Raw genomic sequence first — 60,948 nt, forward strand, 5'->3', positions numbered from 1 at the left:
TCAATTTCGATCCGAAACCGACTCATTGATAGGCCTACTCGGGACTGAAGATTTCAGGAAATAATTTCCAAATCCATTCTCGTTGAACTACTCGATGTACTTGCTAGGACAGAAATTCGATACTACCTTGATCATGTGTTTGGTTTGGACACTTTTTTTTTTTTTTAAATGCAACATTTTATAACTGGTCCTGTGTATATGTTGGGGAATGGGAATGGATCTAACTAAATTATTGAAAATTCAAAAAGGACTAAACTATCTCCAAAAATGTTTTAGAAGTCCTGAAGGAAAAATATAAGCAAGGGATTTTGAATTTCATACCAATACCCAAGAAGGGACACTTTGACTTTTGGCTCAAAATTTTTTCCATTGAGCTTATTTGCAAACTAAATATAACAAATATTGCATTAAAAAAATGCATAAGAAATATTGTACCCATGGGCCACAAGATAGGGGTGAACAAAAATACTTGTCAACTCAAAAACCAACTATATTTGATCCAATTCGATCCGAGAATTAGAATATCCGATTTGTATTATTTGATGGTTTCAAAAGAGGGTCGAGTACCCAATTAGATTCTAGGCGGGTTAGGGTCATATAATTGAAAATTCGCGAATACTTGACTTGTCTAGCGCCCACACACACACATATATATTATTTTAAATTTTTATTCACGTACTATAAAATAATGTTTTTAGAGTTAAATAAGCAATTTCATTGAGCAAATAGTATTACAAATATAGGAGATTATAGTTTGTTTACAAGATTCATTTATAGAGGTCATGATCATATGTTTTTTAGAAAAGAGTTTAGTTAATGTGGAATATATATCTAAAAAAAGGTACTACTTATTTCAAATTTTTATTGATTTTGAATTCTTTTATTTATTTTTTCTTTTTTCTTGTATTCTCTTCGCATGTTTGTTTCTTGGTGGGATAATTTTTTGAGAAAAAATCTTTATTAAATTTTAGATGAATATGTAAAATATAAAATTAAATTAGTATAGATCATTTTTTATGAAAAATTAAATGATAAGTCGGATAGAACGAGTATCTATTGACTTGATCCTATCTAATTAGGTACTCGCTGATATGTGGGGCGAATAAGGACAAAAAAATGGCTGACTCGTAAGATGCGAGGTGGGTAAGCCAAATGGTGCACGGGGTAGGTATCCGAACCATGTCCGCCCTTACCACGACTCCATAAGGTCCCATATATCTCTCGTCATTGCGGACACTGAACATTTATAGACTCCTAGCTAAATTATACCACCAGTGGCCACCACCAAAGCTTTAAAAAGCTTGATAGGGCCTACCAATTTGCCACATTAAAAAAGAGTGGCTTTGCTTGAAAAATCCAAACGGGTGTGTAGTGCACCCGTTTGGTTCGACAGTGGTTCAGTCCCCTCCGGATTATTCCTGGGTCTCTTTAGGTCTGCCCCCTCCCCCCTAGTGTAGGATAGATTATGTTATACAAATAGTTATCATAGCCGGAAAAAAGAAGCTAGATTAAATACTTTATTACAAAAAAAACACTAGATTAAAATTAAATACTGTTTCACAAAAATCTCCTGGAATTCGTGCTAGGATCATGCACATTGCTGATCTTTATAATCTTATGCCAATATTCTAAAAACAACTCTCAATAGAAAATTTCATAATTCATCTCTTTTGTTTTTAAAATCTTTCAACTGGGGAGAGGTGAAATTTAACAAATATTTTTTATTAATGAAATTTCAATTTTAACCACTAGACTAACACATTCTTGACATCATAATTCATCTCCGATCCAATAATTGTCACTTTCAAGTTTTCCAACAAAAAACACACCTATAGTGATGTTTCTTTAGTTGTATTTATACACCACAAAAAAAAAATCTTAATTTTCCTCTTATGAAATGTTAAAATTAATGAAAGACATCTAAACCAAAATTCTCAAGTCAAAAAATAAAAAATAAAAAATAAAAAATAAAAAATAAAAAATAGAAAACCAAATCAGAAATCTAGAATGACCGTTAATCAACTGTCTCCCGCGGCTTCTCCTAGCTTCCCTGCCACCATCCAATAATACGCCACCGAACTCCACCTTCTTACTACCAAATCTCAAGCTAAATTCTATTGCCTTCTAAAGGCAAAATTCTTGAAAAGTGAAAACCCCTTTATTGAGGAAACAAGAAAGCGGAAAAAGAAAATTCTTGAACCCTCACCCAATCTTCAATGGCAGCTCTTCAACTGCACCTTTACTTCCTTCACTCTGCTCACACCCCAAAAGGGCCAAAACTGCTCCATTTCAAGAATCCCGTTTCACTTTCGTATTCAAGAAAGCTTTTATTTCACAAGAGAATATCTGGGTTCTTGGATTCAAGCTATTTTAGAGCGAACTCCGTTAACGGGCCCCACTTGTTGTGTTGCTTTAGCAAGGGAAATGCAGAAAATGAGACCCTTTTAGCTAAAGAGCAGGAGTCTGAAAGTGAAAATGAAAGGCCTCCTTTTGATATCAACTTGGCTGTTATTCTTGCTGGCTTTGCTTTTGAAGCTTATTATACTCCACCTGTAAAGTTCTCAGCTTTATCTATTTTATTCATGTGTTTAGTGGTTATTGTTCCTTTGATTGTTGTTAGAATGAACCAAATGGGATCAGTTAATGTTGTTCGTGCTTCAAATTCCAATGTTGTTAGAAAAAATCTGTCTTTTTAACTAAGAATCAATTTATCTTATACCATTGCAACGAAAACAAGGCAGTTAATTTCTACTTTTAAGTAGATATATGTCTGATGGCACAACTATGAATTTAATGTTTAAATTAATGTGGCTGATGAGAGGGGCAAGAGAAGATATAAAGGAGAAACCAATTCTACTAATACAATTAAGATGCTCCCCCGAACTAATGAAGGTGAATTGTGTACAAATGTAGTTGCACAATTGTCTCTGTGTTGTAAGAATGAGTTTGTAAGTAGCAAAGACCAAATTTGCAGAAAGGATTTAACCAAGAAAAAAGATAATCTTTGAAATTTCAAGTTTCTGTTTGATGTGTATGATTTGATTTTAACTGTTATGCGATTCCTTTCAAATCAGGAAAATATTGGAAAGCGTGAGGTGGACGGAGCAAATTGTCAGACAGTTTTTCTTTCAAAGTATGTAGTCATCTCATTCAGTTAAAACTTACCCTACGACTAGTCATGAGTCATTAATATTACAACCAACTAAGAAAGATCACTTTGGATGGGGTGAAGAAATAGTTCTTTGAGTTCTGGATATTCTTAACTATTGATTTCTCTTTTGTTCTCTTGTTAATTGCTTAGCCATGTCTTTGCACTTTATCTCATGCACACTTAACATTGTTGACTTAGTTTTGAGTCCCCTACTTTGGCTTTGCCCATGTATCTTCCCTGTAGCAATGCTTGGCACCCATTATTGGGCTGTAGTTCCATTGCTCTGGAGCATATTCTTTTAATCCCAGGAACCATGGCAATGCTGACCATTTGGTTCTGTAGTAGGCTGAAAATGCCTCTTCCACCATTGTTAGTAAAGCCTAAGAGTGCATCTAGAAAAGAGCACTAACAAAGCAGAGAAGCTATGCTCGGCTCTGCCGATGTTCCTTCAAGTTGTTGGGAGCATTTTGACAGATCCTATTACTTCAATATAAAGGGTTTCTGTAATTATACTCCTTTAATATACTTGATCAAGATAGCTTACTAGTTTCCCTCTTTAGGCAAAAAGCTTTTTAAGTCAATGTTATAAGTTTCTTTATCGATATGTAAGGACTGATGAACATTTTCAGGTCTTTTATGCGAGAGATTTATGATGGTCAGTTGTTCATAAAGCTAAAGAAGGGGACCAACCTTCCTGCTATGGATCCATGGGTAGGTTGCTTGCCCTCAGAACTCCTTTTCTAGCTGTGGTTGAACTTCTCTATCTCTTTTGGCAATCTCTTGCCAAATGAAAAACAGTTATCACCCATAAGACTTTCTTCTTTCAGTGATATATTACCTACATTTCCTGTCAGGGAACAAGTGATCCATATGTGGTCATTCAACTGGATAGTCAGGTTGTAAAAAGTAAGACAAAATGGGGGTAAGCTTCGAAGTTCTGTTACAGATTCTTAAGAAACTGTCCATGTAAAAATGACCGTTTGTTTTTTTCAAACTTGAGGCATGCATCTGAGGTTATATCTCAGTTAATTAACTTTTGGTTTATGTGAAGTGATAGAATGCTGATTGACAGAAAAAAGAACATAACATGAATATAAGCCGTTCTGGAGCTTATAGTTTTTGTGTATTTCTTGTGAATAATCATAGCTGGGACAACATAGACTGAAGTAACAGTGATGCAATTATATCCTTCTTTGATTCTTCGCTGTTATTTTATTAACATCAGATTTTGTTTCTGCTATCTGCTGTTGAAGATACTGCATTCAAGATTCATTCACCTATTAATCCTTTAAGTGTCTCAACAGAGACAACGAAACCTCAATGGAGATTGTATGATTTGGCTTCACTTGGTTCAAACATAGTTAAATCTTTTTTATTATGTATGTTTAGTTCTTTATCTACTTTTAGGTTATCTCTCCACATGTTGGAATTTCTTCTGTTGTCAATTATTCTCAGAACTGCAGAGTTCAGTTATGAATATTGGCAGGACTAAAGAACCAACATGGAATGAGGAATTTGCTCTAAATATCAAGCAGTTGCCAAACCAGATACTTCAGGTTTGTAATGAAGTCTTTGGGAATCTTCTTTTCATTGTCCCATGCAGTTCCTTGAGATCCTAAATTTTACAATCCATTTAATTTTCTTTTTAGGATTGGTTTGAGATGTTGACAGAAAAAACTAAATTAACAAATACAGTAAAGTTATATAGAAATGTTAATGTAGATATCATGATGTGCAGTACAGGCATCTGCCAAAGTGTTGAATAGAAAAATTGAGACAATCTATAGAACAAATCTCATGATTTATGTATGCATCCTATTTGTGCTTTCATTCAGTTGATATGATCACTCCTCAAATTCAGAGGGATGAGCATATTTGTTCTGAACTTTGCCTCTTACTCGCTGATATGTTCATTTAAAGTTCAGATCGCAGCTTGGGATGCAAATATTGTGACTCCTCACAAGCGCATGGGAAATTCTGGCATTAATTTGGACTCGCTCTTTGATGGTAAGATTTCAATGCAAGTCATGCTTGATCAGCATCTAACGATTGTCAAAACCCATGTGATAACACATCAATGTCGGTCAGTTGTCTAGCATTGATCAGCTTTCCTTCAGCCAGCAATCAGTTTATTCCTGTTGCTGAGGGAAGCTATACAAAAATTCAGTCACGCCTATCTATATTCCATCCACATGAACAACCCATTATCCATATCATTTTAAGTTTAATTATTAATGGTTATTGATGCCTATGTGATTTTAAACATTATACATCTTAGATTCAGGGGCTAAAATTTAAACCAGAGTAGCAAAATAACAAGCATATCTCTTTGTAGGAGATCTGCATGAGGTGCTGATTGATTTGGAAGGAATGGGAGGTGGTGGACAGATAGAACTTGAGGTTTGTTTCTTGGTGGAGGATTTAATTTTATTTTATATCTTTTGAGGCACTGGATACAAAAATATTGCATAATGAGCCTCAATCTTCTGTGTGCAAGAAGACAATGGCTGATGGCTCTTCATCTCCCTCTCTGTCTTTGGGATTTCTTTGTCTTTTTTCTCGTCCAAACCACACACTCATTGTATCTTAAATACCTCTTCCTGATAACAAACCAATTACATGTAGACTCTACAATCATTTCATGGCACTGTTTGATCCACTAATAGAAGGACTGGGAATATTGCTCTATCTGCACTAACAGACACGGAACAACCTTACTGGGTGAAAGTAAGATAATTGTTTCTTGAATAGGCCATTGTGATTTCAGCTTAGAAATCCTAAGTTGGACTGATTCATTGAGATTACTAAACTTTTCAGCAACAGATTTTTATTCTTATATGTTCTTTGATGTCTCTACCCTGGTCCATTGCCAGAAGAGGAAGAAAAAGAAGGAAAGGAAGATGATGATGTGAAGGGGGGGAAGGGGATAGAGAAACAGAGAGTTGTTAAAAAAATCTTAAGTACCTTGGGAGGCACTTCTCATTTAGTGTAGGAGAATCATAGTACAAGCTAGGCACTGACAAGAACGTTTAGGAGATGTACATACTTTGAGATTGAGAAAAACATTCTCAGATTTTCTGGAAATTAATTTCCTGAAACTACATCTAATGGTTTTATTAGTTAGTTATACATTTATCAGGTTTGGCAATAATTTACATTCTATTTGTTACTCTAGAATTGATGCACGGATTGCTTTGTGTGTGTGTTTTTTTTTAATTTATTTTTTTGTAAATCTATAAAAAGCCTCCCGTAAAACATGTGATCTTGCTTTTCTGTGCTCAGATTAGGTACAAAAGTTTTGAGAAAATTGATGAGGAAAAGCAATGGTGGAGGATCCCCCTTGTCACTGAGTTTCTTGAGAAATATGGAATTGAAAATGCTGTGAAAAAAGTTTTTGGCTCTGAGACTGTGCAAGCCCGCCAGTTTGTGGAATTTGCTTTTGGTCAGATAAAGTCACTGAACAATGAGTACCTTCCTAATAATTGGTTTTCAAACAGCAGAGTTGGCAACAGATATATTAGTGATCCTTCTGCAGAGTCAGACATGACTCCTCAACTGGAGAGCCGTTCAGAGTTTTCTTCAAATGATAGAATTGACGAGGTAGTTGAAAATGAAACAGGAAATAATACAGAAAATAGTGGTGTGGATGATGGCAAGAACTCTTTAACCATCGATCAAGTTGGCGAGACCTTAGAATCAGATAAACAATTCTGGCACAAACTTACTGAAACAGTCAATCAGAATGTTGTTCAGAAACTTGGTCTCCCTGCTCCCAACATAATAAGATGGGATACATTTGATTTATTAAACAAAATTGGTTTACAATCACGAAAAATTGCAGAGGCAGGTTATATTGAATCTGGACTTGCCACTCCTGAAAATCTGGAAAGTGGTAATGGTGATGCAAACACTGGACCAATTTCTCCAGACACCGATCAGTCATCTTTTTCAAATATGAAGAAGGTGACTCAAGATTTGTTACAACAAACTGATGCTGTATTGGGAGCATTAATGGTTCTTAATGCCACAGTTTCTGAAATAAGTAAAAGGTCAGGCTTGCTAGGAAAACAAGATGACAAAACAGATGCTTCAACAGAATCTAGTGAACCATCTGCAAGTCCACCAGATGGATTAGTGTTGGATGAGGAGAAAGCTGAGGAGATGAGGGCACTTTTTTCAACAGCAGAGAGTGCAATGGAGGCTTGGGCAATGCTGGCCACTTCGTTGGGTCACCCAAGCTTTATCAAGTCTGAATTTGAAAAAATATGTTTCTTGGATAACCCATCAACAGACACACAGGCAAGTCAATATTCCAGTGTAGGATATTGTTTAGTAGTCTAGACACATAGATAAATGCGTGCACTTATAAACCAATATAGTCAAACCTACTGAAGTCAAACTGATAGTTATGTTCCCATGCAGGTAGCACTTTGGCGTGATTCAGCTAGGAAAAGATTAGTTGTTGCCTTCAGGGGAACAGAACAAGTTAGTAATTTGGTTATGCAAATCAATTTAGTTAGTTATGCATGGCTTTGCAGTTCATTATCTGACTTGCTTAATTGTCTAGGCTAGATGGAAGGACCTCCGGACAGATTTAATGCTTGTTCCTGCAGGGTAATGTCTTTGTTCTACATATCTTCTCTTCATCCTCATTGAACTTCTAACCAGATAAAACTTCGATAACTGAACTTGAAAGGAAGATTACTGCTTGTACTTTGTATAGTCGTAATGCCAATCAATATATAATTCTTTGATTTAGAGAGAAAATTGATATTTTAAGTCCAAATGTTAACATATGGCATATTGAACGATCAGAGAAGGAGAAGCAATAAAAGTATTCATTTTAATGTAGTGTATTCTGGTACCATTGTTTTGTTCATGCACAGGAAAAGAGGGAAGAGGAAGAAGGATGAGAGAGAAATATCAAGACATTAGACCAGTTAAATCTTGTTGCACTTATTCATACATTGTTTGACTTACCTGACTGTTGGGTTCAAGTTCTATATTTTGGGCTTGGAGGATTCATAAGCCTCTTCCTTTCGTTACTTTCTTCATGTTTTCTTGGTAATGAGGAAAACGAGCTAAACATAATGTGTGCTTCACATCTCCTCCTCCTTTCCATCCCCACAAATTACAGAGTACAATTGATTCAAAACAGTGATCAGCATATAGCTTATGACGTTAAAGTTTCAGCTCTAAATTTTCAAGCTAAAAGGTGGTTGATATTACCTTTGTCGATGTAGGATATGCATAGAATTTGTTTTGTGACTCATCAACCTGCAAGCTAGTATTGGTAATTGTAACCATCCAATATTGGTGAATGTAACTACTCTCATCTTCTCTTTTGACATGCCTCTAGATTAAATATAAGAGCATGTATTAAAAGTTGGTTTCACAGTATTGCTGTCAGAATATGCAGGCCATATAGTTCTGATTGTTATTCTTGACATGTTCATCATCCTTGTACATAATGAAATGGGATTTTTATGAGTTTGTTGTCCTTGCATATACATATCCTTTTGGAAATGTATTCTGGGCCCGGATGAATCAAATCCAGGTTAATGGCTGAAACACAAGCAATATTGGATTTTTGCATGATAACCTTGCATATTCAAACTGTTTTTCCAACCCTTAATGATGTTTCTGAGTATTAGGTGAAATAATTGTTGATTCTGTTTGGTGTTTTGCTGACATATCATCATGTTATTTAGGTTAAATCCTGAAAGGATTGGTGGTGATTCCCGGCAAGAACTACAAGTATGAAACTTTTTGTGGACTTTTTCAAGTGCATGTGTTTACATCTTTGGATTTGAAATTAGTGTTGCACATTATGCAGGTTCACAGTGGCTTCTTGAGTGCATATGATTCAGTTCGGACAAGGATCCTTAGACTCATCAAACAGGTGGTTGGTTATAAGTAAGTTGTCAGTTTTTATTGTTAACTATATAGCATATTTCCTTTATATGTGAAAGGATGGCTTTGGGACTAAGATTTTATGTATGACACCACTAGCAGGGTTATCAATATATCATAGCTTTTATTTTCGCTATGCAATGTAATCTTTTTCTTTTTTGTTTAACTTCTTTGATGGCTGCACTTTCTAAATTTTGGCAATAGATAATTTCAGTTTCATATATTCCCAAAGCATCTATGGCATTTGTATCTTATGTACTAAAAAATTCTCTCTAAAGGCTGGATGTGTTTATTGCAGTGATGATGATTTTCAGCCACTATCCAAATGGCATGTCTATGTGACTGGTCATAGTTTGGGTGGTGCACTAGCTACCCTACTAGCTCTGGAACTGTCATCTAGTCAACTAGCAAAGTAAGTTCTTTCTTGCACACTATCCTTCTCTTTCCCTCACATCATTGTTGCTCAATGGTTAATTTATGTGCACGGAAGTACATGACAAGCTCAATTTAATACTGCTGATACTCAGTTGTTGGTCTCTAATTGGATTACTTCCAAAAAGCTGGGAATGACTATTTAAGTTCATGTGGGAAATTGAAGGGGTAAAGCAGAGGCACTTCTGCTGTCAGACAGGTACAGGTGGTTGATGTAATAAGGTGTCATTCAATAACAATGGAGTCATAATCTTTTCAATTACAAGGCTGTGGTTTTTCATTTTGGTGAACTGGTGGATCAATGCATAATTCCATATTCCATGGGCAAATTTGGGAAAAGAAAGAAAAGGAGAGGATAGAGCTGGTTGCCACACATTTGCTGCCAACATCAATTATCAGTACGACAGTTTATAATTTCAGAGTGGCATGATAGGGAGATAGTGTTCCCAGCAATATCGATTTGAAATTTTATTACCAAGGAGTAGGTCATGTAAACCATAGTGGTGAGAATGATTTTTTTTTTTTTTTTGGTCTCTATGTCTATACTTATCTCCATGAAAAAAGTACAAATATGAATCAGAAAAGTAAAGGAATGGCATGGAGTAAATCTGATAATCATGATGGTTGAGTATGTTTGATACATCCGAGAAAGTTCCCACAACTATCACTTCGTAAGCAAGGCTACTTAATCTAAACACTGCCATGGAAAAATGGTCGTATTATCTCTGCTGTAGCACGTGGTCATTTAGTTTGTTTTCAATTTTGGAATTATGTTCTAACTTGTGTTATTATTTCTTAATTCATTTGATGCAGGCATGGTGCTATTTGTGTCACAATGTACAATTTTGGATCTCCTAGAGTTGGAAACAAAAAATTTGCCGAAGTTTACAACAAGGTTCCTTTTGTTTTCCTTTGTTCTTTTCAGGTTATAGTTCATAATGCTCGTGATTGAAATTTTTGAGTTCTGGCTACTCACACTTTCAACTAGACATTGGAGGACTCTATATGATGAGAAAAAGCTTATTGATATAGAAACAGCTTCCTTTTTTAGCCTAATGTGACATGAAACTCTCCAAATTAACCTGCTCCTCTTCCCCAACCTTTCAACTCTTGTTCCATTTTGTTCTATGGTTAGCTTGTCTCCTAAAGAAGCAGATTTAATTTTGCCACCCTGAATGGGATCTGACGTGCATCATGCCTTCAGTGTCTACTATGAAGTACTCATCTAATTGTTCTAAACGTCCAGGAATAAGATACTATCTCTTTTTTAACCTATAGAAGATTTAAGTAGCTAACACCAGTGAATCCATGCCCTTTGCGGTCCTTATGCATTGACATTACGTGAGAAGTCAAATGAAGTATTAGTCACTCATTGCTTCCTGCATTACAGAAAGTCAAAGATAGCTGGAGAGTAGTAAATCACAGGGATATAATTCCTACAGTTCCACGTTTGATGGGCTACTGCCACGTGGCTCAACCTGTCTATTTGGCTGCTGGAGATTTAGAAAATGCATTGGTAAGTTCTTATTGTAAGTTCATTTGTAAACTTAAAATAAAAGTTGAGAGCATGTTGCTTACTTTAAAGAATAGTAAGTTTAACTCAGCCATGAGCGAGCCTTGTTGGACATAAAATATTTACTGGTTTTTTTTTTTGGTTTTTTGGATAAATGCCTTGGTGAAAGTTTGAATGCATCATCGGTTTTTAACTGACCCATGAAGTCTTTTCACCAATAACATGATCATAAGAAGCAACCTACTTGCAATGTTCTCAGTGATCCCGTTTATTTGTTCTCAAAGTATTTTCCTCCCAATCAATATCCTGTGTTTTTGTTCTTAATTTTCCTTCAGGAAATAAGCAGATTGTAACTATGTGGATATTTTTCACCACAAATTAGCTGACCTGCTAAAGCTTGTTCTAATGAACTTCATAACATGCTATATTCAGGAGAATATGAGTCTCATGGCAGATGGTTACCAGGGTGATGTGCTTGGAGAATCCACACCAGATGTTATTGTCAATGAATTTGTATGATCCTGCTCAACTTCTTTTATTTTGTGTATAATTGCATGGTCTTTTTTCACACTTAATATATTATTTCCCACTAAATTTTTAAGATTGAACTACTATAGAAGTTCAGGATGTCTTTCATTGCCTTTAAATCAACGAATTGGCTGGTGTACCAGAACTATGGCTCTTTGTGCCATGCTTGTAGTTTATGTAGTCCAGAAAATTGTAGATATCAACATAGCTATATATGATTTCTGCTTGTTGATTTTCCAGTCTTTTCTCCTCCTACTTTCTATTTAAATCACATTAGCGGTATTAGCTTAACTGCTTTCGGAATGAACTTTGGACACATAACCTTAAAGGATATTTCAATATCATCGGATCTTTATAAATGATTGTAATGCTTTCATACCAAACCCATGAATATGACATAAATTACGCTTACTAGTTAAGATTTTACTGCCTTGCACATGATTTGTGTGGCTACATTTATTTGAGTAGAGATTATATATTTTACATCTTCCACAACACTTTTTCCATGCCTATCAAAGCTGAAGCAGATGCTCTGCTAATTATTTTTATAGACTGTACAATTGAATTGTTGGCCTCAGACACAATTATGTGATTGTGATTCGTTGCTCTCTATGATGCCAATCATATGTCCAGATGAAAGGTGAAAGAGAGCTCATTGAGAAAATCCTGAACACAGAAATAAATATATTTCTCTCAATTAGAGATGGCAGTGCTCTTATGCAGCACATGGAGGATTTCTATTACGTTACTTTGCTGGAGGTATTATCCTTTTTCATATTCGCAACACTATCCTTTTATATTCCTTATTTTCTTGGCTAATTACATGGTCTTTTGCTTCTAATTTTTCCAGAATGTCAAATCGAACTACCAAACTGTTGCAACATCACAATCTAATGAAGAGAAGAGTGTATCAATTAGTTAAAATCTGAGATTATTGTAGCTACTGAAGATATGTTATGCTTGCTCTCACTAGTAGCCCTGGGACCGAGGAAGTTAAGTTGTCTTGTACAACCGCTACATGAGAAGAAGCAAATGCTCCTAGAGAATTTCACTCTTTGGAGTTCTTGTATTTGCTCATTTATTATCAAGATAATACTCCAGCATGCAAAAACATCAGGACAGGCATCGACATGTAAATCAATTTTTTTTTGGTTAAAGAATCTCTCAGCATTTGCACAGAAAATGAGTCTTGGCGTAACCTGTTTATGGTGTCTTGTAATTTCTTTCTGCAAATTTTGATTAAATCCAAGTTTTATAATCTTTTCAAGCTCTACTATGGCTTGGTTTTTGTTTTCTCGATGTTTGAGGTCTGAAGCATCATCTACGAAGCCTTTTCTCTTTTAGGTGTCATCACAGAATGATTGACTCCGCCTATGCTGGCGACAGCTTGACATAGCCACAAAATGCAGAAATCATTGCAAAAAGAGTTTTTACATCAACCATTTTAATGGTTTACATAGAGGAATACAGAGGCCACAGGGAACTTAAACATGATATTATTCGAAGAACATTGATGTTGGATTCAGCTTATATATCCAACTCTATGCTCTTTAAAAATGTGTTTTACCTATCTTTCTTGCCTTTCTTATTGTGGCAGACAATTCTCAAACTTTGTCTCAGTATGTCCACCTCTCTCTCCCATTTGGATTCTTCTTGCTTCATGGTAGCTAATTGTGCTTGCAGAAGCTCTATGGCTTTCTCTTTGGCCATCAGTTCCCTTTGCTGTTCCTCCAACATGTCTTCTGCCTCAGCTCTCCAAAACAGTCCTTCCCCTGGAAAACCATGTTGCAGCTTATAGTATGGCATTGTAGTTCAAACCAGAATAATCAGGGTATGATCTATGATTCTTGAACAGTAATATCAACTTGTTATACCATTATCAGGTCTTACATTAGGGATTGGTTGAGAGTAGCAGTACCTTGATTTGTTCTCTGAATAAGATCATCAAGCTCGACCTTGATGGCAAAGTAAAGCTGCTTCCACTTCTCTACAGCATCGTCTCGCCTTGCTTGTTCCTCCCGTATCTCCTCGAACAAGAAGCTAGGCCCCAAAAAGTGCCATTTGTTACCACTCTTGTCCACCACAAACTCATTTTCCATCCCTTTAAACCTCTCTTCTCTACATTCTAGCTGCTTCCTCAACTTCTTCACCTCCTCTCTCAACTTCTTCCTCTCTTTCTTCCACTCAGCTTCTTTAAACGCAAAAACCATCATTTCTCGTTCGTAAGCTTCGATCTCAGCATCCCTCAAGCAGATTATCTCGCTAACTTCCCCTTGGAGAAGCTTAACCCTATACTGAAGCCCTTCAACAGCTTTGCGACTAGGCATAGTCCTATCCTTGGTCTGGTAACCACCCATAGCTGCTGCAGGTTTCTGTGTTTGCTGGGATCACTCAAAGGAGCTTCTGGGGATGAATTTGATCAGAAGAAAGGCTGCTACATGAATGTCAAGCCCTCCAGCCAAATATATGTGTCACTTGGGATATATGAGAATAATGGAGGCTCCCTTATCATCAAATCAATCAATCATTTATGGGACTGTGGAAGATGCTCGTGATGATGGCTGCTTTTTGAACTCTGATGTATTTATGAGGTTGAAATTGGTGCATGCAAATATTCATATCATGCTCAAGTAAGTCACATGTAAAATTATTACAGGGAGCCTGGACATTTAGCAGTACAAGTTTGGATTCATTTGTCAACATGCTGCCCAACTTATATAGGTCCACATTGTTTGCTGAGTTAAGGAATGTTGACTGCAGCAAACACTGAGGCTGCTTGCTTATATATGGATATATGGTTGGTGACGGTGAGCATTTTTTGTCCAAGTTAGTTAGGTGGATGAGGAAATTATACAAGACTGAAAACAAAAATCAACATTACTGGACCATGTTAGGCAATGATGAAAGGTTGGCAAATTAAAGCTCCAATAAAACTCAGTGAATTTTTCTTGATTGGCCCTTAATTAGAATATTATCTCATTTTGGATGAAATAATTGATAGTACTAGTTTAGTCCATACCTTGGAATTGGTTCAACCAGATTTCTGAATTTACCAAGGATGATTCGAATAATGCAGCAATCATACCTTTTTTTTCTTTTTGGCCCTATGGTGTCAGGGTTTGTATGAGAAAGTGCCTTATCCTTTTTATGTCTAACACGTGAAAGTGTTGCCTAGCATGGAGGTGATAAGACATGATTTAGCGTGTGTGCAAAAGATTAGTAAAACATTAAGACCACGGCATCCAAGTAAATTGCTGACAGAAGGACGCATGAATGACACTATGAAAACAAAAAGTAGACTCCCAAAAATATTTATAGTTAATAGCAACTCACCTTTTGGTCCAATCATACATCATTTACTTATGTCTCCTAATTTGTTCAATGATTTTACTGGTCCGTCCGTCCCATTTTGATAGAATTGATTTTTTTTTTCTCACACGATTTAAGAAAAAAATAATAAATTTTATTGAAAAAATAAATTTAATTTATTATTTTTTTAAAATATCCTTACATTAGTATTAAGAGTATCACTAATCACTATACTTTATATTAATTATAACAGCAATAATGATGGTTTGTTGCACCATTCAACGCGTATATCAAAGCAATTATTGGGTGAAAAGGTTGACCGTATTAAATAAAGTAGACTATATTTACTGATAATGAAATATATTAAATAAGAATATTTTAGAGAAATTAAAAATTAACTATATTTTTTAATTGAAAGGTGCACTATAATTTGGAACGGATGAAAAAGGAAAATAAATTTATCAAAGTAGGACGGAGGGATCAAAAGTTAGTATTTAATAGCAGAAAACCTTGCTGTTTCTATTTCTCTCTTTTTCTTCGTCTCATTGAATCATCTCTTGTAGCGGGGGCTTTTTTTTATTATTTGTAATTAGTTGTAATTGACGCAGAGTAAGATTTGGATTGTAATTTTTGGTAGAAAATTTTGTTAGTTTTTGTAAGAATGTCTTCTAATATAATTTTTAATTATCTTTTTATTTATATTTTATCTCATATAGAGCACATCTAAAAAAAGTGAGTATATTTTTCTATAAAAACTCTTCGGAAAGGGTTCTAAATTTCTTAGAAGACAAATGGAAATAATGGCATTGGGCAGGGGAGGGGCTGCGATCATGTGATGTCCCGACATTCTTTTTCGTACAAACAGCTCACCAACTTTGGGCTCGGCCTACCATGGGATGGTAGATCAACAGCCTGGACTAGTTCGTCTTCACAATGGGCCCAGAAACTGATGGGACTGGTTTTACTAGATAAAAAGCTTTAAACTCTAGCTCTTTTTCTCTTTTTTTTTTTGGGGTGGGGAAAAATGGATCTTAAGCAAATACTTCATGCACAATACTTTTCTTTTCCTATGAGACTCCATAGCAGTTTACAAATCATATTGGGATACTTTATAATTCATGTGCTTCAGTTTCTGGTTGAAGATATATTATTTTGCCCTAAGTTCTCTCATCACTATGTAGAGTGGTTGGTTATTTTGAAAGTACCTAAAATTTCATTAAATTACAAAATTGACCACTAACATATAAAGGTGCAAAAAAAAATATAACGAGGTCTTTGATCGACTAAGATAATGATGTCAAAGATCCCAATTAGTTTAGTTGGGAATTTGTAAATTGTTATCAATCTAGAAGTCTTGTAAACCCTCTTAACCATGGAGTGCTTTTATTGTACATTTGGTGAAGTGTAAACATGACATGGTGATATAATACCTTAATTACCAACCTGATCAAACGGTGGTTGAAGTGAAATCTATCATGCTCTTGAACTAATATGCCAAGTTAAATAGCTTTACTAGATCATAACTCTATTCATGTGAATTGAGTTCCTAGAGATGCAAATAAAGTAGCTCATGAATTGTTTCTTTATGCCAAATCATCTGATTATGTTGAATCTTTTTGGAAGTCTCTTCCAATTGTTGTCAATCATTTTCTGTTGCACGATTTCCAGTAATCTTAGTAATAAAATTTTTTTTCTTATCGAAAAAGACAAAAAACTAAAGCATATAAGATCAAATTGGGTAGGTGCGTGCATTAATGTTTGAGTAAAATTCAATGGAAAATTGAACACTTTCTCTCCACGAAGTAACTAGCATTCAACCAAATTAATTGGTTACTCCATTCTTCTTGTTGAAATGGTTGAATGGCAAACAACTGCTGCGTTAGTTAACTAAAACTCATGCGCGTTGGACACAAGACCGAACTGAAATGCATTTTGTTGTCACTCTGTGTGTGTGTGTTTTATTCTTTTCTCTTTTTTTCACCAAATAGGGGAGGGGAGTCACCATGTGTTGATAGAATTGTACATGTATCCTATGAAATTTTGGCTATTGATTATCAATATGGTTTGGCGGTGGGTTGTTTTTTTCTTTTGTTTTTTTTTTTCCTTGAGGGGGAGGATGTAAAGAGTGTGATTTTTACATGCTTTGTCTTTCGAAGCTATTATACCTCTAGTATTAGGTCTAAAAGGTTAGAAAAGACATGTCCTATTTGATAAATGAGTTTTTTAGATGTTTGTTTAAAATTTTACTATATTTTATTGTAGAATTTATAGAAAGAATTTTTAAAGTGTGTAAAACTTTTTTTTCTTTTTATTTCCTTTCCTCTTCTTCACCCTCAACTCCCATTGATCTTCCTTCTTACTCCCTCTTCACTGGCACCTCCACCAACAACACTCTTACTTTTTTATTTTTAACTTTTTGCTTTTTTCTCCCTCTCTCTCTCCTTCTTCCTTCTCTCTCTTCTCTTCTCCTTCCTTCTCTCCTAGCACCTCATTTCCCCTTGTCCCTCATCCCGCCACCCAACGCGATTTGGTCGCACGACCAAATCGCCTCTCCCTTGCCACCTCCTTCCCCTCCTCTTCTCCCATCACCTTTCACTTTCCCCAATGTGATCTGGTCGCGCGATTAGATCCTCTCTCCCTCATCACCTCCTTCCCCCTCTTCTCCTTCCTCTTTTGCCAGTCTCCCCTTCTCCCCAATGCGATTTGGTCACATAACCAGATTGCTCTGGGGAGAGGGAGATGGCGGCAGGGGAAAGGGGGTGGCATGGAAGAGGGGAAGGGAAGAGGAGAGGGAGAGAGATGAGAAGGAGAGGAGGTGGAAGGAGAAGGAGAGAGGAGAGGGAAAGAAAGGAAAAAAAAAAGGGAAAATCGTTCAAAACGTCCCTCACATTTTACAGGATGACTTTTTTCGTCCCTCAATTTTAAAAGTGTAATTTTACGTCCCTTACAAATTCACATTAACCAAATTTGGTCCCTACCTAGGTTTCCTACTAGTTTTTTGCCCGGAATCCATCACGTGACTTGCATGTGATCATTTTTTAAGGGTAAAATTGTCAAATCAAATTTTTACATAATCTGATTCATAGTCCCTCACATTTCACAAAATAAATTTTTTCGTCCCTAACATTTTACAAAATGAATTGTTTCGTTCCTCACATTTCAAAAAATGAATGTTTCTATCCCTCACATTTTTCAAAATGAATTTTTTCATCCCTCATTGATCATGTGTACGAATAGTTTTTTTCTATAAATCCACATATATATCTATTTAATTTTATCTGAACAGTATGAATAACATGTAATTTATCTCTATTGAATTTCATCTAAACATGCTAATTGTAGTTATACACATACTATTCTATAGATATATATATAGGGGTTTAAAACTAATGATTTTGTTTGAAACCCATGTATATATTTATATGATTTCACCATTTGAACCTATTCAATATTTGTGACCTTTCTCTTTTGGTAATAACTTATTTATTGAATTGTATAATAAGGTCATCTAATTAATGGGTTCTAACTCGAATTCTATAATTGTGCTAACAATTTTCAGTTTAAATATGAAATTTCTATTCGACACTTTTAAGATTAACAGTTGAATTACTTACCTTGTGATTGTCTTAAAATTTGAAAGTGTCAATCACTTATTTCTTTTTGTCATACTTTTCTTTTGTTTACTTTTTCTATCCAAATTTAATTTGATATAAACAGTCGATAATATTTAGGATTAAATGTCTTCTTTATTTTCAAATTTCGAGTAAAAGAAAATGAATATATGTGAAAACTAACAATTTTTTTTAAACCCATATATATATATCTATTTGATTTCACTTGAGCAGTATGAATAGTATGTAATATATCTCTATTTGATTTCATATGCTATTCGTACTGTTCAGGTTAAATCAAATAGGCATATACATGGATTTAAAAAAAAATATTCATACACATGATCAATAAAGGATGAAAAAATTCATTTTGAAAAATGTGAAGGATGAAAAAATTCATTTTGTGAAATGTAAGGGATGAAAATTTTTTTTTTATGAAATGTGAGGGATTATGAATCGAATTATATAAAATCTGATTTGACAATTTTGCCCTTAAAATATGATCACGTGCAATGCACGTAGTGAATTCCGACCAAAAACTAGTCGGAAATCTAAATAGGAACCAAATTTGACCAATGTAAATTTGTAAAGGACGTAAAATTACATTTTTAAAAGTAAGGGACGAAAAAAGTTATTTTGCAAAATGTGAGGGACGTTTTGAACGATTTTTCCCAAAAAAAAAAAATGTTGGCATTGGCCGACAGAGGTGATGGTGGGTTGAGGTGAGGAGAGTAGAAAGAAGAAAGGAAGTAAGGAAATTTTTTTGTACATTTTGGTGTGTGTATTTTACAAAATTTAAGAAGTTTATTGAAATATTGTAACTAAAGTTGTTAAACTTCATAAGAAAAAACTTGACAAAATAACTCGTTTGCTAAACAAGCCTGTAATTGTAGAGTTTTGAATGTTGAATTTGAGAGAGCTCTTTAAAATAAGGAAGCCAAGATATATTACAACGACCCAAGAGGGCAATGAACAATATCATATGTAGCTCTTTTTTTTTTTTTTTTGCCTGTGACTCCTATAGATGGTGTAGATTTGGAATCATGATAGTAACTAGTAAGGTTACTACTTGTGAATGTTTTCCTCCCTCTTTTCCATTTACTGGTTCTTCCTCTTTCATGCTCCAATTACTTGTGCAAGACCAAATGCACCAATCTCGACGTTTAATTTCAACGATCCCACAGAAAAAAGTCACATATGAGAGAGAACCTACTTTAGGTAACATAAAGTAATTTATTCTTTTAGTCATCATTAGAGAAGGTTTAAGTGGAAGTAGATTGGAGAAACTTTCAAAGATAGACTTAGTTGTTTATGGAAACTTAATCTCTATTATATGCATTTCACTTATTAACATCTCATATAGCTTAGGAAAGTCTGATATTACCTTTTGCAAGTGAGAATAATCATTACTAGAAAACTTGGCCGTGCAACTAGAACTTTAGGTTGTGTTTGGATTGCATTTTTTATGATTTTTCATGGAAAAATTACTGTAGCGATTTGATGTATATCAGGGAAAAAGGTAATAGGGAAATGTGATCACGGAAAACAACGTAATTTTTCGACGGAAACGGCAATCCAAACAAGGCACTTTAAGGGTCTAAACATTCACTGCAAGACTAACCTTTACATATGTTTAACTTGGTGAACTTATGGGCTTACCAAATGAATTCACCCAATGAAAAGGCAATTAGCCTAAAATCTACATGGCGTATTGCATGTAGCTCATTAAGTTTTTTTTTTTTCAAATATAAATGAGAGATTTCGAATTTAAAACCTGCACCACCAAACCTATCCATCCTCTGCATGTTATTAAGTTAAATAAATTAATCACTTCTTTGCAGTGTTAATTTTCAAAATGTCTCATAAAGATAAACCTATTTTATTAAAGACGATAAGATAATACAGCTAAAACAATCTAGCATGACTTACCGTGACAAAATCTTTCACTTTCTTCATTCCCATTAGTAATACAAAACCTTTAATGTCCTATTATATCATGCTTTATTTTTGTTCCTTTCATATATCTTTCAATAATGTAATTTATATTAACTTTGGATTATATTTGGGCACAAAAACCATCTATCCTCAGCTAACATCATTAAATTCTAATCCATGTGCATTTCTGAAACACATAGATACAAATACCACAAAAAAATAATTTAAAAACCTAAATTATAATAATGTCAACGTAATTTAGGGGCAATATATGAAAAATCAAAAGGTCCAAAACCATCCATTTTTCTTCTTGTTTTTCACTATCTTAAGTTATTGGTCAATGCATGCATGGATCCATTCCACACCTCAAAGCCAAAAGTACACCTTAGACATAACATTCCTTGGCTCCGTCAGCAGAATTAGAGTCAACCATCTTTGTTTAGATAATCAATTCCCTTTTCTTCCAATCCAGCGGCCACAACAGCCTAGAATCTCGCACATTATCTCTCAACCGTGGATGCTCATTCCTTCACTAATTAATTAGTTAATTAGTAAATTAATCTCAGCAAAATCCGGCGTCACGACGTCGTATCCAGACGAAACTCGAAAGTTTATGAAAAGCGCGGGAGAGACATGACGTAAGCATTTCCGACAAACAAATGATGTCCGGAACTCTCGGCGCCTTTTCACATAACTTGATTAAGTGGGCCCCGTTTAGAATCACTGGGTCGAATTTTGACCGTCCGATCAAGTCCTTGTCAGACCCGGAGAAATTTTTTCGACGGTCAAGAGTTTGTTTCGTGATCGTTGATAGGTGCTAAAGGAGTTTGTTGGCTTTGAACGAGATTCCGAAAATATCCATGGCTTTGCATTGGATTAACGACTATACCCTTCCGGCTTAATTTCACAAGGTTTTGACTCAATACTTTTGGGGATAATTTCACAAACCTCTCCCGAGGTTTTTTACAATTACAGAGAGCTCCCCTCAGATTTTAAAAATTATATATACTTCTTCTACTTTTACTGTTTAGTAACAATATAGGTCCAACAATATAGATTTTCTTATAAAATTCCTAATTGCCCTTTAAACTAAGAAAAATATAGTATACTCAATTATTTTCTTCCACACTTGGCACAAATCAACAAATCTAATCCCTAACACCCATCCAAGTATAAGTTTTAAAATCAAATAGCCATCCAAAGGATACCAAATTACATGTATAGTATCAATACTTGCTATGTAAAAAAAAAAAAAACATACACACACACACATACACAAACCCCATTGATAGCCAATTTTATACCCCAAAATTAAATATCAATGCTCAAATACCTTTTCAATACAAATCAATCTGACTTAGAATTGCTATTACAGGCTTTCTATGGTCTTAAAAATATTAATATCTTAGAAATAGAGAATAAATTCTACATCTACAATAAAATCATAATAAAAAATTTCTAATCCAATGAAAGAAATTCTTATGTAATTATTGACATTTTATAAAACTTTTTCTTAACAACAAATAAAATATAACAAATTCAACATCTTTAGTTCTTCTTCTTATTTCAATCATTAATTTCATTATTTATTTCTCTATCACTGTGAGTCTCTTCATTTCCTTCTAATTTGACACATAATCTGCTCCCTCTGTTGATTTCATAATTTTAATTTGCTAATATCCATAAAATTGAAGATAATAAAAAGAGGGTATATTAACTAAAAAAGAGAGAAATGAAAATAGATAATAGATTGAAAAATTTCTTTGGGTTTTGTAAATTTATTGCATTAAATTTAAAATTGTCTACCAAGTGAAGGGTATTATAGGTATTTTACGATACCAAGAGAGGTAAATGTAATTTTTTAAACTTGAGGGGAGCCAAATAAAATTGTCAGAAACCTCAAGGGACGTTTCTGAAATTATCCCATACTTTTGAGTACTAACTGCTACTACTCGATATATATTTCCATCCTTCTTCCATAAAAGGGTTAAAAAAAAGGTTAATTTTCTCTGCCATCCATTGTAGCTAAACACAGGTAATTAACTGTCTTGTTAGCTCAGCTATTAATTCTGTTCGTAAAAATATTTTTATTTGAGTTTGACAATCTTAAATTTGTTAAATTTTTTTTTGAATTTATGAGTTCAAGTTTTGGAAGTTTTAATCGTTACAGTTTTAATGTGTACTCACAAGACATACAAGTCGATCTATAAATTCTCTAATGTCCAATAAGAAAAAAGTAGATTAAACTAATAACTAATGCGTTTAGATAGTGAGTGGTCATTGGGCCTAAATAAATTTCTGAAAGAAATGCTATTATTACAAAAAGTTTTTGTTGTGGGAACTTAATTTACAAAATAATCTGAAAGCATGAGTTGATCTATTATCTCAGGAAAAACGAATTCTAATAGTTGTTTCTTCTTTAAGAAATTAAGTGTCCACCTATGAGTTGCTTTCATTAAGAAATCACACATTAATGATACTTGATCTTAATAGTTTTTAAGATTCATGTATTCCAAACTTTTAATGATTTATGTAACTCATCACTAGAAGTAAAGGCAAAAAGGTGAGTTTTATGTACTTGAGAAATAAGGGTTACAAATTCTAATGTCAAATAGTTACCGACTTTGTAGTGATTTTAAAAACAATCCTTTAAGATCTATATTTGCACAATTGGAAGCATAACAAAGAATGTCATTAATGGGATGTTGCCATTTTGGCTAGATCCTAATTGTCAAGCCAAATTAATCATGTGGGACAAGTCAAAACGCACCAATAAATAATCGATCAATGTTCTTGGCATCACCACCTTTTCGAAGGCTTTCCATTTAAGAAAAGGTTTGAACAATTCCACGTGCAGCTTAGCATTGCCATAGACTCTAAATGCAAGTGGGCTACCATTAATTTCATGTTAATTAATAGTATTAATTGGCTCAAGCAGTCAACTCAATATATAAAACTGAAGAAGAAATGATCACGAGCATAAAATTATAAGCATGAAATAAAACATTGAGGATATGAATAGCAGTATAGGTTTGGCATAGTAATTTTGTGAATGAAATGTAGTAAAGCACATCAGATTCACTGCAGCATAGCCAAAATGCTAAGAAGGAAAAGGAAAATAAAGTTGACCTGACTTAAAATCTTTTTTTTTTTTGCTCCATATGGCTGGTTGACAAATGTTAAAAATATTTCTTTGTTAAGCTTTTCCCACAGTTTGATTATAAACAATCTGTTTGAAACTGATAATCTTGTCTTCATTCCATTGTAACCATCCATTTGTATGAGTTCACATACTCTATATGTGACTTTCATATGAGTCAAGAGTCATGTTAGAGGCACTCAAGGGAATCTTGCAGCAGCAAACTGCATTTGGCTTCCCATCCTTTTACCATTCTGATAGCCCCTTTTATTTCTTTTTTTTGTCTGAACAAATTTGAGTGACACTGACTTTCAAGATGCATTATTTTGTTTTGCCTGTAGGCTTTAATCTTTGTGACAAACTAGGAATAGAAAGCTTCAATTTACATTCATCAAATTCAATAATGCTGCGATTACAACTAAAGAAGGAAAGCTTTCTTTGATGGGGGAAGGGGGAGAAGGAAAGACCGCCGTTTAAGGATATTAAGTAAATTTTGTTAAAAAAATGTCACAATATCCAATACAATGATTCTTAATCAGGGATTTTGGTGTTTAGGAATGTATATTTTTGCATTTAGCGCCATGAAATTGCAGAATATGACACATAAAATGAAACAACGTGTTACTTTAAATTTAAGAAAGAAAATTCAAGCTCCTTGTAACATCCTATATATTTTTCTTAACCAGATTAGGTCAATTTTTTCCAAGAGATTGTCCACCATTCTTCCAACATCATTAAATACTAATAATGTTTCCTGTCTAATTAATATGCTCAATCTTAATCTCAAAGATCAGTGTTCATAAATAAAGAGTAACTATGCCACATTATGAAAAGATTCCCAATTTCGTATCTACTTATAAAATAGAATTAGAATAAAACATTACAAAGACTTTTGAAAAACAAAATCCTAAAGATGGAAAAGAGAGAGCCATTGCCACAATCAAATTTCCTATGCTCCTAGTTGTATGAAAGAAAGAAGAGGAAAAGAAAGAGACTAATTATGACCCAAAAAACAATTAAAAGGAGTCCGTTCATTTTAGAGGAAAATAAATGAAAAAAAAATGAAAAAACTGAAAAGGAGAAAAGATCACAAGACATTTCAAGTAAATCAGCAAAAAGTGCAAATTGGAGAATTCAGCAATGACCAAGGGCAATTCCGGAAACTAAAAGAACAACTAACTCCCCACTCCGTTCCCGCAAAATGACGCCACATTCTGCATTTCCATTTCCTCTCCTCTGTCTCTTCTCTCTGCATTTTGACGTTAAAACTTAAAATCACACACAGACACACATTGAAGGTGGAGAATCAAAAGGAAAGAAAAGGGACCAAATAAGAAAAATAGGAAAGACATTTTCCATTTCCATCTAGGAAAAGGAAAAAGTTGCAGAGGAAAATTTTTGGTACTTTTGGTCCAATTCCGGATTTTTGGATTTTTTTTCCCAGGGAAAAAAAAAAATACTCCATTGCATCCTCTGCAACCATTTCAATTTTCTAAACCCTAATCACGAATTTTCTCATTGTATCTCATTTTCCTCTTTCTTGCATAGCCTGTTTATATCGAATTTAGGCTGTATTGAGTTATTTATATTGAGTTTTCCCGGGAAATTGTTGATGATTTCGGTGTCATTTGCGGCATTGAGGTGAAGCTGGGGTTTTGTGATTGCTTTCTGGTTGAATTGGCTTCAAGAAATGGTAACTTTTATGGCTGTGTTTTAGTACATTTTTGTTTTAAAATGTTTGAATGTGTTTTTATGTATTTTTGTGAGTTGAACTTAATAATTTGTGGCTTAAAGCAGATTTCTTTGGGAGTGAAAGCTGGTGAAATGTCATAAAGTTTTTCACTTTTTGGGTTACTTAGAAATGCATGTTAAACTGTTTAAAATTTGTCTTCCTTCTGATAAAATTAGAACTTGTTGCATTATACTTCTATTATTGTATTTAAAAATTGAGTTATTTCTGTTTTACTTTGCTTAAGAATTTTTTTTAATTCAAATGAAAAAGTATATAATTATTTTGCCATTTTTAAGGCCGGAAAGAAGAAATGAAATGAGTTGGTGGGCAAGACTACTAGTGTAACAGGTTATTTCTGAAATTTATGCTTGTTGGATGTTTCTGTGAAAATGCTCAGCATAAAAACTTTTTCTTATCCTGAATTCAAGATATTGTGTAAGGAGTTGGACTTTTGTTGCGGTTCTATGCTGAAGTCAATTGAAAGGCAATGAGAACTATTGAATCCTCTGCGGGAGCAAGAAAATAGCATATTGTAGGCATTATTAGCTGAAAATGTGACCATATATATATATATATATATATATATATATATATAACGTATATCTTTTCCAAAGTTACTACTCTTCATTCTTTGCTTTCTCCGGGATGTTGGACTTCTATGTTGAAACTGCTGTGAATTGCATATCATAGAAATGCTTGCATTTAATGATTGGTGTGGTCAAATGCATTAACATTTCAAATGGCAGAGTTTCTTGTTCTCTTAATGGTGTGGACATTTGCTGGTAAATGGTGTTCGACATTTTTGGTGGACAAATGTGATTAGTATAGCAGTCTCTGATGTCCACCAAGTTGGTATCAAGTATGAAAATTGCGGACAAGCAGCTGAATTCTGATTCTGAAATGAGCTTAAATTGTATGAGATTGGGAGTTTAGTTCCTAAAATGGAGCTACTTGATTGGTTTGAATCAATAAAAGATTACTGACTTTACTGTGGTTAGGCCTCTTTGGATTTGATTCAGGCACTTTGAAAAGGATAATATTGAGATTGGAAATAAGAAGTAACTTTGTTTATAAAGGGATATTTTGTTCACCTTTGCATCTTGGCACTCAATTCCTCGTTTACATAGATAGCCAATTTATTGAACATTTACTTCTGTTGCAGACTGTTTCAACTGGTATAGCAGTAGGATCTCATGTTTGGGTAGAAGATCCTGAGGTAGCTTGGATAGATGGAATCGTCTTGGAAGTTGATGGTGAAGAGATCACGGTGGATTGTACATCAGGAAAGACTGTAAGTACCACCTCTGTAGTTTTTTCCAGTTCTTGGAATAAAATTGTCTCTCTTTAGATAGGTATTTCACATTCACTCACTTATGTATCATGGCATGTATGTTTATTTGTGCATGCTAGCACCTACGCTGTTCTTGTTTCCAAAAACCAAATGATTGTTTCTGCAAGGATGAGCTCTCAGAGCCCTTAATTTAACTTCCTATGATCTTTAGACTGCCCTGGCAATTTGATAGACTAAGATCAAGTTTTTATAGTTTTTGGCTTGGGATGTTTGGAGGGATACACATTGGTAAATTCGTGTCAATGTGCATGCTCTCTGCATTTATAGGTAATGATGGATAATCGGTTAATCCATCGATATACAAGTTATCTGTCAATTGGAATGTGTTGATGCATGGGGATGAAATTGATATGCTTTTATTCCTTCCAATATCGATAGAGATGATATCCTTGATAATACTAGATCATAAAGATTACTTCATAACAGCATTTCCTGAACATGACTTCCAAAAAGTAGCATGCTTAGCAAAAGTTAGGGTTGATGAATTGTCTGGTTTGCAGTGATTTTGATATTATGAAATGTTAGTCTAATTTAGGTTGTGAAAGGGACAAGACACAGTAGATGAATATCAAATGCCTTTCCAAGAAAGCCTACATAAATCAGATTGTATGCATCCTCCAGCTAAATTTTGTCTGGTGTTTTAACTTTTCTTTCCTATTACTGGGTAATTTTAGTCTGCTTCACTCAATTTAGGACTATCATAGTATATCTTATCTGCTTTTTATTTATTTATTTAAATTTCTATGCTGTAGGTTGTTGCTAATGTATCCAATGTACATGCCAAAGATGTTGAGGCTCCTCAATGTGGTGTAGATGACATGACAAAGCTTGCCTACCTGCATGAACCAGGTGTTCTGCAGAATTTGAGGTGTCGGTATGACATGAATGAAATTTATGTAAGCCAGCTTCTGAAATCTTGTTTGCTTAATTGTGTATGTTTCGGATCTTAGTATGCATGTTTATCTTTTTGAGTTTAATAACTTGCTCCTTGTTATCTATCACTATCCATTCAATTCCGTTTCTCTGTAAGTTTATTCATTTGGCCTGTGTAAACCATGAATTTAATCTTCAGGACCTGAGGATTTGTTGTCCCACGATTTTTTTTAGCTAATTCTGTAACGATACCTATTTCTCAATCTAACTTCTCACATCTTGTTTTCAGACTTATACAGGTAATATACTGATAGCTGTAAACCCTTTCCAGAGGTTACTACATTTATACGACAATCATATGATGGAACAGTACAAAGGAGCCGCCTTTGGTGAGCTGAGCCCGCACCCTTTTGCTATTGCTGATGCTGCATACAGGCAAAGCTTTTGTGCTGATGAGTTTTTAAGCATGTGTCTTGTAGGATCCTGAAAATGTTCTGAACTCTGCACTTTCAAAATGCAGGCAAATGATTAATGAGGGAATAAGCCAGTCAATCTTGGTTAGTGGGGAAAGTGGAGCTGGTAAAACTGAAAGCACAAAAATGCTTATGCAATATCTTGCCTTTATGGGAGGGAGAGCTGTAGCTGAGGGACGGACTGTTGAGCAGCAAGTCCTTGAGGTTTGCATATTATTCAATAATCTTTTTCTACACTCTTATGATGAATGGCCATGTATTTAGACCCTACAATAACACAGCCTCATTTCCTGTGTTATAACTTTGATGTTGATGCATTTGCTGCAGAGTGCTAGCTTTCTTTTTCTTCATTTGATTTGAAAGTGCAATCATTCATTTGAACTTATTTGTCAATGGTCTCGGAGATTAGATTATGCTAGAAATTATGCTGTTCATGATATGATTTAGAAAATTCCTCTTGATCAAAGGCCAGGAATAATTGAACATTTGTTTATTGTGGACAAAAAAAGATCAGAGACAAAAGCACCCCACTTTTTCTAAAAGAATTAGCTAATTTTGAGATTCTCATGGGAATACAAGCCCCTAACAAACTATTCAAAAAGTAATCTCTTATGATAATAGTCAATGGGGGACGGTTACCACCAGTTAGGAGGATCTATAATTTAGCACCAATAAGCCCCTAACAAACTATTAAAGTCTAAAATAAGATTCTTTATTGGTGCTAAATTAAAGTCTAAAATAAAGCGGTATTAAATAGGTGAGTTTCCTATTCCAACGACCATGTATAACTTCATATTTGATGTCAGTACCACTAGCTTTGGAGGCCTTCATTGCGGCAGAAATATGTTCATGCAGATTCTGTGCTGCTTGAAATCATGTATAGAGCTCTGCCTCCCATTAGTGTGTGGTTCAAATGTTCCTGATTTTTGTCATTGTGCATCCTTAGAGAAAAACATTGTACTCTGAATAATGCAGTGCCGCAAGGTCCTTTCACAAATGAATCATTTAACAGGACAGATGAGGAGATATTTCGCTCATCTTTTGATTTTCTCCTGACATTTTTCATTGCTTTGCAGTCAAATCCTGTTCTAGAAGCATTTGGTAATGCAAAGACTGTCCGAAATAACAATTCAAGGTGGGCAAAGCATAGCTGTTTTACTTGGCAGTTTAGTTTAACCATTCCCTTTAAGTGATCAAAAGTTTCTCTACATAACAAAGTTGATTGTCACGCCAGTCGTTTTGGTAAATTTGTGGAGATTCAATTTGACAAAAGTGGGAGAATTTCTGGTGCTGCAATCAGAACTTACCTGTTGGAAAGATCTCGGGTTTGTCAGGTGTCTGATCCTGAGAGAAATTACCATTGTTTCTACATGCTTTGTGCTGCACCAATCGAGGTAACATATTTCCTGTATCTTACATGGAAAATGTTCGCAGAAATAGTGAAGGCCACATGTTTTTACTTGTATAAACTAGTTCCAAGTATGTGGTGGCCGAACAGAAATGCAAACAACAACAGTTAATTTATGCGATTTGTAAAGTATATGGCCAATTGACACAAGACTTTACACTTAAAACTACCAGGCATAAAGATCTTTAATTATTTTGCCTTCTTTCTCTGCTCTGAATGACAAGTTTTCTAGATCAAAGACCGAATGCCTCTTTTGTGCATCTTTTCCATTTAAATAGAAAACTCTGTACCTTCTCTCCTCCGTCAGAATATCTACCTCTCTAATGTATTAATTACATATATGCTAATATACATCTAATATAGTAGACCATAATCAGCTCTCCTTGATTAGTGCAATTAGTAGACTAGATCCCATAAGCAGCTGTTCTTGTCTTTTGCTAGCAGATCAGATCTCATAATCAGTTGCTGCCCATGACTTCCATAAGCAGCTGTTCTTGACTTTTACTTTTGCTAGCAGGCTGTCCTTGACTTCCATAAGCAGCTGTTCTTGACTTTTGCATTTAGTAGACCAGATCCCAACTACTGCCCTTGATACTGAATTTCCTAATATTGCCAGTGTCAATCAAATTAACATATATTTTGGTTGATTTTCAATAGAAGATTTGTTGTCATATTGTTTACTTTTTCCCCCCTTGCTGTTAGGATGTCAAAAAATACAAATTGGGAGATCCAAGGATGTTCCATTATCTGAACCAATCGAATTGTTATGAATTGAGTGGAGTTGATGATTCCAAGGAATACCTAGCTACTAGGAGGGCGATGGATGTTGTTGGCATCAGCTCTGATGAGCAGGTAATAATAGTGTTGTCTTATTATGTAGTGCATCTAGGGAGGAAATATCCATTATCTTGTAACTGGTTTTAAGGAGCAGCGCCTCATAGACTGAGTATGGAACAGGAACAGTGTATATTTTGTTAAAATGTCCTTTTCAGGATGCAATTTTTCGAGTTGTGGCTGCTGTTCTTCATCTGGGTAATATTAAGTTTGCCAAAGGAAATGAAACAGATTCTTCTGAACCTGAGGACGAGCAGTCTCGGTTCCATTTAAAGACTGCAGCAGAGCTCCTCATGTAAGTCATTTGATTCTATTTGTACCTAAAAAAGCGATATTCAAATTAGAAACTTTATGGTGGCTTTTGATAGAAACTCCAAAATCTTGTAATACCTCCAGGTGTGATGAGAAGCCTCTTGAAGACTCATTGTGCAAACGTGTGATTGTAACTCGCGATGAGGCAATAACCAAATGCCTTGATCCAAATGCTGCTGCAGTCAACAGAGATGCTTTGGCTAAAATAGTGTATTCAAGATTGTTTGATTGGTTAGTTTGACTGAAATGAAAATGAGTATATGATTGAATCTTGTGTAGCTTGTCCTTTTGTTTTCTTATACCTTCTATATCTTGTCATCTTAGGCTTGTTAACAAGATCAACAATTCCATTGGCCAAGATCCTGATTCAAAATGCTTAATTGGAGTCCTGGATATTTATGGATTTGAGAGTTTCAAGACAAACAGGTGCTTAACTGGTATGCTTTTGTTTTCATCATTTGCAGATGTTAATTCTTGCAGCTAACTGCTTGAGATCCCTTTTAACATACACATAGGATCTACAAGATTTTCTGGGTGCTTTTGTGTCTGAATTTTTCTGAAAATTGCGTTAAATAGTTGGCAAATATAATTTTGCAGATCAAAAGCATGTATGGTTAAGTAATAAATGACCTGTGCTTCTATTTTATACTGATTGGGCATCCTGTCAGGTTTTCTAGATCTACATGTCCTTGTTATGACATAGGCTTTTTAGTACATTAATGACACCTAACTAGCCACTTTGCTTTGGAAATCTTAAATCTCTTATATAGGCTATGGCTTCTGAGGAGACACTTTGACCTTAAAGAACTTGTTGCTTTCTTCTGAATTTCTTGGTGAAGAGTTTTGCTAAATTTTTTTTGCGAAACATTGTAGTTTCACTATTGATGCTTCTATATCTGAGATTATTTAATTTAATTTTTTTGCTGATATGTTATTCGGTTTGGTCTTATCTCATCTATGCAGCTTCGAGCAATTTTGTATCAATTTGACAAATGAGAAGTTGCAGCAGCATTTCAATCAGGTTTGCCAAGAGTAAATGTGCACATTCTATTGCATTATTGCTTATAAAATTTAAATCTGGAAATATAGCAGTGCGGTTAAGAAAAATGTATCAAATGATTCATAGAAACTCTTTTTTTGTTTTTTTTTTTATTCCTTTGGCAGCATGTTTTCAAAATGGAGCAAGAAGAGTACACCAAAGAAGAAATTGACTGGAGCTATATTGAGTTTGTAGATAATCAGGACATTCTTGATCTTATAGAAAAGGTTGATATACATCAGCGTGAATATATTTTACTTGAATATAACTTTTTTATATGTTGGTGTGAGTTATTTCCTTCTTGCTTTAGTTCACAATGGAAGCAAATATAAAAACTCTTGCTGTTAAATAATTAAAGGATTAATGTTTCCTACACTGACAGTGTATACATTGCCAATGTTAGATAGATGACAACTATGCAAAATTTGAATTTGAAATTCAAGTTTTGTACATATGTCATAGATCCAACGATAATAGTGTAAACACTGTCAGTGTATATAAGATTTACTCAAAAATAAATCAGCCTTACTTCTTGTGAAGTTATGCTAATTATATTTCCTAAACTTAGACAAAAGGATTTTTATTTCTGATTTATGATTTCATGAAGCTTTGGATTTAATTTAACACAGTACAAAAGTTTATCTTCTCTCTGCAATATATGCATACGTCCAGTAAAAAATGTGTCGAGATTTACTTTTTCCCGAGCTTTATCATTTTGAGCCATAACATGTGCAAGCAGCCTGATCCCTCCTGTGTGCTGATATTTGGACATTGCTGATCTATTGATTTAATGTGGTTCCTTCTAGTGGTCATACATTGAGCTAGTTAGATTGAATATTTCTGTCCTGTTGCACTGCATTTTATGTTCATCTTCATTTCATCAGTATAGTCATGCTGATAGAAAATGATAAAACACATAAACACCATTTGATTTTTTTTAAAAAAATTACCTCCCACCTCTCAGTATACCCTTCCCACCCACAAACTGCCAAGCCCAGGGTTTAAACCCTGAACCTGGCAGTGGGAAGAACTCTAAGAGCCCCTTGGCCACTGGGCAAAACACCATTTGCTTCTTGAGTCTACTATTCAAAATTATTGAGGTCATGTTGCATCTCTTCCGGTGACATTTTGTCCATTGGAATTTTTTTTTAATTTAAGAATTTTATCAGCTGTATTTTAGTGTCATATTCCTAACGTGTTCTGTACTTCCAGAAACCTGGTGGTATAATAGCTCTTGTGGATGAGGCTTGGTATGTATCGATAAAACTTTTAACCTCAATCATACTTGAGTATCAATATGCACCCGCAAATCTAGATACTCGAGTTGAAATGCTTGTGTAATTTGTTACAGCATGTTTCCAAGATCAACTCATGAAACATTTGCACAGAAGCTTTACCAGACATTCAAAGATCACAAACGGTTTAGCAAGCCAAAGTTATCAAGGACTGATTTCACCATTTGCCATTATGCTGGTGACGTATGTGATTAACTTACTAGAATATTTGGTATTAAAATACAGGTTTTATGGTTATTTTCCTTGATTGAGAAAATATCATTCCAGGTGACATATCAAACTGAACTTTTTTTGGATAAGAACAAAGATTATGTTGTTGCTGAGCACCAAGCACTTCTTAGTGCTTCAAGATGCTCCTTTGTAGCTAGCTTGTTCCCACCTTTACCTGAAGAATCGTCTAAAACATCAAAGTTTTCATCCATTGGTTCTCAATTTAAGGTATTTGGTTTTATACTTTTCGGTGAAAGTTATTAACTTCTTTCACCCCCGAGATTAACTCCAGTTTTCTGTAATTAATGCAGCAACAACTGCAAACTTTGCTTGAGACACTGAGTGCCACTGAGCCTCATTACGTTCGTTGCGTGAAACCAAATAATGTTTTGAAACCATCTATATTTGAGAATAAGAATGTACTTCAGCAGCTTCGCTGTGGGGTGAGTTTTGATAGTTGTTGCTGTTTGTGATGAGGCTTTGTTACAATTGCAAGTATTGTAACTAGAAAGTTGTAATTCTAGGGAGTCATGGAAGCAATCAGGATAAGTTGTGCTGGATTTCCCACTCGGAAGACATTTGATGAATTTGTAAGTCGTTTTGGCATCCTTGCACCTGGTGTCTTAGATGGAAGGTACTTGCTTTAACTGCTTGCGATGTATAGTGATATTTTTTGAAGTATCTTAATTCTTGATACGGTTTTCCCCATGGCTTAATAGTTTTTTCCTTCTTTTTCTTCTCACTTATTTCTGTTATCAATAGCTGCGAGGAGGTTAGTGCCTGCAAGACGATTTTAGAGAGGGTTGACCTTAAAGGTTATCAGGTACTTGGTCTTGATAATGATGCTTTTTTCCCCTCATTTCTGCTTGGCAAATAAATTGGTGAGTGCAGGAGATACAGTTAAAAAGGATTAATCAATAAATATAATGGAAGTTCTGTGGGAACTGACATCCAATTTCCAACAAATCTTTTTGTCAAAGTTTAGATGTTTAATTTTTTAATAAGTGAATTTTTCATCTCCTCATAGAATTTTTACATTTGTGACTGATTATAGATTCAGATCTACCTAAAGTTAACTAATTAATAATGTTGTAGATTGGTAAAACCAAAGTGTTTCTGAGAGCTGGTCAGATGGCAGAACTAGATGCTTGCAGGAGTAAGGTTCTTGGAAAATCTGCTTGTGTCATCCAGAGAAAAGGTCGTTCGTATTTTGCCCGCAAAAGCTTTATTGAGTTGCGTATTTCAGCAATACTAATCCAAGCAGTGTGCAGAGGTATGATTGATGCCTGATGTTCTCGTTGCTATTGTCTATAAACTTGCTAGTAGCTTTCAAGGAAAGAACTGTCATCAGTTCATCTTTTTCTTGATGGACTACAGGTGAAGTGGCACGCCATTGCTACCAGCTGATGAGGAGAGAAGCTGCTTGCTTGAAAATCCAGAAAGATGCACGCACCTTTCTTGCAAAGAAAGCTTATAGAGCCTTGTGCTCCTCATCTATATCTATTCAAACTGGAATGCGGGGGATGGCTGCTCGGCATGAACTTCAGTTAAGAAAGCAAACACAAGCAGCCATATGCATCCAGGTAACCATTAGTTGTTTGCTGAATGGAAATCAACATCTAGGAGAACTTTAAGGTGCTTATGATTATTTTAGTTCATTTGCAAAGGAGTTTTTGCTGAAAGGTGTATATCATAAGTAGATCTAGGTCAGCTTTTTTCTTTTTTTAACTATATTGATTAAATAGGTCAGTGGTGTGTTTGCTACTCCGACTTGTTTGTTCTGGTCCATTATTAGTCGAGCATCATGAATCATATTGCTCATGGGTGGCAGATAACTTTGATATAGAGATGCTCTTGATTGGTAATTTTGTAATTTTATGCCAGGACCTGTAAAGATTTTACTGCTGTGCCTCCACAGTTTTCTGTATGCTATTCATTTCATCCATTAGAAGCATTGAGGTCATTTTATTGAAAAATATACTTATTTAACCTCTTGTCAAAGGCCTTACGTAGTTCTATCCTCCATTTGCAACACTTTCATCTAATCATTTTCTTTTTCAAGTCATCCATGGCATTTATGTTGCGCTGCATACCTTCCATTTTCATTCTGGATAAGAGTTAACTAATTGATGCTAATGGCTCATTATAGATTACAGAATTACAAGATGTTCTTCATATGCATGTTTGGTTGATGTGTATATCTTTCCTGGCACAAGAGGTGATCTGTTCCTCGTCCTTCCATGGGTATCATGCTTTTGGGACAATTGTTTCAGGTTTCCTGAGTTGTTCTGTGCCTTGCTAGGATCTTTCTACAACTTCTGAAGTTAACTTTTTCATTTTCCTGACATATTATGGAAACTGCACTTCTTGATTTGCAAATTATAACAGTGTTCCCTAGACAAATGAGAGAAACTTAAAACTTTGCATTTCACATAATGGCAAGCTGTGAGAATTTTTTTTCCTTCCCTCCAGCTTGGGCTTCAGCTTTGTCCGACTCTTGAATATCTCAAAATTGGAATTTAGATAGGGCCATTCATTTGTAGATTTTTATTACTTTTGTGTTGGCTTAAAACTTTTGAAAACTGAATGCGATAGATTTTATTTTTGATTGCTTTTCTTGTTTGACAAAGGGAAATCAGTAAAGCCAGTGTATTTCTTTGACCCAATTCCATGAATTTGACTTTAAAAGAATTGCTTTTTCTTATTTATTTGCTGGTCTTTGTTTGAACTTACAGAATTTCATGCTCCTTTTCTGTCAAAGTGTGTAATATCCTGTTATTTTTTCATAGATAAACTTCTTTTTTTTTAGGTTACATGTTTTTTTTTTTTTGTTGGGTAGTGTCATTACCGTGGATATTTAGCACGTGCTCGCTACTTGAAGATGAAGAAAGCTGCAGTAGCTACTCAATGTGCCTGGAGAGGGAAAATAGCCCGTAGAGAACTACGAAAGCTTAAAATGGTGAGATTACTTCTAAGAAACTTGATTGTCTGCTTTTGTTTTTTGAAGGCTGTCTAGTTCATTTTTGAGTCTTAACCTGAATGCCCTAATGGAAGATTAACACGGAAATCATTTTTAAGAGTTGCTTGTGTCTTCCACTCCCTCCACTTTGTGTATGTTTGGTTCATGGGAGTATACACAATCTGTGTCTAGGCTTATTCTGCATTTCTTTGGCAAAAGGAGACAGGAATGCTCATCCCATTTAATCTCAAAATCCCTTTTCCCAAGCCCTTCTCCGGATTATATTCAGGATTACTTATGCAATTGATTGGGTGCAAAAAATTATTAGAGGACAAGCAATTTGAAGAAGTAATAAAATGATTTAATTGCACTTACATAAAGATTCTACTCTTTTTTCTTTTTGGGAAGAGGTTATTACTATAATTTCTTTATTTCATTTATGAGATAGGATGCACATTTTATTCGTATTTCTATGTAGTTACTTGCTATTTCCTTCTCTGACTTTTATGTTTCAAATTTGATTTGTATCTTTGCTATTTTGGTGATAAACCCACTTCATTTTCATTTAGATTATGTATGTTTTTCATCTGTGCTGTTTTCATAGACCAGAACAAAAAAGTAGTAATGCTGCAACATATTTTTTTCGTGAGTTTATCTTAATTATGTGCTAATGATATTTATCAAGAATATGTAAAAGTATCTCTATCAATTGATCTTCTCATTTTAATGCCTCTTTTTTCCTTTTGCACTTTGATGTTATCTATTGTAGTATTGCAAGGACATGGTATGCCTTTTAGTTTAGTCTAGGACTAAGTCAATTATGTTTAACAGTATGGTGATACCTATAATGTTTAAGTAGCTATCTTTACATTTTGTTTCCCACTGAAAGTATGAAATGGGATTATTTTGAAGATATCTTTATGAGTTACTCAAGGATTAAGGATTTCTATGATGCTAGAGACTGGTATCTTCTTTTTGTTTGTATTCTGCTAGCTCTATTATGTTGTCCTTGGAAGTTATTAGATTAACTTTATATTTCTTGTGCTTTGCAATTTTCATTATGCCATATGCTGATGGTATTGAATAATTGTGGTGGGACTTCAGGCTGCAAAGGAAACTGGGGCTCTCCAAGCTGCCAAAAGTATGCTGGAAAAGCAAGTTGAGGAATTGACTTGGCGTCTACAACTTGAGAAACGCATGAGGGTAAATACATTATACTACTTTCTTCTAGCAATTTCTTTCTCTTGTTTCTCAATGATTATTAATTTTTTTTTTTTAAGATTTAAGTCAGTTTCCTTTTTATTAAGTCATATCTTGATATTAGTGAGATGTAACTTCCTTATGCTAGTTTGATAGAATCTTGTAGCCTTAAAAGAAATTAAGGATGATGGTTAAATTCAATATGGTTTGACCTATGTTATTTGACTTGTTATGTAGTATGCCTTCTGTTCATCTTATGATTCAGCATTGATGTATCTTGAGCAATTAGTTCTCCTCTTTTAACTATAGGTAGTTAAACTGCATCTCATGGTTTCTTGTTTTCTGCAAATTGTTTATCTTAAGACTTTGGAACGGAATTAAGATGTGTGGATCATGGAAGAAGAAAGAAATTAATTCTTGGTTCATAAATTAATTCTTGGCTAAGTTATTGATCCTTTCATAGGCGGACATAGAAGAAGCTAAAACCCAAGAGAACAGACGATTGAAGTTAGCTTTGGAAGAGATGCAGCTTCAGTTTGATGAAACCAAAGAACTGCTAATGAAGGAAAGGGAGGCTGCAAAGGAAATAGCTGAGAAAGTTCCTGTAGTTCAAGAGGTCACAGTCTTTGACCATGAAATTGTCAATAAACTTACTGCAGAAAATGAGCAGCTCAAGGTAATTACATTAATTTATTTCTCCATTTTGATTAATGAAAATGAGTTGTTTGTTTGTCCTTTTTTTATGAACTTATCTAAAGTCCTTATTAAAACGTGCAATTTTACACTTGTTAACAATTTATTCTTTAAGATGCAAATAATATAATAACTACAATGCTTTTGTTATAATGTCTTGCAGGCTTTAGTAAATTCACTGGAAAACAGAATTGATGAAACCCAAAAGAAGTACGAGGAAACAAGTCGGCTTAGTGAGGAGAGATTGAAACAAGCTTTGGATGCAGAGTCAAAGATAATTGAGTTGAAAACTGCCATGCAAAGGTTATTGCAGAGAAATTGTCAAAGCATAAAACTCTGTTGAACGTAGAACTCAATGCTTAGAAAGCATTGGCTCAATTTTTTAGTATCACACACTTGTGCACAAACTATTTTTTATATGCAATTTTAAGTGTATCTGTTCAAAAAGATCATAACATTTCGTTTTTGGTGAAGCCTTAATTTACTTCTGTCCTGCTTTTGTTTAGAATTTTGAATTAAAATTTAATGTTTAGTTCTGCTTTGTCTCAGACTTGAAGAAAAACTTTCGGATATGCAAACTGAGGACCAGATTTTGAGACAGCAAGCATTGCTGAACGCACCAGCTGGAAAAATGTCTGGACATTTGGCTTTAAAAGATCAGGTTAAGATGCTGGATAATTTAATTTTCTTTCTTCAGACTCTCTTGGGCATACACATCTCACTCTTTCTGTTTCTTGCCTCCTGCAGCCTACTGAAAATGGTTATCATGTAAGTGCACTTTATGCTATAAGCTATGGTTCTAAAAGGAAAAATAGTTTTTAGTTGTCATAATTGCCTGAAAATACACTTTCCAAGTATGATAAGTTTAATGAACCTGTGCTGCAGGAACCACAGAATTCAGCACCTGCAAAACGATTTGGCAGTGGATCGAAAAGATTTGGCAGTGAGTCAATGAGGAGATCCAATATTGAAAGGCAGCGAGTATGTGCTCAAAACTCCTCATATGTGTGCATCCTCTGTCTTATTTTGTTCCTTTCTACTCTTGTTGGCCTTCGAAAGCATTCAGCAAGACAATTCACAGCCACCGATGCATTTGATTTCAATTAACTTAAGTTTCTTATATTCCAGGAATTTGTTGATGCTCTGATCACTTGTGTTTCTCAAGATCTTGGCTTTAGTGAAGGAAAACCAGTCGCTGCATTTACCATATATAAATGCCTTGTTAACTGGAGATCTTTTGAAGCAGAAAAGACTAGTGTGTTTGATCGTCTCATTCAGATGATTGGTTCTGCCATACAGGTTAAATTTCGACACAATCACCTATGCTATCTCACTCAGGCTTCTAGTTCTATGCTGAGCTGGTTGTTTGTTTTCCATTATTCATAACCATTGAATTCTCTCACATAACTTCTACTGAGACCAGATAATTTTAAACATTTCTTGTTATACATTGTTGATTAATTGAAGCTATCTTCTATATTGGTTGATCCTTTAATTTCAGGATGAGACAAACAATGATTACATGGCTTATTGGCTCTCCAACACATCAACATTATTGTTTTTACTTCAGCAGACCATAAAAGCTACTGGTTCAACTCCACCAAAACCTCCCCAGCCAACATCATTATTTGGAAGGATGACCCAGGTGAAGAGATCATTGTTACTCTCTCTCTCTCACATTGATTCTTTCATCTGTATGAATTGGTTGTCTTACTCAATGTTATATTCTAGTGTAATATGAATTGAAACTACTTCTTTGTCATTAATTGATGAAAGCTTCAATGTGAGATTGATATATTTTTTAGAGTTTCCGTTCATCCTCTTCTATCACCAACGTTTCTATTGGTGGTCTTGATGGCGTACGTCAAGTTGACGCCAAGTACCCGGCTTTGCTTTTCAAGCAACAACTTACTGCATATGTTGAAAAGATCTACGGTATTATTCGAGATAATCTGAAGAAGGACCTATCATCACTTATTTCTTCTTGTATCCAGGTAATACAGCCTTTCTTTCAGTTTTGGATGCTACCACAGGAACCTTTTTTTGATCCAGCAATACTTCAGATTTATGATCCTAAATTTGTAGAACTCTTTGAATCTGAAATTGATTTATTTGTCAATGCTTGAAAAAAAGAAAAATAAATAAATAAAAAGATTGATTTATTTGTGAATGCTTAAAAATGATAAACTGTTGAATATATTCATTGCTGAAATTGTTGTTTACTATGTTGAAAGTGTTCATTTTTCCTCTCATGTGTGGGCGTCCCATTTTCCTATTTTTTCTGTCAGGTTTAAATTTATATAAGCTTGACTAAACAGTAGATTAGTGCATCTTATTATCTTGACGCTTAATATCCTAGTTAGGCGATGTTTTATGGATATGCAATTAAATGTGTTGCAGTTTATGATTAAGATCCATTTGGCTGCCTGATCTTCCAAGGAGTCCTTGCCTTGTTTGATCAGTTGTAAATTTTTTGTGGATATTACTTGGGACTAAAGTGTGGTTTTGAGTTTTAGCTCTGTTCCTGACTTTTCATCTTATACTTTGACAGTATTAGTAGCCTCGCCTCATATTTTGTGTAATTTTGCTCTTTTAGGCATCCAGAACACCTCGAGGGAACTCTTTGAGATCATCTGGGCGGTCTTTTAGTGGTAGTTCTCCTGCCAGACACTGGCAGTGCATCATTGATAGCTTGAATGGACTTCTGAGTACTCTGAAAGAAAATTTTGTGAGTAAATTCTCCCTAGTTTATGATAAGATGCTTTGATGTAGACAGACATCTAATCTTGTGAATCTCTTTTCATTTTAGGTGCCTCCAGTTCTTGCTCAGAAAATTTTTGTCCAGATCTTCTCTTGCATAAATGTGCAACTTTTCAATAGGTAGATTTTTACCCTTCATTGTATGAGGAATATGCAAATTACATGCCACTTCTTTGCTGTAAGAATGTTAATATTCTTACACCAATTCTGCAGTCTTCTCCTCCGTAGAGAGTGTTGCACATTCAATAATGGAGAGTATGTGAAATCTGGGTTAGCTGAATTGGAACTTTGGTGCGGGCATGCAACGGAAGAGGTAAACATCAATTGTGCAGTTCATGGCAGACTGTCCACGAAAATAAACTGATATGCACTGGATATTGTAACTCTTCTGCTGCATTTCACAATTGCTTGAATAGGCTAGGTCTTGAATATACTTCACCAAAAAGATTGTGAATCCTTGTTCATTTCTGTGCTGCAGTATGCAGGATCTTCGTGGGACGAATTGAAGCATACAAGGCAAGCTGTTGGTTTCTTGGTATGGTTCACTTCTTTGAATGGAAATTACTTATTGTGAGGCTGCACTTGTTGGCAAACCAATTAGCTTGGTATTTGATCCAATATTACACTTAGAAACTGTAATAATGTATTCTTCATATAAAAGAAAATTCTCATGCTCCTAAAGCTGCTTAACTAGTTATGGTGCATATGATCATTTGTTATTCGTTTTTTGCTTATTTGTTATTTAATTGAATAGCTCATCTCTTGGTTGCAGGTTATTCACCAGAAGTCTAGAATTACCTATGATGATCTTACAAATGATCTCTGCCCTGTACGTAGTCTGTTTTGGATCATTAATTATTTGTTTTTTGCTTCTGGGGCAGTTGTGCTAGCAAGATATGTTTTGAATTGTTAAACATATACATTTGGTCTCTCAATGCTTTCTACTTTGCTAATTGGAAAAAGCGGTTATGTGAACTAATACAGTGTTAGCATTGGTGTGATATGGTAGTATATTTCACTCATGTTCTGCATTTTCAGGTCTTGAGCATTCAACAGCTTTATAGAATATGCACGCTTTACTGTGATGAGAACTACCATACTCCAAGTGTATCCACAGATGTGAGTCTCTCTCTATATTTTGAAATTGACTTTTTCTGGGGGTTGGTGAGAGACGGGGTGGAAAGGTGCTGTAAGTAGATTTGCTGGGACCTTTTAAATCCTCCTTGGAGGTTTGGAACATTGTCTAAGATCCTCACTCAATTTGCGGATAGTTTCCGGAAACTGCATAATGACAACTTGAGATTGATTAAACTGTGGTTCTGTTCCTTCACATCATGTAGGTGATTTCCAACATGAAGATATTAATGACAGAAGATTCAAATGAAGCTGATACCAGTTCGTTTTTATTGGACGATGATTCCAGGTAATGTGTTAAGAAAAGGGGTTCGATTCTGGAAGAAAATATTCTTGTCTGTTGACCGATGTACTTTTTGACTGCAGTATCCCGTTCTCAGTTGATGATATTACCCATGACCTGAAGGGGGTAGATTTTACAGGTGTAAAACCTGCAGAAGAACTAGTTGAAAATCCAGCCTTCGAATTTTTAAAGGAATAAGGCTGTGGTTTCATTGGCTAGACTTTGAAGTTCTAAAGTGGAAGGATTTGTTGGATCCTTTTATTAGGTTAGTTTCATTGTGTATATCCATCAATAGCTTCGATTTAGATATGGTTTTCCTAGAAATGACTTCTACTGCCCCGTATGTAAAATTCTTTTGAAATTAGAGGATTGTAAAATGCATAGGTTTTGTGAGATAGGTAGAAGGGGCATGGATAAAATCTTTATGCCTAGCTTTTTTCTGTCTAGGATCACCTTCAGCCAGCATTTTTTGTATCAATGATTCATCGAATTCTTGTACTGCGTAGGGAGCTGCCACTGCTTGGCCTTCCAAAATCAAATTGTACAAAAAACAGTTACAATGGTAGAGTTATTTTAGTTCTATCATTTGTCGGGAAAATCCTGTGCTCTTTCATTTGCACCTGCTGTTATACCTTCTATCTAGTTATGTGCTAGAGATCATCGGAGTTGTTGAAGAATTTATCTAGTTTACGAAGTCTTGGTAGTTGATAGCTAAATGTGCAAAAATGGTTAAACAAGAACTTTGCAAAAGGACTTGGTTTCCATTTTTGCATCATTTAAAAACAAAACTCGATTTTCAGGAGAAAGCGACCTATATGCTGCTAAGGTTGTCATGTATGCCACCCAATACCCTATTTTGATGATTTCATGCTCTTAAACATCAGAAATGAACTTGAAACAAAAATTTCAGATGATTTCAAGGTATTGTACAGGTAATGGTGAGTAAAGCGGGTGCGATTTTGTTTGTATGCGAGCCAAGGATTAAATTCTTGAAGGAGAACTCGTCAGACTTTGGAGTGACAAACTATTAAATTGCATTAAGTCTTCCTACACATAGCCAAGTCTTCCTACACACAGTCTCTAGATTCTTTTATACAAGGCAAACTCTTATATACAAAGTTTTAGGCTATTCCATAAGTCTCTTGGACAATCTAGAGTGATTCGAAAGCCTCCAAGGCTTTCTACATACTTTTAATAACATTTGGAAGAGGCTCCATGCATTGGCCAAGACTCCATGGCTTCCCATTGTAAAAAAAATTAAAATTTCGGTTTTATGGAATTGATTTTTTAAGACTAATATCCAATTACCATCCAAACTTTAGTTTGGTAGATTGGATTGGAGAACTAGTAATTCAATAATATCTGAAATTCAAAATGTCAATAGTGAGTTAAAATATATTAATTTTTTCAAAAAATTGTTGTGACAAAGTAATATTCCATATGTTTTTCCAATAAAATTCAATCAACTTAACTCAAACAAACATGATATGCAAAAAAATAAATTCATAATTATGTTCATAATCCTAAATCCTAACTCATAATCTCAATTCTTAAACAATAGTGAAATAAATAAGAACTTCAAATTTAATTGTCAAGCTACACTCCAACATGTCAACTTCCATCAAAATTTGACTTCCAAGAATAGTTATAGTTAAGTTAGCTAATTAGTAATTACTAATTACTAGTATTTAGTGATAGGATTAAGATTTACTCTTATATTTAGTAGTATATATATATATATATATATCATTATATTATAAAATTTTCGATAATTCGGCCAGTAATCAGTAATTTGGTACTGTATTTTTAATAGCCGTTCCCAAACCATTTTATTGAACATTATATTTCAATTTTTCTGAATTCTGTTTTACCGATATCCAAAATTCGATCTAGATTGGATTGACCAATTTTTTTTTTTCAAAATATTAGCACCCCTACTTGTTATTTATTGTCATCTCAACAATATACGACACGGCTGAATTTCTTTTCTTCAGCATCAGAAAAGTACAAAAAAAAAGAGAATATATTTATTTGCTTGAAATTCTTGATAGGAAGCAATGGAGGAATGAAACTATCCTCTAATTTGGAAAAGATCAGCAGTGATTTTCTATTTTCCTTTTTAACATTTCATCGTGAGTTTTTAGATAGCATTATTTTTTTCAAATAATTTTTTATCTCATATATATCACTTCATAAAAAGTGCCATAGTAATTATTTCAATTAATATTTCAAATAATATTCTATCCAAAAATGTATATTTCAAGGTCAATCTATTGTCATTTTTATGAGCTTAAGACAATTGACTAGATTTTATATGATTTGATCATGTAATTGTCGGTGTCCAAAATGATTAGGGATTTTATGATAGAGATTTTGCATCATAATTAAACACGCCACTTCTATTTTGTCTTTAACACAAGTATCTTTTGTTTTTATTTGCTCCTACTAATTAGTAAATACACCACGATTTCATAATTATTCTTCCCCGAGTTGCTTTTTTGCGCAGAAAAAAAAAATCAAACAAAATCTCATTAAACAAGAAGCAACTTAATTAATCGAACCCTTGAATAAAAGAAGAAAAAAAAATGAAAACCAGTCCAGACATGAAATCCCTGAATTTATTTTCTTCTTCTGCTTCATTCCAACAGACATTTTCAAGACTGATTAGAAAGAAATGGATACATAAAGAAATATTTCTCTCCTTAACTATTTTTCTTTTGGGGAAACACAGAAACTTTCTCCAGCAATTAAGAGGCACATGCCAATCCAGTACTATAGTAATTTCCTTTTGGGATCCTCTGACCATGTTTTTGATGGTCATGTGATCACATGTACTCCCAAGTTTTCATCCATTTTGTTCTCAGAATTTTGATTCTCGGACCAGGGGCTAATTATTCTAATTTCTATATTTTTATTATCTGATACCGTTATTACGGTTATTACAGTTATGCAGTTAGTTGCAATGCATGTAGATGACGTATGTGGACAGAATTTACATGGTCTTCTTGGGAAATCAACATGGAGTTGGATGAGATTTAATGTTGATCCCATGAATGCAGACATTTTAGTGTACACAAAAAAGTATATTATGGGACAGAAAAAATCTATGGATTTGCTTAAAAGCCAATTTGGAAATCTTAATTGCCATTAATATGAGTGCATTGTCAGAAGAAGAAACCTTAATACAATGAACTATGAACAAATCTAGACTTCAAGTCTGAAAGGTTTACTTGCCCCAAGAAGGCAGAATCATAAGACAATTGAATGTGTTTAAGAGTCCCCCTTAATCCACATTGGTTACTGAATTTTTTCTGTACATCAACTCTTATATATGGAGAGATAATAGGACCCACAAGAGCAAATGGGGGTTTCTCCACTCTAAATTACTCCATTTTTTTGCCATGTTTTATTGTGCTTGTCTTGTTTACCTTCTTGTTAGCATAAATTTTCTAATAAAAGATAATTATGACCCATTAATAGGTAATCAGTAGGAAATCTGATACAAAAGGTACGTTTTAATTTGAAGCAAATTTCACATGCAACACCTTTCTCTTCTTTTATATATGCTTTTTGGGTTATTTTAGAAGGTAAAGAGAGGAGGAAGAACTTGTTGGGCTGAATGACTAAATGATGCAGCCAACTGTGCTTGAGATAGGTGGATAACCATTTTAAGAAGAGGAACAATGAAAGCCTTGAGCAATGATCTACATCTAATTCTCAATTAGTACGCCAAAAGTAATCATAAGAAGACCACGGAAAATTGAGTATAAATGGTCTTTGTATTTTTATATTTTTTTGGTAAATAATAGTTTAGGAAGAAGGTAAGTTTAGTCCATTTCAGTCAAGGCAGGAGCTTTGCACTAGGACCAATTTGTTCCCTCAATTCAATCAAATCTTGTCCAAGTTTACTCCATTAACTTATTGAACTATTTTAAGGATTTAACCAAAGCTTAGCACATGTTAGATACATAAGACCAAAAAAGAGAGAGAGAGAGAGAGATCAAAAGGGCGGAAGGGAATTGCAAATTTTCAAACAGTTCAATATTTTTTGGGATGATCATCAACGAATAGAGGCACTAATCAAGGCAAAGACTCAGAGATATTAAAACAAAGTTAGTTATCTTTTTGTGGGAAGCACAAGGAAGATTTTGACCAGGGCAAGTGCGCCATGTTGGGCGTGGTTGATTTTCTTTGAGTACAAAACAAAACAGTCTTCATTCATTTAAATCCTAGCCATCGGCTGTATTAATAGTACCTCATTATTGAAAACTGAGTCAAATGAATGTGGAATGATTTAGGATAAAAAAAACAAAAAGAGATGACAATGTTATGTTTTTTTGTGCTCAAACATGTAGTTTGATGCTCAATCATGGCAAGCTTCTATTACTTAATTTTGTTGATACCTCTAGTTTCTTTCACTATATAATTATTTGGTTGAGATTTGTTCACTTGTGTGGCAAATCAAACATCAATCATAATTGTCCCTCATTAGGGATTGCATAAATGGCTTTTTTTTTTTGGTATTACGTGAAATATAACCAATGGCTTAAGCTATAACTAAAAGGGGTTTGAACTAGTATAGGTGTAAATTATTGATAGGCATACATGCGTCAAATTCATTAGGTACCATTTTCACAATGCCCACCATAAGTTTAGCTAATTTTCTTTTCTGGGGCAAAAGGAAATAAATTTTGCTAAGTTAATTAAGACACGCCCTCTAGTAAATCAAATACCAGCACGAGGATTTGTTGCTACTCTCCAAAGTCAAATGAATGATCACGAGTCTGCATGAAGGAAAAATCATGACTTTCTGACTGTTGGCGGAAATGATGGGAGAGGACCTTTGGTGTATTCAAAGAGTCTAAACTTGTCATGTATCCATGTGAACTTTCTTTGAATTTGATAAAGAATGAAGAACATTTTTGCTGACCATAGCTAAAAAATTTGTGTGGAAGCTAGGGTAATTTTTTATTAAGACTGTATTGTATCCCAAATGCACAATGTTAGTAAATGTGATGCAAGTAATTTAAGCCTATGGGTTGTAGAGTGGATCTCATCTACTTAATTGAGTTTGTGCATTAACTTAGTGGTTGCAATGAGTACACTTGAGCATATGAAATAAGGGATCAAGGGTTCCCTTCTTTCATTGTCTTTTAAGATATATCTTGTAGGACCAAAAGGAAAAACATTTGTAATTAAATTGGTTTGTTAATAATTTATTAGGCCATTAATGAATTAAGAAAGGAAAACAAAGGGAAGTACTCTTTAGTAGAATTAATTAATACTTGGAGACTTGAGGAAATCTTATGGGCCCTGCCCTAATCATGGACTAGCTAGGATGACCAATCATTTTTTTGTTGTTTCCACACTACTTTAGTTTTTCATTCACAAAGAACAAATTTTAACTACCATTTGGGGCGTAATGTGATCAACTAAAGGAAAAGGCAAGAAATCACAAAAGCTAAAGATCAATAGATTATGCCTTCTGTCCTCCAATATTTTTTAGGGTTTTTTTGCTAAAAGCCTAAATATGAATTGAAAGCACAAAAAGAAAAAACAAAAGAAAGAAAGAAAGAAGAAGAAGAAGTTGTTGTAGAAAGGAAGGAGATCCTTTATTCCGGTGGAGGGACCCCATAATATTAGTTATTATACAGATAAATAAATCAAGCTTCAAGACTCTAGTATTATATCCATCACTGGAAAAAGATAAGATGGACGCAAAATGGGATTTGATCCATTAGGTCAAAGCAATTCTGATATACTTAATACACCGATTGATTAAAACCGTGTTTCACAACTTCAGACTTAATATCCAATGATTACCCCCTGGCATCTATTCCACCAAAGATATTTCTTTTTCTTTCTTTTCTAAGAAATAATTTGAAGTATTAGTAAACATGCATTTGCTACCCTGCATGCATCGGCTATAGTTTTGGTTCACCTTTGAAAGTGATTAAAGAAGTTTTAGTTAATTGGGTTTTACTCTCTGTAGTATAATTTTGCAACAGAAACCTAAATAAGCATAAATGTTGTTGCCATGTTCTGCTAGGCGGTATAATTGCTTTGTATACTATGATTATTCAGTAAATAGATACATTTTTTTTTTTATAAAACATAAGTCAATATTATTAATAATATAGTTGAAAATCGTCCAACACAATTTGCTTGATAAATGCTATTTAGTATTAGTATATACTACTAATACTTTATTATATTATATAGGTAAATGCTATTAATAATAATTAGTATATGGTATTATCAATTTATCATCATATCATTTACTTATAATAATAATAATATATAATAATGTACAATATATTATTTTAGTATTTGTTAATTGTTATATGACTATAATAATACCAATATATAGTAATACATAACAATATAAGATAACTATAATACTTATTATTTTATACATGAGTAACATGACTAGAATTAGATAATAATTAACACATATATGTATAATACTAAATATTAAACAATAAACATAATTAGTAATTAAATTTAGATATTGGTAATTTGATACATCATTCATGTTTGAATTATTGAATATTTGAATGCGTAATCTCTAACTTGCAAGTATTAGTGTACTCTACATATTTAACATAAAAATTCATATTATCTATTCACTAATCTTAATTCTTAAGACTTTACGTATAGATAAGACAACTAAGTAGTTAGCAGTGTAAGTGAATGCATATGAATTGCAAATCAATGTACTAGTGTATTGATTTTCACAATAATATATGTAAGTAAATAAGTTTTATTTTGATTTGAAATAAATTATAAGTTTGTAAGTAATATAACTTATCACTACTCATTGTAATTTGTAAGTTTGTAACTAATATTACTTATTATTAATCATTGTAAATTATAAATTCATAAATTATCACTAATCATTGTACAGTCTAAGGTTTATTCTAGTTTAAATTAATCACTTTTTATGTGTTCCTTAAATCATAGACTAATGATTTTAGGCATAAGTTATCAAATAAGTTAAAATTCATATTATCTATTTACTAATCTTAAGGCTTTAAGTATAGACAAGACAACTAAGCAGTGTAAGACTGTAAGTGAATGTATGTGAATTGCAAATCAATGTATTAGTGTATTGACTTTCACAATAACATGTGTAAGTAAATAAGTTTTTATTTTGATTTGAAATAAATTATAAGTTTGTAACTAATATAACTTATCACTAATCATTGTAGTTTGTAAGTTTGTAACTAATATTACTTATTATTAATCAGTGTAAATTATAAATTCATTGTAACTACTAACTAATATTGCTTATAATTAATCATTGTAAATTATAAATTCATAAATTATCACCAATCATTGTATAGTCTAAGGTTTATTTTAGTTTAAATTAATCACTTTTTATGTGTTTCTTAAATCATAGACTAAGGATTCTAGGTATAAGTGATCAAATAAATGCCAATTAAACCACAAAATGATTAGAACATAAGTAATGTGTTCAATTATGAATAAATTTAGGGATCAAATCAGTAATAATTTATAAATCATAGATGAATTCGGTTTAACCGAATTCATTACCGTTTTCGAATTTGAAATCGGTTGCGGAATGAATTCGGTTATGCCCAATTCGAAATTGAAAACGGTTTAAATTTTTACATGTAGAATAACCGAATTCACCGAATTCAGTGCACCGAATTACCGAATTTGCACCGAATGCACACCCCTAGATTATGCCTTCTGTCCTCCAATATTTTTTAGGGTTTTTTTGCTAAAAGCCTAAATATGAATTGAAAGCACAAAAGGAAAAAACAAAAGAAAGAAAGAAAGAAGAAGAAGAAGATGATGATGAAGAAGTTGTCGTAGAAAGGAAGAAGATCCTTTTATTCCGGTGGAGGGGCCGCATAATATTAGTTATTATACAGATAAATAAATCAAGCTTCAAGACTCTAATATTATATCCATCACTGGAAAAAGATAAGATGGAAGCAAAATGGGATTTGATCCATTAGGTCAAAGCAATTCTGATATACTGAATACACTGATTGATTAAAGCCGTGTTTCACAACTTCAGAGTTTAGTATCCAATCATTACCCGGCCCCTGGCATCTATTCCACCAAAGATATTTCTTTTTCTTTCTTTTCTAAGAAATAATTTGAAGTAGTAAACATGCATTTGCTACCCTGCATGCATCGGCTATAGTTTTGGTTCACCTTTGAAAGTGAGTAAAGAAGTTTTAGTTAATTGGGTTTTACTTTCTCTAGTATAATTTTGCAACAGAAACCTAAGTAAGCATAAATGTTGTTGCCATGTTCTGCTAGGCGGTATAATTGCTTTGTATACTATGATTACTTAGTAAATAGATACATTTTTTTTTATAAAACATAAGTTAATATTATTAATAATATAGTTGAAAATCGTCCAGTACAATTTGCTTGATAAAATAATCTGCACTAATGACAGAAATAGATACATTTTGTCTATGGTTTTAGGTAAATGATACCTTCCTTGGCCTTAAATCAATAAATACTTGCAAAATGAGTATAATAAAGCTAAAAAACTACAAGGAAAATAATGGTTAATTTCATATTGCAACCTTGAATCATATCCCGATTCTTACTTTGGTCTTTTAACTTTTAGTTTAAGATACTTTTTAAACTCGTTTGACTTTAATCCAATCAATAACGAAATGTGAAAAACTGTCGAAAGTGTTGCTATTTTCAGTTATTATATTGCTAAAATTAGAATATTATGTTAATAGAGAGTGATAGTTATTCCGTTAGTTTCTGTAACATTCCACTAACAATTAGACTAAAACATATAGGATAAGTTTAGCATTTTAGGAAGTAAAACATCCCAAACTTTAGTTCAGGGACAAAAGTAGAAATTAGGGTGCCAAATACAATCAACCCAGAAAAGATTTTTTTTAAAAAAAACATCTAGATCTTATCAAACGGTCGGGCTTCATGATCTGATATAAAGCCTTCTATGAACATCTTCTAGGAAGCTTGTAAGATTCTAAAGAATTGCAACTTTATAGGCCCTTGATTACGCGTGGATGTGAAATTAATATATATTCATTGAAGAATGATTAAGAATCTACCTACACGTTTGCTACGTAGGTTTATGCAAAGTATTGCCACCAAAGGAAGGTACGATTACAAAGACTTTTGACGATATTGAAGGCTAAAGAAGCAATATTATGGGAAGAAAAAAGATTGTGACCCATTCTTAATGCCAAAAGTGACTGGTGGATGGTAATAGAGTGGCCCTCTCACAAGCTGTCTAAAACAGCTTTCCTATGGTAAAGCTAAAGTACACATCCCCTTAATAAAGAATAAATGAAGAAAGAAAAAAGAGAAAATTAAGAATAGAACAATGCTAGGAGGGCAGCAAGATGTTATGAAAATCAAGGTAAAGAAAATATTACCAAATGAAGAAAAAAAAAAGGAGTTATAAGTAACTTAATTGCTCAAACACTAATAGGTGTATTTATTAAGTTAAATTATTTTTTAAACAAGAACCTTTCCCAAATATCAAACATAGTGCGCACGCATTAAGAGTGAAATGTCATTGCTTTACCGTTCTATGTCTTTCTGCATAAAAAAAAAAAAAGTGTAAAGATGTGAAGATAATTTTGGTATGATGATTGTACTCTCATTCCAAAGCCATTGGAAAGATATAAGATAGTATATCCCAATGAGAGGAAGAAACAAGGACTACCATCTAATGCTTGCATGGAAAGAAGAGACTATCTTAGCCAAGGTTCCATGCATGCACATGCACCTACACTTTCTTGGCAACCACTCTTTTGCCATTACCCTAAGCTAGAACCACAAAATCACATACACAAGTATAAACAAATGATTTGAGTTTGCTCAATGAAACGAAGATCAGATGATTTTGAGCCGTCTAATTAAGTATAGTCATTTAGTGTAGATTGAATGATTTTTCATCGATCAAATTAACTTAGCTTTCTAGTAGTCATGCTACAAACTACAATGGATATTGAAACATGGTTTTTGGTTGGCGCAGAGTTGGACTTTGTGTACACCAAAACAACATTTATAATCTCCATGCAGATGTGAATATGTGATAGGTAATAGATGTAGCAAATCAAAGCTTGATTGTGGTTTCTTTTTCAAATTGCAATCTCAAAGTATGGTGACTGCTGCAGAGTGAAAGTAGGTGTTATTGTTGGGGCTGAGGCGTGGTTCCAAATTCCAACAGGGAATGTGAGCCCCCCCAGGTGCAACTGGTAGCCTTCATCGCCCTACTTCACGTGGGCGCATCGCGCGTACCCTTGTCAGCTTCACCTCGTGGGGATGAACTAGGAAGAAATGAAGCTTCCCACCGCTAAAACCAGGTTGGCTCACCTTGTGATCAGCATTGGACACCTTTTTTTTTTTCTTTTTTTTCTTTTCTTGAGTTTATGATCAAACTTCTTACATTTACATAATCTTTTGTTGATAGGTGATCTGTATTAATTTTTAAGAATTAAAAACCTTGAATTTAAATCCCTTTTTCCTTCCTGTTTTTTAAATTCCACTTGTTTATCGGTTGATAAAATAGTGATTTGTAAATATCACTATAAATATTGGGTGATGCTTGTGATTTATTTTGCTTTTGATCGAGTAGGATAACCTGCATTTCTCCTTTTTTTTTTTTTTGGCGACAACAAGAAAATGATAAAGAAAAGAAAGCGCCATCACACTACAATCTTTCTATTATTTGATGTGCAAGTTCTAATAACGTCACTTGTGACTTTTAAGATTTCAAGTCAACATAAACTGGTTGCCGACGTCCTGCAGAGTTAATTCGACATATCCATACTAAGATTTTATGTGCTTGACTTTGACTAATAAAAGTCGACTAAAGATTTTTCTTTTTAAAGGATACATATATATATATATATATATATATATATGAAAGTTTACAACTTGTTTGGAGATTTTTTTTTTTTTTTCGCAATGATAGATGTCCTATAACCTACTCTAACCTAATCTAAGGGAAGGGGTAAGGGGAATGGTCAACTAAGACCAGCCACATATTGTGACAAATTTTTTGTGGGAGGTGGGGATTGAGATTTCAGTCGTTTTTTGTTTGGAGATTTCAGTATGTAGCCGTTGAAGGTTTTAGCTTTTAAATGTTTAAGCACACTTCAGTCTGAAACGTGTCACAATCCTATCATTTTCAAATGAAATCTTAATCAACTTTTTCTTTTGGAACTTGTAGATTCAAATGCTCAAAACTTCGAATTGAGAAGTGTCATTAGGCCTTTTGCAATTAGAATATCAAACCAGCGAATAATTTTGGTGACCGTTGGAAGACTAGTATTTTCTAGAGGCAATTATGACCTACATGATTGATTTTAAAGTGATTGATATCCTAATTAATTGATTGATATTTTGTTAACGATTAATATCTCCTATTTAATAATGAATGATTGATTGGTATCTTCTGTTAATTGATATCTCACTAAATCAAATAATCAATCAAATAAATTAATTAGTCAGATTTATTATTTTCAGTTGTGAATTGACGGAAGAAAACCCTAGAGATTTTAGTATTTGCCGGAAGAGTTTCTAAACTAACTTATAATCGGTCTGTGATACTCTATCTACAAAACAGTCTCTTTGGTTAAACATAGGTTAGAGGCTCCCTTGCTCTAATTCTTTTTTTTACGTATATTTTATTTTATTAGAATGGACCAGAAAAAGGCAAGGAAACAAGGAAGCCTCTTTTTAGATTTCTGCTACCTAGTACATTCATATGTACACACTTAGTTTAATACCTGTTTATTTACCCTTTAATGATAAATGATACCAACGTGTTTGACAACTAAAAATTTACAACAGTATGCGGGATATAGAGTCTTATCTCTTTTTGAAGCCATTTACAGATTCGAATGTGGAAAACATTCATCCTGTCTAACTTATTGAGGCCCCTTTCATACCCAACGATCTCTTTCCTTTATCTGAAGCAAGAATAAATCTTATCTTGAAATGACTTTTCTTAGCCGAATAGATATTATAATTCTTGATGAATAGATTAGCCAGCAGGAACGGGCATGTAGCTATTGCAAATTCATCTAGTAGCCTACATTTTGGAGGTTCGAAGATTACATGTATTAATTCTAACCAGGGTGTAAGTTCCCTCATGAAATGCCAAAAAAAAAAAAGTTTTTCTAACTCATTAATACACTTAAAATTCACATAACTTACTATGTATATACACATATTAACAATTTATATACCTTCCTTATTTAATTTTACCCACCTTCCCTTGTATTTATTTACTTTCTCTAACTAATTAATCATGCATTTTAAAAAATATGGCACCTGCAATATTTCTTAACAGGCACCTATTAGACAGACCAAAAAAAAAAAATTTTTTTATTTGACCCCGTATCCTCAATTTATGCTTCACTCTACATGGATTATTCAATTGTATCTTTACAAAGTAAAGAATGCACAATTCCAAGTAAAACTCCTCCTTAATAGAACTTTTATTTACGCCATGTATGTTGTTAATTTTTCTTAAGGTGGTAGAGTTATTTTTTTTTAAAAGAAAATTGCTTCATGCAAATTAAAATAATAGCATAATGTTACTTGTACATAATCTCACGACCTCAACCACTCCAAATACTTCCATCTTGCTACCATTTTAACAACCATTTCGATCATCACAACCCTTTGTCAACACCTCTTCGTCCTCATTATACTTCATTGGATCACACGACCATCCCTCTTTTAGCATAAAATCTTCTATTAAATTGGAGAAGAATATTTAAGAATTCTCAGTAATAAGAGGTTAAAAAGTGTTAAATTCAATTATGAAAAATTTCAAAAGCATAAACTTGATGGAGTTTTCTCCTAGTAAATCAATTAATGTATATGCAAATATATTTTCACAAAATAGAAAAAAGAAAATATTTTACAAAATTTCTTGGGTTGCCATCCCCGGAATGCACAAGTCTCTATGCTAATATCCGTATAAAGAATCTTGATACAGTATATAGTATACAATTCTTGAAATCAAGGATGTCAAAATGCAAATTCCAACATGGAAACTTGAATCCAAGTTCTTGAACTTGCATCTTCATATCTCTCATAAATCATAGGGTATGAAACCGTCACTCCACTTTATTGCTTCTCCTAAAAGCAAAACAAATCTGACTTGTTACTACATTTTTATATTGATCTTTTAAAAGACTGTTTGCATAGCTATTGCCAAGAAATGCTACAAAAATATTCGGTAACTGATGCAACATGATTACAAAAACTTTTCTAAATTTGCCATCATTAGCAAAGTCTAGTTGTATGTTTAACTAATGAGCATGCACTTATATCCACTTAAAATAAACAAGTAAATTAGACAGCATTAACTCGAGGAATTGCCGTCATAGCTCAAAAGGACAGAATTGTAGAATTGCATCATGAGAATTGGAATTCAAATCTTGAAATTATTATTACTAATTATTGGGGTTTGATGAGCTCTACCAGTAGGAAGATTAGTCCGTATAGTCCAGGAATTTTTTATCTGAAAAATCTGTTGGATGAAGAGCCCCTTGTTTTGCAGCCAGGCCAACGCATTCTTTTGGATCTTGATAAAGTTTTGGAATATCTCTCACCACTTTAGTGCAACTATGATAAATAGTACAAGTTGTTTTGTTTAATCTGCCATTGTAGTCATGCAAACATGTTCACTTTTCATATGTGCAAAAAGAGATCCAAAATAGCTTTGGATTTTTGCAAAGAGCTCGCCGGGGGTACCACTTGCTGAGCGAAGCAATGCAATCCAAAAACCTGAACCAAAAGTTTAATGTGGATGGTAGTTCACTAATTTTCTAAGGAAGACCTCTATATATGGTATTCTTGATGTGTTGAGAAACTATGCCATTTATTAAATTAAACTCAATTTCGACACAAATGTTTCTTAGTTTTTATTTCATGACGTACAGCAAAAGTTATGTGATGGCATATCGAATTATAAAATACAATAAAGTTATGTGAATGTACACCAAATCATGAAAAGAGCACAACAACTGGATCAATTGCGCCTAAGGCCAATCATACCTACCCCATCCCTGTTTTACTCTATAGTAGTTCTTAAGAAATGGTTTAATGAAGGATTGTTGCTGGTAGAGAGTGAAAAATAAAAACGTGATACTTACCAATTTAGTCAGCTTAAGAAACAGTAGGAAACATGTCTGAACGCTATCGCTCCTTTTTTCCTTTTGCCGGGGGAGGGGGGGGGTAATTTAATTAGAATTTTTTTTCAAGCAAATAATCGGTTAAAATATAAATCAATCATTAGCAAAACACTGAATGTTCGATCAGTAACAATTTCTTGAAGAATGGTAAGCTTGGCTGATGGTGTTGAGAGAAGGGGCCATCAGCTTTTTTTTTTTTTTTTTTTTTTTTTTTTAACCGTGTAGCTGTAGGAATAGATCAGTCTGAAAACTTCTAATTTTCTCATACTGAACCTTGACTCTTGAAGCATTGATCAGAAGCCTTTTACTATTGGGTAGTGTAAAAGTAGTAAATCACTTCCATGAAAAAGTGATGTAGCTCTTATGGTTGTCAGCTTTAGTTTCTTGCATATTTCCTTCCTTCACATAAATATGAGTTTTTGGATCTAATTTATGGAGAAGTCTTCTTCTTCTTCTTTCTTTTTTCTTTTCATTTTCTTTAACACTCTTAGTCTCTTCCGCATTGTATCTGAGATATTTATGGAGTTTTAAGAAGTTTATTAACAACTGCAGCGTATAGCTTTCTATATATCAGGTAATTATAGAATTGCAATGCTCAGTTTTTTTTTTCTTTTAAAGACTACCAAAAAGTTTTGAGAATTATGGCTGAATTAGTTCTTGTCATAGTCTTTCTTAGTTTCCCCTACATTTACTGATGTTGTTTGCAAGAGAAAACATGCATTCAAGTCCGGCAACTTTACTTCCAGGCTAGAAAGTAGTTCTCACTGTAAAACTCATGAAGAAATCATTGCCATTTGCCAACTAACTATTTCAGAGAGGAAACACGTACGTTGTAATGATTCATCTGTTCATAGGCTTCAATTTTCAAAACGTAATAACTATTGTATGGTACACTCTGAAGTTGACTCCATATCCCAAATCAAGTCTTTTTCTAAAGCAAAATTTTGGGTAGAAATGGAGAGCAAGTCGAATTTACGTGTAAAATAATTAATCGTCTAGCAGGTATGTATGTATGCCACACAAAGCAGTATTAGAAATAAAATTGATTTGGATACTTAGGTATCCTCTTATGTGTCTTAAATTCAGTAAACAACTATAAGACTATAATAGGTGAGTGTCACATTTGCTAAGGACAATGAAAACATCATTGTCATATCCTAATTACAAGCTGCCATCATGCCCTGACCTCCCCTATATAAATCTCTCCATTCGTCTAAACCCCCTCCACACATTTCTCTTGGAAGTTGAAACCAATTTCCTCACTTCATTCCTTTCCCAGTTCTCTTCTCCTTCTGCTCTTGTTTGTCCTCTATCCATCATTTGACAAAGATTAAAGACAAATTTGCTTTTCTATATTTGGAAAGTAGCCTCAGTTCGGATAATTTTCATTCTTTTTTAAGCTCCATCACACGTTCCAACAAACTCTTGATGAATAATCAATGTAATCTTTGTCTTCCACCTATGGCTGATGCTTCAGAACATGATGAACTCTTTGCAGGAAGACGAATACTGGTGAATGGCCCTGTCATCGTTGGTGCAGGCCCGTCAGGTTTAGCAGTGGCAGCTGGCCTTCAACAGCAAGGTGTTCCATTCATAATACTTGAAAGGGCCAGCTGCATTGCCTCTCTGTGGCAAAACAGAACGTATGATCGCCTTAAACTTCATCTTCCAAGACAATTCTGTGAACTTCCCTATTTTCCATTTCCCAAAGAATTTCCAGAATACCCCACCAAGAATCAGTTCATTGACTACCTCGAATCTTATGCTAAACACTTTAAAATTAGCCCGAGGTTTAATGAATCAGTACAATCTGCTAAGTACGATCAGAAGTGTGGTTCATGGCGAATCAAGACTGTCGTTGCAAGCGATAATTCAGAGATCGAGTATATCTGCAGCTGGCTGGTGGCAGCAACGGGAGAGAATGCAGAGAAGGTGGTTCCAGAGTTTGAAGGCTTACAAGACTTTGGCGAAGTCATGCATGTTTGTGACTATAAATCAGGCGAGGCTTATGAAGGAAAACGTGTGTTGGTGGTCGGTTGTGGCAATTCAGGCATGGAGGTTTCACTTGATCTCTGCGACTATAATGCAATGCCATCCATGGTAGTTCGAAGCTCGGTAAGTCCACCATCATACATTGAGCAATTAGATTCACTTCATTTTTTCCCAAAAAAATCAAAAGCGGGCATATCAGAAGGCAACATAAGGACGTTATGGAACATTTGTTCTCATGTTCTGGCTTGAGGAACCAGGCAATTACATTTAACTTCTACATAACAAAATTCTAACTCTTTTTGGTCACAAATCCACAGGTTCATGTCTTGCCAAGGGAAATTCTAGGACTATCAACATTCCAACTAGCAGTATCATTCATGAAATGGCTACCCGTTTGGCTTGTGGACAAGATATTGGTCACTGCAACAAGGTTGATTCTGGGAAATTTGGAGAAGTATGGTATAAAAAGGCCATCTGCAGGTCCTCTGGAGCTCAAGAATGCTGAAGGAAAAACCCCTGTTCTGGATATTGGGACACTTGACAAAATTAGATCTGGTAAGATCAGTATTGTCCCTGGGATCAAGAAGTTCTTCAGAGGGGGGGTTGAGTTGGAGAATGGAGAATTTCTTGAAATTGATTCTGTAATTCTGGCTACTGGATATCGCAGCAATGTCCCCTCATGGTTGAAGGTGAGAACTCAAACTAGAATTTGCATGTGTTTTTAGGTGTCTATGTTTTATTGTTTAATACTAGTGTAGTTACTACTTAATTAGTCAAGTCAGTTTTACCTCTGTGTGGATTCATGTGATCGTTATGGAAGTTGGTTTCTCCTAGATTCTCTGTCCAATCTTGTCTTGGGTCAGTATGCAGCAGTCTGGTCAGGTCTTCAGTTGGCTTCTCTTTTCTAATAATTATCCTTTTCCCAAATAATTTCTGATCTGCAGAAAATGTGCAGAAAACCGCCACCGATCCGCATGTGACACCCGTTTTTAGTTTTTTTTTTCCCCTTACACTGTTAAACTCTATGGATAGAATAGTCGGTTGGTTTCCTTTCCCCAAGAAAATTGCCAACATTGAGAAACATTTTTTGTTTTTCTTTCTTTGGGTACCTTTTTTTTTTTTTTTTTTTTGGTTATTATTATCGTTTAGATCTCATCTGAGAAATTTTCTAGATGGGACCTGACAACTTTTGTGTGTTTACAGGAAAATGAATTCTTTTCTGTTGATGGATTCCCAAAAACTCCATTTCCAAATGGGTGGAAAGGAAAAGCAGGGCTTTATGCAGTTGGTTTCACCAGGAGGGGCCTCTCTGGTGCATCCTTTGATGCCATTAGAGTATCAGAAGATATTGGCCAAATTTGGAAACAGGAACTAAAACAGAAGAACCAAGGTGCTTTGTCCCTTGCAAATAGAAGAACATGCAAGTCATAATTCCAAGTATATGTCAAGGTTCTAATTCATCGTCTAATGTTTCTTTCATCTTTCTTTTTTTTTTTTTTTTTTTTTTTTTTGCATATTTGTACTTTGTAAAAGAAAGTAGTTCAGTTTAGGTTGGCATAGTTTGATCAGAAAAGGACACAAAAAACAGAGAGCAGCCCTCTCCGGGAAAATCCCAACATGATTTGGGCATTTTTGAATAAAAGGAAGAAGAGGCTTTTTAACCTCCTAGCTTTTGTGAATGACATTTTGGTACAAAAGTCCATATTCCTTTGATATCTAAAGCTTTATCTCAATTGTCTCCTTTACACCCTCTCTATAGCATAATCAAGAAACCAATGCAAAACACTTGGACAGACCTAATTTGACAAAGACTTGGCATATTTGTACTACTGCATTTTAAATGCAAGAAAGTTGTTATATTTCAATAGGGTAATATTTACCAAAGACGAAGACTAACACATTCCTGATTCCACAAATTTGGTCCAAGAAGTAATAAATAGAGCAGGTGGGATCTATCTCTCCACAATTTGGTCCATCTAGGGACCCTTTTAAAGGACGCGGGGCTGGAGCGGTTGTTCTGACAACCGCTCCGGAAGGTGTAACACCATTTGTACATGGTGTAACATCATCTGTACAAGGTGTAACAATTGAACAACAGCGAGTAAAATAAAACAACATTTTTGTGGGTCCCACACGGCGTGAAAATCGAGTTACAAGACGTGATCTGAGCCGCACAAATTTTTGAGTCTTCATCCAAGCCGTGAACTGCCTGGGACGGTTGTCGCCCCTCGTCCCCTTTTAAATGTGGTGGACCCTGTATCCATAATTCCCCAGCATCTCTAACCTATTGAATGCGATACCGACTCTTCACTGTTTTTATTCAGGAGGTACATGTAAAACTCTGGTAAAATCCATATTGCCTAGCACATGGATAGCGCCCACAGACAAGAAGAGAAAAAGGAGGCAAAGAAGAGAGAATCCCTTTACTCCTCTCAAGTCAAAACTGGAGAGGCCGATCATCAGAGTTCTATTAATTTAATTCTTGAACAAGAAGTTCAACAACAAAGGGTACAGCCCAGTTTTCTAATGTTTCCCCACCTATGGAAAATAGCCTTTCTATACCTTGAATGAATGCCACATGAATCTTGCCAGTCGCTGTCACCGCCTATGGTTAAGGGGTGTACATATCCTCAATTCCATGGAGGCAATTAAACGGATCAGCCACTTCACTCCCAAG

The 60,948-nt window shown here is 34.2% G+C and overlaps 4 protein-coding genes across 7 annotated transcripts; 3 read left to right on the forward strand and 1 right to left on the reverse strand.

The window, feature by feature from the left end:
- The first annotated feature begins 2,024 nt into the window (after window positions 1-2,024).
- LOC113736467 (uncharacterized) lies at window positions 2,025-12,810 on the forward strand. Of its 4 annotated transcripts, XM_072084583.1 has the most exons (18): window positions 2,026-2,552; window positions 3,075-3,133; window positions 3,781-3,862; window positions 4,006-4,073; window positions 4,638-4,707; window positions 5,077-5,158; window positions 5,487-5,551; window positions 6,434-7,454; window positions 7,578-7,636; window positions 7,719-7,765; window positions 8,863-8,908; window positions 8,988-9,067; window positions 9,363-9,476; window positions 10,310-10,391; window positions 10,887-11,012; window positions 11,442-11,522; window positions 12,171-12,296; window positions 12,388-12,810. In XM_072084583.1, exons 1-18 carry the CDS (start codon window positions 2,217-2,219, stop codon window positions 12,457-12,459), a joined length of 2,616 nt encoding a protein of 871 aa, XP_071940684.1. In that variant the 5' UTR covers window positions 2,026-2,216; the 3' UTR covers window positions 12,460-12,810. The 4 variants fall into 4 exon arrangements, 3 of the variants coding, with proteins under 3 accessions (XP_071940685.1, XP_071940684.1, XP_071940686.1); XM_072084584.1 differs by lacking the exon at window positions 10,887-11,012 and having other exon boundaries at window positions 2,025-2,552; XM_072084585.1 differs by lacking the exon at window positions 3,075-3,133 and having other exon boundaries at window positions 2,329-2,552.
- Window positions 12,811-12,930: 120 nt separating this feature from the next.
- LOC113734389 (uncharacterized) lies at window positions 12,931-14,232 on the reverse strand. The gene is made up of 2 exons (XM_027260916.2): window positions 13,456-14,232; window positions 12,931-13,309 (listed from the first exon to the last, which is right to left on the reverse strand). The coding sequence occupies exons 1-2, from the start codon at window positions 13,892-13,894 to the stop codon at window positions 13,101-13,103; spliced, it is 648 nt and encodes a 215-aa protein (XP_027116717.2). The 5' UTR covers window positions 13,895-14,232; the 3' UTR covers window positions 12,931-13,100.
- Window positions 14,233-24,798: 10,566 nt separating this feature from the next.
- Window positions 24,799-42,685, forward strand: LOC113736257 (myosin-8-like). The gene is made up of 39 exons (XM_027263145.2): window positions 24,799-25,224; window positions 26,426-26,554; window positions 27,367-27,510; window positions 27,777-27,922; window positions 28,008-28,164; window positions 29,037-29,095; window positions 29,195-29,354; window positions 30,071-30,220; window positions 30,361-30,497; window positions 30,599-30,745; window positions 30,839-30,940; window positions 31,478-31,535; window positions 31,679-31,780; window positions 32,766-32,803; window positions 32,905-33,031; window positions 33,116-33,286; window positions 33,370-33,501; window positions 33,583-33,692; window positions 33,821-33,881; window positions 34,154-34,331; window positions 34,436-34,641; window positions 35,898-36,017; window positions 37,122-37,220; window positions 37,681-37,893; window positions 38,074-38,213; window positions 38,460-38,571; window positions 38,658-38,678; window positions 38,796-38,891; window positions 39,039-39,209; window positions 39,412-39,555; window positions 39,716-39,904; window positions 40,507-40,638; window positions 40,720-40,790; window positions 40,884-40,983; window positions 41,149-41,205; window positions 41,443-41,499; window positions 41,709-41,789; window positions 42,011-42,093; window positions 42,171-42,685. Exons 1-39 carry the CDS (start codon window positions 25,222-25,224, stop codon window positions 42,283-42,285), a joined length of 4,518 nt encoding a protein of 1,505 aa, XP_027118946.1. The 5' UTR covers window positions 24,799-25,221; the 3' UTR covers window positions 42,286-42,685.
- Window positions 42,686-57,459: 14,774 nt separating this feature from the next.
- On the forward strand, window positions 57,460-59,933 carry LOC113736258 (probable indole-3-pyruvate monooxygenase YUCCA3). The gene is made up of 3 exons (XM_072084586.1): window positions 57,460-58,394; window positions 58,589-58,960; window positions 59,475-59,933. Exons 1-3 carry the CDS (start codon window positions 57,708-57,710, stop codon window positions 59,700-59,702), a joined length of 1,287 nt encoding a protein of 428 aa, XP_071940687.1. The 5' UTR covers window positions 57,460-57,707; the 3' UTR covers window positions 59,703-59,933.
- The last annotated feature ends 1,015 nt before the right edge of the window (window positions 59,934-60,948 follow it).

This window comes from Coffea arabica, chromosome 3e (genome assembly GCF_036785885.1).
Source record: "Coffea arabica cultivar ET-39 chromosome 3e, Coffea Arabica ET-39 HiFi, whole genome shotgun sequence".
NCBI classification, from domain to species: Eukaryota; Viridiplantae; Streptophyta; class Magnoliopsida; order Gentianales; family Rubiaceae; genus Coffea; species Coffea arabica.

Coding starts and splice junctions, on each gene's coding strand:
- LOC113736257 (XM_027263145.2), top strand. Junction 29,355..30,070: donor TTTGTGCTGCACCAATCGAG/GTAACATATTTC, acceptor CCTTGCTGTTAG/GATGTCAAAAAATACAAATT. Junction 40,639..40,719: donor GTACTCTGAAAGAAAATTTT/GTGAGTAAATTC, acceptor TTTTCATTTTAG/GTGCCTCCAGTTCTTGCTCA.
- LOC113736258 (XM_072084586.1), top strand. CDS start 57,708: ATGAATAATCAATGTAATCTTTGTCTTCCACCTATGGCTGATGCTTCA. Junction 58,395..58,588: donor CCATGGTAGTTCGAAGCTCG/GTAAGTCCACCA, acceptor ACAAATCCACAG/GTTCATGTCTTGCCAAGGGA. Junction 58,961..59,474: donor ATGTCCCCTCATGGTTGAAG/GTGAGAACTCAA, acceptor GTGTGTTTACAG/GAAAATGAATTCTTTTCTGT.
- LOC113736467 (XM_072084583.1), top strand. CDS start 2,217: ATGGCAGCTCTTCAACTGCACCTTTACTTCCTTCACTCTGCTCACACC. Junction 4,074..4,637: donor AAAAGTAAGACAAAATGGGG/GTAAGCTTCGAA, acceptor GAATATTGGCAG/GACTAAAGAACCAACATGGA. Junction 5,159..5,486: donor TTTGGACTCGCTCTTTGATG/GTAAGATTTCAA, acceptor ATCTCTTTGTAG/GAGATCTGCATGAGGTGCTG.
- LOC113734389 (XM_027260916.2), bottom strand. CDS start 13,894: ATGGGTGGTTACCAGACCAAGGATAGGACTATGCCTAGTCGCAAAGCT. Junction 13,310..13,455: donor TATTCAGAGAACAAATCAAG/GTACTGCTACTC, acceptor ATGGTTTTCCAG/GGGAAGGACTGTTTTGGAGA.